Genomic DNA, 72,089 nt, shown 5'->3' on the forward strand with positions numbered 1-72,089 from the left:
CCAGTCAGGGTTTCGCCCTGGCCATGGGGCAGAATCGGCATTACTGGATCTAAAGATCCCAGATCGATGAGATCAGGCATAATGCTTATCCTGCACTACTGCTATTCCGAGACATGTCAGATGCCTTCGACTCGGTGGAGCACAAATTCCTTGCTCATCACCTTTCCTCAGCTGCTAATTTCTCACCAGAGGCCATAACCTGGATCGATTCCTTCTTGAGTGATAGAGTAATGCGGGTATTCACAGAGAATGCCAGCACAGCCCCTGCTCCCATCACTTGTGGGTTACCTCAAGGCACTCCTAGACTCAATCCGCATTTCCTACACAAATTACGGGGATAACACACAAATTCATCTCCCCATTTACAGCAATTATCTAAAGAACTCTACCACCCACAACTCCATTTACACCACCATCCAAGCTTGGATGGCCACCCATCACCTTTGCTTAAATGATAAGACTGAGATCCGGCTAGTGAGCACCCCGTCGATGATCAAGAAGCTCAACCCTCAATACTCCTCCTTCATTATTGACGGCACTGTGATACTAGTCTCACCCTCTGTGAAAACACTAGGAGTATACCTGGATGACACGCTTTCCCTTACACGACAAGTAAACGCCATTGCCTCCACAGGGGCCTACTCAACTAAACTAATCAATGCAGCAAGATCTTTTCTCTCCCCAGACAGCTGCCTCACCATCACCAGGGTCACAAATGGATCAAAACTTGACTGATGTAATGCCCTTTTCGCAGACATCCTCAAACAGCAAAATAAAATGAATGCATGTTATTCAAAATAACGCGGTCAGAGCTGCACTAAACATTCCCAAACTGGAGCATATTTCAGCAGAAAGAAAAAAAGCCCATTGGCTCCCTATTCATGAGTGGATTCTCTTCAAAATTCTCTCCATCACACACAGATGCCTTACCAATGATGCCCCCTTACCTATCCCAAACATTTTCAAAAGTGGTCTCCTCTAGACCAACGAGAGCGCCCTGCACATATCGTCTCATCCAGCCCAAAGTCAAACGGGCAAAAGTGCAAGGCTCCAGCTTCCCTTCCATGGCTGCTAAACACTGGATCCTTCTTCCTCCTGCCATGAGAGCCGAACACTCCTACTGGACCTTTTCGCAAATCGCTGAAAACACTGCTATTCAACTAACTGCCCCTTGCCCTTGGTGCACTCCAACATCAGGGCATGACCCGCCTTGTAAATTTCACAGACTACATACTTTGTTCTAGCTGCTTGTAACAGCGCCTCAATGCCTCCACGCTTAGCACGCTTTATATAAATGTAATCATTATAAATACATAAATAATACATAAATAAATATAAGCAAATAACATTTCACATACAAATTACCCTATATAAAAAACAAATGAGCCCTCACAGCACTGCCAAGACACCCTTCTCAGATACATCGCTCTTTTTAAAAGAGACAACAGGGCCCATGCAGCACGTGCTGAATCGGCTGACAAAAGAAAAAGCAAAATTAAAAAGTCTAACAACAGGTAAAATAGTAGACTTTCTGATACCCCTACAGGCTGGACAAAACAAAATAAAATGCTTTAGGTCCTCCCTGGCTTCGCCACATGCTGGACAACACGCAGTATCAGGAAAACCCTTCCAGTTAACGATATTTCCCCTCAGCAGCAAGCAGTTCTATCTGGCACAGCCAACGATCCACCCTTTTGGAGCTGAAAAGACGGTAAGGCTGGATCAAGTCCACCCTACTGATAAGTGCAGGAGCTCTATCTGAGTGGGTGGCAAATGTTCTGCTTTCCCTCCTTTCAACAACCACTGATGTAAAGAGGAGCTTATAACGAAGTAGGTGCCCAGAGGACAACAGGCTACGAGGGGGAAACAAGGCCAAAACATTACTCTTCGTCAGAAAGTCACTGATAAAAAATAACCAGGGAATTGTATGCCAATTAGCCCTACCCACCAAAGACCTGATGATGAAATGGCTTAGGCTTGCATATTCATTTGAGCAAAGACCAAGCCAAAAAAGAATCAGAGCCAACTCCCACTGGTCCTCCAGAAAGCCCATACCCGGTCGCCAATTTCTCAAAGGTTACTTGTGCATTTCCAGGGGGCAGTTTTGCAGTGCAAATTATGTGCTGGACAGGCCACTGGAAAACCTGACTAATGAATTACAGGCTCCTATCCCCCTGGCAGCATATTACACTATGATGGACAATGTTAACCAAAAAAAGGCATTTTTAACTTTGTATGAAGGATAGAAAAACAAGTGAAACAATCCAGGTCAGGGTCAGGAACCAACCTGCGATGGTATGCACATCTTCCTGCACCTGTTCCAAAGAGGCACAGCGCAATGTCTTCGTTTTCTGCATTTTTATGAACATACCATTTGTGAATCCCAGATGTGCTTTAAGGGGTGAAAAAATGCATCAGAATGTTTGCATCTATGAAGCACACATTTGTATACCCTTTGTCGATTAAAATTGCATTTTTGGGGCAAGTGATGGCATTTTGAGAACATCCTCTTGAGAGTTTAGGCAGTTGGTTTCTAATCATGATACCCTCCCATGATATTGCCTCACATCTGGCACATGCACCACATAGTCTGTAAGCAAAATATTTGATGGTACAATAGGTTGTCAAGTTTTCTAATGTATCCATATGTTGGATCAAGGCTAGTCGTAGCTTCTGATAGTGGCTTATTTAAGGACCAAATTGCCCTTTCTCTTGCTAGAAAAGCTTATATAATCTTCACCTGGCCAGCCCAGAAATGTTGTCCATTACCTACCTTCCTGGAGTTTAGTCCAACTATCATTCCTTATTTTTGGGGGGGAAATACCACTAGATGGAGAGGTGTGGTTATCATATTAAATGGGAAGTTGAATTTTGGGAGAATCTTTCATCTTTGAGAATGTTTTTCTTCCTATCAGTCCCAATGGGAAGTTTTGACCTTCCCTTTTAAGTCTTTATGAGTACCTTAAATTTGGTAATAAGAACACAAGAAATGCCAGTGCTTTAAGCAATTTAGAGGACCCAGGTAAGTGTTTGGGGGTTGACAGTGGAAATGGATCCAAGCTCGGACTCCAACTCACCTGCCTCCTCTCCCCCTTCACTCTGTCTTCCTTTGTCCATGTCCCCTGTTTCACTGTTTTAACCTTTATATTTTTCATGATCAATCACTGGGTAAACTTCCTGGTGAACTGACAGATTTTTCTACCCAGGAGATGCGAGAAGGATGGGGAGAAAAGAAGGAGAACACACCAAATGGACAGAAGCCACGGTTAGTGGCTTTTCCAGGTTAAGTGGCTAAGGTGAAAGAATACTCACCTGTATACTGTCCATCAGTGCCATCACCACTCACATCTCCATTGCAACAAATCCACATCCTTAGAGGGGATATCACGCGGGCAGCTTTTGTGTTCTTGAGATTTTCCTGGCCCGTGTAGCAGTCTCTTTTTGATAGGAACGGGGAACCCAAATTGCCATGTAGCCTACCTGGTGCCCACACTCCTTATCGTTTCCCATGAAGACTTCAGGCAGGTTTGACTTTCGGATATATAAGTGTGCAATGCCAGTGTCAAGATTTCCTAACAAAACGTTCATTTAAATAGGTAGGGAAGGGGGAGTGGCTTGCACTACACAAATTGCACACGTCGCCAGTGATGAGGAGCTATCTATCCCTCAGACAATGTTTTGATATTCCTCTAGGTCGACTCATGCCTTCATCTTTCTGACGTTATCAATTGAACACCACAAATATGGGTAAGAGTGAAGGTAATAAGTAAAAACCTCTTAACTTGCACTCTGAAAATTGAGTTTCCAGTATGCAATGCTATAATAAAAAACTATTATTATTATTATTATTATTATTATTTTCGCTTTTACATTCACTACATGGTGTAGAAAAATCAACTGATGTCAGAATGCAACTTCAAATATAAAAATATAGGCATTTACTAACTATAAATCATTATGAATACAGTCCGGAATCACAACGTGCTATATGGAAACTTGTGGTCACATGATAAACGCGTTTGTCATCATTTGCCATCATTTCCTCTTTGGGATAAAACAAAAAAAAACGATTGTTATCCATTAAGTCTGTTCTAAAGGCTGTTAATGAAAACTATTGTCTGTGCCCCTGGTTGTAGGTGGTATTAAGCCCACGGTGTATTGCTTTATTGTACATCACGTAGACTTTGCTTGCTTTGTGGTTTTGTGTTCTCAATATTTAAACAACCCAATCACTTCAAATCGCCATTCATCTTAAAATCGATGTTTGGTTTTTTTCAGGTCCTAGTTATGGGAAAGCTGTTTCCTTAAAGTGCTGAAGCTTCAGTGAAAGGATTTTATTTTTTTTTGTAAATGGATGGTTTCGACATTTGCTAATTATGACTGATCTTTATGAAGGAAGTGTGCAGGTAACCTTTGATAACATTTGTCTCGTGGCAGAACACAATGAAAAAAAACAAGCATTGGCAATACCAACAGTTTGTGCTATTGTGTAGGCATGGGAAAGACATTTTTCAGGCACTGCTGTAGTGGTAATAACTGCCCATCGATGGTCGACGCTGCAAAATGGTACAAGTACCCGGGCATATAACAGCAGTGCCTGGCAAATGCATAATACTTGTACATATGTAAAAACAGTTAGCTTTGACAATGCTTGTTTTGACCAGGATTTCAGTGAAAGACTCACATAGTGCTTGTAAATCAAATGGATGACGACAGTCCTGGTTAAGTCATTTTTATTACACCAGTGGTAGGTTTACAGCTACAAATAAGTCATTAACTCTCAGGAGACTGCTTTGAAAAAATAATGGCAGACACTTTGAGCACAGAGCTTGATGTTAAGGTCTGATAAATCTAGTTCAGAGAGATCCCAGGAGGATGTGTTTTGGACAGGGAGGATCAGGAAATGGTAGGAATGGCCCAAGGGATAAGCATGGCCATGGGTAGTCAATGGGTGGGTATATAACCAAACAACACCCAGACACTTTGTTTCCCTCCTCATAGGCCATTTCTCCCTAGCTCTACTCTAATGCAATAGCTTTGGCTTAAAAGTGGTGCTTTAGCACAACCTAAAAGCCTAAAACAAAGAAATATTTTTTAAGAGTGTGTTTTAGCAGTGTAATGTCAACTGATTTACTTTAATGAATTCTTCCTATTGTCCTTCTCACCTGAAATGATTACATTTCATGGATTCAGAAGTCTATAGAGCACCGACAGAATGGCCATCACTGCGTGCTGGTCACATTTCTTTCTTCTAATACAAGAGGACTTCCAATCAATCGAAGGACCGAAGCATAGCAGTGATGTTCCAAGGTTTTGAGCTGAGGTCTTTTGGGATCATCGATAATAGTATAAATAGGAAAGAGGGTTTATGCTGCATATGCCATATTGGTGACTGGGGTAAACGTGATGTTAGTACGATGTTGCGATTTAGCATGTGTCTAGTGTAGTTATTGAGAATGGGATGAGTGTTACTATTAGTGATACTTTGTGTATAGTTGATACATTTTAGATATGCACACACCTAGCAACATAATGACAAGTCTGCCGATACAATATGAACACAATGTAGTCGCGTGGCGTGCTGTGTTATGCTCAAAGATCAGAAGCAAGGAGCTTCATATGGGCATACGAGAAAGGAAATTCACAGGAGAACCACCGTGAGGGGACACAGTAGTCTTGAACATACTTGCACAGATATATGTACACAAGGGTTTTCCAGGAAAATGTGTTTTGGACAGTTCTGAAACAAGGGGTACATGGTGAATACACACATTTTTATACTTTCAGCCAAATCAATGGTCACACAGGGATTCTCTGGGGCTATCCTGTTGGTTCCTGACACTGAGGATCTATGTATTAAGGTAGGTACACAACATGTATCTGATCCATTGTTGTATTGTACAGATACCTCAGTGAATCTCTTGGGCAGAGATCTCCTAAGCAAGCTGAACATGATGATCACTTTCACGGAGGAAGGGGTAGTTGCTCTACTTCAGGTTTGTATCCGGTCAGAGAAGCAGCGCTTTTGCATGCATGTTATAATGGGAGCATGACAAGGGGGTGCCTATACATTCAGCATTGTTAGGTTGGATCCTTGGGATCAGAGATCGGACATGGCGGATACCAGTTGGGTTTTTGTTTCGGTCTGCTGAGCCACAGGATGTAACACCATTCACCATTGTCACAATCCTTCTGGAAGCAGTGGTCATTAAAAAGGACATGGTGTTCTCTCGAGTGCCTATGTGGAAGGTGGAGAGTGGTGGACTATCTTGTGCATCAATCCAACCTTATCTCTAAGGTACATGTCTGACAAACAATTGTTCGAGGACATGGACGACACAGGTGAGATGGTTTTGAGAATGGGGTCCCTTGTCCAATAGAGATAAGACAAAGGGAAGTTCCACAGACCATGTTCATTGTTATAAATACATCAACTTATTGGAAGGAGAATTTGGAGAAGGTGCAGGACCACTTGTGGACCAGCAATCCTCATGATGTGGAGCTTTTAAAGAGTGTTGCAGCAGTGCAAATAAAATGTAAACCTGGTTCGATGTTGGCAGGTGTGAGGCAATACCCAATGCCTAGAGTGGCTGATGAAGGGATGTTTTGAGACCATTAGGGCATTGTTGGAGCAAGGCATCATACAACCTTCTGTGTCCCCATGTAATACATCCATCTACCCTGTGAAGAAAGCAAAGGGGTCCAGTTGGAGGATAGTTCAGGATTTGCACCATGTGAATACTATTGTTGAGGCAAAGTTTCCCATGGTGCCAAATCCTGCTGCCATTCTTTGTAACATCCCTTCCGGGTCAACCCACTTTACTGTGATTGATTTAAAAAATGCCTTTTTCTCGGGCCTCTTACAACCTGATTCCCAGTACCTCACTGTGTTCATGAATCGAGCCAGAGGTTTGAGCACACAAGGTTACCCCAGGGGTACTGTGAATCTCAAAGAGTTTTCAATAGGGCAGATCATATGGAATTGGGGAATTAACATGAGTCCAGTACGCTAATACAGTACAAGGAGAATGTACTAGTCTGTAGTATTTAAGAAGAGTAGTGTTGAGGAGATTCAATAACACTGCTCACCCTGCTTGAAGAGAAGGGTTAAAACTTGGACATCGAAACATTCCAATAGTTCCGAACAGAGGTTGTATATTTGGTGGAAATTGATATCCACAGGAAGAATGGTTATGCCCGAGAGAGCCACTGCAGTTCAGAATACACCCCAGTCAGTTACAGTGAAACAGATGCAGCAGTTTTTGGGACTCTGTAACTATTATAGATTGTGGAACTTTGACTACTCTAGTTACACAAGGCCCTTTACTGCAGGGACTTAAGGGAACACAAAAGGTGAAAGGTCTGATTGAATGGTCATATGAGATGGTAACTTGTTTTTGGGAGCTCAATGCTGTGATCAGCAATGCTCCGGTCTTGGTGACCATAGATTAACAAAGGTTATTCTACTTATTCTCACATTCAGATGTGCAGGCGATGGCAGCGGTACTGGCACAGAAAATATTATTACACATAAACCCTTGGCTTATTACAGCGGACTCCTAGATCCAGTTATGCAAGTCCGATTTCCGTGTGAACAAGCTCTAGCTGCAGTGATTCTTGTGCTACAAAAAGTCTTTGACCTTTACTATGGGTTTGCCAGGTGACATTGAATGTGGAGCATGCAGATTTTTGGATTTTGGAAAAGTCCAAGTAGACGTTGACAACCCAAAGAGTTTCCGGGTATGAAGTTATTCTATTAAATGCTTCCATACATCCAGTACAGCGTCACCTAGTCAGTCCTGCAACATTTGAATTTAACCAAGTGAAACCTGACGACATTTTCCATGACTGTGCGATTTATGAGGGAGAAGAGGAAGAGAGGTGAAAGGTCAAGGTGGATGCCTTGGAGGGAGGTGAGGTACTCTTTTATGTTGGTTCTTCAACAGTTAATTAGGACCCTGGTGAGAGGCATATGGGTGCAGCCGTTGTGGGTCTTGTAGATGGGGGATATCAGATCAGAAGAAGAAACGGTTGCCTTCTCATTACTCCACTCAAGCAGTGGAACTAGTGGCATTCATAGAGGTGCTATAAATGAGTAAGGAGAAGGTAGTCATTATTTACTCAGACTTTGCCTATGTAACCTCCATGGTACATTCAGGCTTGTCAAAATGGCAGAGAAGAGGGTTTAGGAGCTCTGATAGGACACATTTACAGCATCCTATACTATTATTGAGACTAATAGAAGTGATTACACTATCCACAGAGGTAGGAATAGTTAAATGCACTGTGCATACTTACTGTACTCACCCAATAGCACTTGGAAACAATGCCATTGACAGAACGGCAAAAGAAGCCGGTATTTGCCATTTACAGATCCCAGGAAATGGAAACTGTGTCCGAGCAGGTACAGTTGCAAGCCCCATACCCTGCAATCCCATTGCTTAAGATGGTGGAAATGCAGGAAAGAGCACTTAAAGACGAGAAGGCGCTCCGGCCTCTGATCTACGGATTTGCTGTGTAGACAAGAGCTTACAGGAAAGGCAGAAATGCCTGTAGAGCTGCTTCATGTGGCTCCAGAGCAACTACACTACCCATCGCACACTTCTTGTTGACTAATCACAGCAGAAGACCAGAAGGAATGGTTTATACCAAACTTCCAAGAACAGGTAAGTACATTTATAGGAAACTGCATAGTTTGTTGAGAATGTAATCCTGGAAACACCATGAAAACAGTAAGAGGAGTTTGACTCTGGTTTTTTGCACCTTTTCGGGAGCTCCACATAGATTTTGTGGATATGATACAAAGATGTAATCATTTTTGATATCTCATTGTGGTGGTTTGCCCATTTTCCCGATGGGTTGAGGTTGGTCCCTGTGTACATCCAGATGAGAAGTCTGCAGCAACATTTTTGGTGAGGGAGGTATTTCCACAGTGGGGAATTTGTGAGGTCCGGAAGTCTGTTAATGGGACTTACTTCTTTAATGCCTTGTTTTAAGAGATCACTTTGCTTTTAGAAATCAAGCATAGGTTGTGTACATTGTAACACTTTCAGGCCAACTGGATTGTGGAGCGTTTAAATAGACCTCTTAAAGTTGGAATATCTAAACTTTGCAGTAATGTAAGTAAGAATTGGTTGTTCTTTTTACCACTTGCCTTGGTTTATTTGAGAATCAGCCAGGGACGGATCATTATCTCAGTCCTCAAATGATAGTGACAGAAGTCAGCAGAAATCCTTGGTGAGGAGTTTCAGGAGTACCTTAGGGCTTAAACCAAATGTGTCAGACTTGTATCTTCACGGGCTGTGTTCTCTCATCTGCAGGAGAAAATGTTCAAGAACCCAAAGATCTGCATCAGTTGCAGTTGCTCCCCACGGACCTAGTTTTTATCTGTTCCTTTTCAACTACACTGGAACAAGAGGTATTTCCATGAGCCAAACTGAATGATCTTCGTGTCTCTGACTGCTGTGAAGGTGGAGGGCGACAAGAGCTGGATTCATATTGGTGATATGCAAAGGGATACCAGGACCCCTCAACCGGCAAAAGAGCAAGAGCAGGTTCAAACTCAAGTATGCCTCAAGATTCACAGTTCGTTTCAGTTGAGAAGGGGGGAACGAATAAAAAACAGAGACTGCTACTGTAAATATAAATAAGAAATATGGACTTAAAATTTATATTAGGATGTTTGTTTGTATGTTTTTGTTGTTGGTCTTGTTATTATGTTCAGTCATGGCAGACAACATGAATGTGAATATTTTTAACCTGTCTAGTACTGTAGGATATGATAAATGATTATTTAGGCCACAAAGTAGTATTGATTCTGGCCTCATGAGAGATTGTGATAATGTAAATTCAGATCCAATAGTTACAACTGATAAAGTCTTGTACAGGCATATGAGGAAGTTGGGTTGGGAGATCTGTATGGTCTTGCTACATATGCTCTATTATCCTCCACACTTCTGGTGTCACTAGACTGTTTATTCTTGACAAGACATAATTAAAAGAAGCACTGTGTCCGATGCATCTAGCCCTGTACAGGGTCCAAGGGCAGTTCCAAAGGCAATCAGTTACAGCTTCTATCCTTCCTATTGACGTGCAGTGTTCAAGCATAGATAGTAAAGAGCAGAAGGGTGTACACCATAAGCAGATAGTCAAGTGGCATTTGGAAGGGGCTATTGTTGTAAATAATCAATGAGAGCAATGGGTGAAGAGTTGCATAGCTGGAGGGAGAAATTAGGGTATTTTCAGATGAAGGGGTGGCAGAGAATCACAATTGTGAAACATATATAGAATTAATATCTGAAATATCTGACATGGCTGAAGGAGCCAGAGAAACATGTCAATATACAGTTACCTACACGTTTTTCTCTGTGGTTTAAGGGTGATGGCATGGTACCTGTTGACACAAATGGGAACTGCAGCCACATGCTTCACATTGCTGATCTGGCTGAAGTTACTTCAGCACTTCTCAATGCGTTTTAGTCTTTTGGACAGTTACCTCCAGCCTGCCAAGGTGTGTGCAGTCTCACTACACTGCACATGCCTATGCTTATTGTTCCCCAGAGACATTTCATACTTGCCTGCCCAATGCCTAAAGCCACATATGTGCCCCTTTTGTCCCATGTGCCCCTTGCACCCCTTGTGTCATCAGACGTGGACACCCCACTGACTTTGCCTGAACAAGAAGAAGCAGAACCATTGAGATGGACTTAAAAATCTAACGTAATATCCCCAGCATGTACAGAAGCTTGGATGAACATTTCTGAGCAGTACCGACTGTTCAGCAGAACTGAGACGTTATTTTCTACCCTTTTGGCTGTTGGTGTTCAAGCTATCATGAATGCAAAGTGGCTTCAGGTCAACTCTTGTGAGATTTTCCTGTTTGTAAATTCTTCTGAGTCAGCTTTGAGTACAATTAACTGCAGGCCCTTAGGCTTATGGCTCTGCATAACAGGTACACCCTCAAGCTCTTAAAAGCAATGGAAGGCGCTAGGTGCCAACAAATAGGAAGCATGTGCTGCACCTTCCTGTCTCCTAATGATTCAGAAAATGGGACTCTGACACAAACAATAACTGCATTACATAAGCTTAGGGTGGGCATGGAGATGGAAGCAGGAATTATGAATGACCCTTGGTTGGACTCGCTTTTCATTTGGATGCCTCTTTGGATGAGCAAAGCTGTGAAGATCCTCAATTATTGTCTTCTTATTGATTATCTGTCAGGTGCCCTTACAATGCTGTTCTGCCCAGATACCTAAAGCAGCTGCTATGATGACTGTGACCCTGTCCAAAGATAGGACCACTGCCATTTCATATCACATGGATACTCAGACTGAGTTAGAAATTGATCCTTGGTTGGTTGGGATTCCAGATGTTGTCCTATTTTCTCCACCAAATTGGGATGATTGTGTGGAATAGTGGGTAGACTGCGGAAATGGTGGGGGAATGAGTTGGGTTTGTTAAGCAAAGTAGTATGCTCACAGTGGGACTAGCATAAGGGATGTGTGTAGTGTTTTGTTTCCCCAAGAAGATGGTTTAAAAGAACAAGGACTGGTTTATTAGTTAATGAGTTAACTAAAGGGGGTATTGTTGGGGTGGTCAATAATGGTTTAAATGGAAAAGAAGGGTTCACGTTGCCTGCGGCATATTGGTGATTGGGGTAGAGGTGATTGTAGTGCGATGTTGCGATTTAGAATGTATCTAAGGTAGTTAATGAGAATGTGATGAGTGCTACTATTGGTGTTACTTTGTTTATAGTTGATACATTTTAGATTTGCACGTGCGTAACAACATAATGACAAGTCTGCCAATACAACATGAACACAATGTAGTCGCATGGCGTGCTACATAGTGCCTAAAGATGGGAAGCGAGGAGCCTTATATGCGCACGGGAGAAAGGAGATTTGCGGATGGAGGAGCCACTGTGAGGGGACACGGTAGTCTTGAACATGCATGCACAGACATATATACACAGGTGTTTTCCAGGGAAATGTGTTTTGGGCCGTTGGGGAACAAGGGCTACAAGGCAAATACACAAATCTGTATACTGCAGGTCCCTCAAAGTTGGGGTTTGTGTAGGGTGCAGAAACCGGGGGTGCCGAGATAAACTCTGTGTGACCTGGGAAGCTGGTTGATTGAGGTTGTAGGCTGGGGGAAGGCAGCTAAATGCATTCACGCTGCTGGAATAATATCAAATGATCAGTTGCGGCCAGGCAAGGGTTTTAGGACTTGGTACTATTGTGAATAGGAGTTGTTATCTTCCTGCGGACATGGGAGTTTTTTGTTCTGTGACCAGGGAAGTCTGGCCACCTGGTAGGATTGAGTTGGGGCCAGGTAATAAACTCGGTGCAAGGGGTGCTTAACGGCATAGTCGGTCAATGGTTTATGGGTGGCAATCAGGTTCTGAGGCATGACCAGGATGTGGCCAGAGGCCATGCGTGCTGAAATGGTAGCAGTTTTAGATTAGCATAAAATGGGAGTTCCCAGGGACGCCAGCAAGTCTGGGTGGATAAAATGGCTATCATCGGTTCAAAGGGAGCTTGTTTGTTTCTCTCCCTCCTCATATCGTTGTAGTGTCCTTGTAAAGCCATGCGTATCACAACTGTGGTTAGAGGTCCCCGACCAGTTGGAACCTGTAATAAATTAGAATTGTTGTCCGTGAATATGTAACCCAGTGATGGTGTCCCGTTCTACTTTGGAAAGATAACAAAAAGGGGTGTGCTTTAAATATGAGATAATGCAAATGTATGTTGAAAAGAGTTGATGATGAAGTGAATGTATCCAGTGAGAAAGGGGAAATCGGGGGATCAGATTTCCTTGTATAGGGCTAACCAATCATGTTTGGGTGAAAGACTTTGTGACAAAATATGTGCGAGTGTTTTAAATGTTGCAGCATGTGTGGTTCGGAGACATTGTTAGTTTGGTTGCTAAAGAGTCATCTACCCCCTCCCACCTGTTTTTACAATAATCTTGCTTTACGGCCAAATGTGCACTTCTTCAGAGGGGGGCCTGTTTTGGTTAAGGGAATTGGAGGTCCACCCCCACAGGCCCACCTTGAGCAAAAGAAAATGTCTGCCTTCCCCAATCAACATAACTACTTATGTAGCCTCACAACTTACAAAGGCATATGCACCTTGCGAGGGATCATTATGGTGGGAAAATAACACACACCCACACGTTATTAGCAGAGGACAGATAATTATCCCAAGTGTTCATGCGGACTATGGCCCTCATTACGATACTGGCGCTAAACCATTGCGCTATTAGCACCATGGTTGGTGCCGGTATCGTAATGAGTCCGCCAATGTTCAATGGGGAATTACCACCCCATTCCAAGGTTGGCGGGGCGGTAATTCCCAATTGAACATTGGCCCTTCCCCATTCCCATTTTTGCCCCATAGGGCTCAATGGGACTGGGGAAGGCGCTAAGTACGGTACCGCAAATTGCGGTACCGTACTTAGCACCAGGGCCCCTTTGCGGGTCCCTACTTTAACGGCTGGTCTAGAACAGCCGTTCAGGTCGGGTCCCGCAAAGGGACCTCGTAGTAAGGCGCTAATGTGTTAACAGCGTCACAGCCTTTTACGGCACTGTTAACACATTAGCGCCAGGGTCATAATGAGGCCCTATATGTCTCTTAAAACATACTGTTATTAGCAATTAAGATTTTTTTAAAAGAGTTTTAAAGAAAAAACCTTGTTTAATAGCGAGTAAAATCAATGCACATAAATTGTATTATTTTGTAGTATTTAAATGACTAAGCTGTTTTTTTAAGGGAAGCATTGTATTTGTAATCTTGGTTTAATGGAACAGTTTTAGTTTGAACATCATGCTTTCAGTGTAAAGTAAAAGTGAATAGTTTTGCTGTATAAAAAAAAACAGAGTTCCAAATTGTAACTTTCACTTTGGTGTGTTACATTGGATGTTACTGTCATGTTGAGGAATCAGTGAGAAAAGTGGGTCTTGTTGAAAGAAATCGTGCTGGGAAATTGCACTATTGTTTCTTGAATGCAGATTAGTGCTTTGCGCGTGCTTATGTGGTTTCCTTCTCTGCTTCTAAAGTCAGAATGTTTGAAATTAAGTCAATACCAATAGTTTTTTACTGCATTTTGAGCACCCTGGTTGCCAGGAGGGTAATAATGGCTACCATGTGCTACTGTCATATAGTAAAAAAGTAAAGAGCATGGCAAGTGACCTAGCAAGTGTGGAGGGGGTATTAATAAACAAGCTTTGGAAAATCCGACAGTTGGGCTTTTGCAGGGGTTTATTACATTTTACAGTTGTTGACATACATTTTTGTCATCTACATAAAGATAAGGTCCTGCACAAAGACCATGATATTTGAAGGAGTGGTCTTCATGTGACTATATTAAATTAGCTGTTAACCTCTGGTGGCTGATCTGATTAAATACTTCTAACATTTTACGCTGGAAACTGAGACATGAAGTCATCTCCAAACACACTGCAGAGGCCTATAACATTGGGCCTCATTATAAGTTTGCCGGTACGGGAACTAGGCTACCGGTAAACATGCCGGTACCATAGTTCCCGGACCGGCAAACTATGAGTTGTGCTTGCGGTTGACTTTCTGCTCGCCCGGTCGGATCTGGCGGGCAGAAAGGCACCCGCGAACACAGCATGGTGATGCACCGGCACCGTTATAAGCATCTGATCTCCCCATTCCCATTCGGCCCTAGGGGGCCGAATGGGTATGGGGCGCATCTTTTTCCGGTGCCCACAAATAGGCAATTACCGCATCCGGCAGGGAGTAATGACCCGGTAATTGCCCATTTGCAGGTGCCGTAAATTTTCAGAAGTTTGGCGGCAGCCTGCCGGTTTTACCTGCAAGGCTTCCGCCAAACTTCTAATGAGGCCCAATTGTTTTGATCTCTGTGCCTACTGCATAGCATCAGCAATAACATTACAATACAAACTCAAGCTCCAATTAACTAGGGCCACTAAAGATGCCCAACAGAGGGGCCACCCCCTAACCAGAGGGCCTACGTTTAGTACTGTACGGCATAATATAAAATGCAGACATAAATGAAATATGAGACCATGGGGCCTCATTACAGGTTCAGCGGTAGCCTTGCAGGTGAAACTGGCAAGCTGCCGCCGACCTTGCAAAATTTTCCGGTGCCTGGCAATGGGGGATTACAGGGCTATTACAACCCTGGCGAACCCTGTATTTCCCCATTGCCAGGCGCCGGAATGCATTACTTCCCATTTGTGAATCGTGCCAGTGCATCCAACATGCTCTGCTCATGGGTGCCGATCTGCCCACCAGGTCAGACCTGACGGGCTGACAGTCAGCCGCAAGCACAACTCATAGTTTGCCTGTCCAGTAGCACCGGTGCCGGTAGCTTACTGGCACTGCTACCACAGGACTGGCAAACTTGTAATGAGGCCCAAAGGGCCTCATTACGAGGAAGGAGGTAACCATGCAGCTATTTGCGCCATGGCTACGACCATTCCGAGTACCGGGTCCGGGTTCCTGGAATGGGGAAATACCGGGCCATTACGACCTTGAAGGGCCTGTTATTCCCCCATTCCAGGAACCCAGACCCTGTACATCCCCAGTTCCATTTGAACGCCCATAGGGCTCAATGGGACTGGGAAGGATGCAAACAACAGGCCCATTAATACGGGCCTGTTGTTTGCATCCTGGTCTGCTCACGGGACCCACTAAGGATGCTTGGTTTTACCAGGCGTCCTTACCGGGTCCCGTGAACAACCCTCGTAATGCGGCAGTAGGGAGTTAACGGGGCTGGCAGCTCTACCGGCCCCGTTAACCCCCTACCGCCTTCCTAGTAATGAGGCCCAAAGACTTTGGCTTAGTGCAAAACCTTGCTTGAGAGCGTGAGAGACTGTGAAAGAGAGACTTACTCATAGTAGGACAGAGACTGAGAATGGGACTAGGAGGAGAACCTAGAAGGGGGTTCAGGATGAATGGCAAGGACAATATGCTTGTGTGAGTAACTAGAAGAGCAGACACGGACAACAATTTAGGGGCTAGGGTGAGGACTGGGAAAAGGGATTAGGGTAGAGCAATGAGGAATAAATAATGGAAAAAGAAAGACCAGGATGGAGAGGAGGGACTAGGATGAGGAAGAGATGCAGTAACAAAAAGTGGGACTATTTTGCTTTTGTAAATCATTTGCATTTATTTGAATAACAGGAGTGTAATTTCGATCAGAAATGAATGACCTACTGCATCACATTTGTAGATGGTGGACAAATTCCTCAGACAAGTGCTTTCAGAATAGCACATGTGTGTAGACATGGTAAAACCATGTATACGGTGTACACAAAGTAGGAAATAGACCAGAGAGAAAACAATAAAACACATAAGAAAGGTGTGATTTACACAGATGAAATGAACCTGGGGGCAAGTGCTTCAAATTAAAAATAAGTAATGCACTAATATGCAAACCTGCATTATTACATTACTGTGCAGCACTGGAGGGAGTGGTGGTTTCAAGAAGGGAGGATTGGCGAGAGTGCAGCAGGAACATTTACTTTAGAAAGTAAGTTATATTTAAGCAGATCTTTGAAGAGATCCACAGTTGGGTTGGCTTTGATTGTGATTTGTAATGAATTTCAATGTAGTAGGGAAAAAGGGCAGAAGTGTTAGGGGGCACAGTGGTACATGGGACAGTGGGATTGAGTGCAGAGGAGGAGGTAAAATGGAGAGCAGACAGAGTCACAGTCAGACATGTACTGAGGAGCAAGATCACTAATAGTTTTGGAGATTAGTAGATAGAACTTCAAGAGGCAGCAATTGCACACAAAGAGCCAACTGGAATGGGGTAGTAGGTGAAGGTGTGGGAGGATGCAGGTAGATGGTGGCGAGTGTAGGTAGCAAAAATGAGGACTTCGGCTAGAAAGCAGAAGAAGTAGAGAGGAAGACCAAAGAGTAGGCATGAAAAGCATTCAAGTTTGTGGAGGCAAACATGGAGATAAGAGTTTTCATAAAGTGGTGAGCAGGAAATGTAGGAATTTTCCAAATGTTGATAAGGTTCAAACAAGCTACAAAGCTGGCGGGAGTGATGCATTGTTTCAAGCATAGGTTGCTATCAAAGGAGGTGGGAGGGAGATTGCAAGGGGACGGTAGAGAGGATATGTGAAGCCAATAGAAATATGACTTCCGATTTTGAATATTTCCCCATGAGACAGTGACGATACATCCATTGATGGTTTCCATTGAGAAAAACCATTTCAAGAAGTGAAGATAGGAAAGGAGAAAAAGATGTAAGTGTTGTCAGTAAAGAGGAAAAAGAGAAGGAAAATATAAGTCTTCCTAGGAGAGAGGTATAGAAAATGAAGAGTGGAGTCCATTGACTCACCCTTGGGAAAGGCCAACTGGACAGGGATGGGTGTGACAGGAGGCCCACTGGTGTGTTTGGAATAGCCTGCACATTTTGATTTTTAATAATAAAATGATGCAGGCAATTCGGTTTCTGAAAGAGAGATCTGCTAATCCGACCTTACTTTCATAACACTCCAGGGCAAACACTATGATGCACACATGTACATTGCTGTGACTGTTTTCTGAAATCCCCAACAGATGCCATGAAGTGGTGACATCACAGGTTCAAAGGTTGCATATGCATTCGTTAAACCAGCAACACAGAGGTCCAACCCACAGACATAAGGTGGCATTTTAACTGTATGCACTTCTGCTTCAGAATATCATAATTGTGTACCCCAGGTGCCTGGTGGTAGATTGATATCTAAATATGTCATCTCTAGTGTTAAACATTGTGGTTACTGAGATTGCTCAAGTATACAGCCACAAGTCATTTATAGTCAAAGTAGAGTCCCAGATCCCTGCTTTTCTTTAGGAAGGATGCATATCCACACAGTTGGTTGGGTGAAAACCACATGGGGTTTATTATTGTAAAACAGACATGTGGTCTTATGTGGTCAGCCGACACATGTTTCGACCTCTAGGGTCCTTTTCAAGGCTAGTGTATTTAGGATGATGCCCAATGGGTCCTGGGCTGTCCAGTCCTGTATAGGCTGTAGTAAGTAGACTTGTATAGCTGCCCTCTGTGGGTCTAGGCTGATTTGGAGTCCTGATCGGCTTGATAGTGCTCCATCTGTACGTGTATACTGCTCTATGTGAGCTTATAGTCAGCTTGGTTAGCAGTGACTCATTCATGAAAATGGTCTGTGGTATATTTAGTTGCCTGAGCTGGGTGTACCCCCATTGAACATGTTTGGTCCAGTCCAGAAAGCCATCTCTTTAATCCCCCTGAAAAGGGTTGCCACCTTCCTTCAGGTTAAAGAAGCACACCCTGGGAGCCCTCCTGTGACTGATGCTCCAAAGACAGCCCTGCCATTACAATGAACTCCCCCCCACCAGAGTCTTGATAAACTGGAGGTCTTTTGATGTAGGCAGAAAGAGGAAGGGGTTTGTGAAAGTGAGCCCAGAGGCAATCTTCAGTCCACAGAAGGGTGTCACCATCTTGAAAGGTTCTCGGACTCCCAAACTTCCTGTCTTCCTCCCCGCTTCACGGAAACATAGTATTCTGGGTAAGACATCTGAAGGAAAGTCACACTTCTTATAGCAGCCAGGTTTGGAGCCTTACCAACAGGCTTGCTGGGTACCAATATAAGGGGGAGAAATCCTCCCCTTAATTGATTAATCTTTTGACACTGATTGAATAAGGAATCACTGGAACCTGATTGAGTACAGCCTTCTACAAAGTCTTCTGTCAGGAACACCAAGGAAGAGAACATCGATTTTACCAAACAAATGTGAAGGACCTATTTGAGATGACCAAATGGCTACTGCAGCTGAGGTACTGATACCCACTGATACCCACGACCCTGCTCACTGGAGATGACAGAATCGTGCAAGTGCTTTCTACAAACTGTCCTAGCTGGGAAGAGCAAAGCAAAGGACTCACCATTCCCCTGATGCCCTCAATGCGCCTCCCAGCAACCACAGAACCAGAGAAGTGACCACTGGCTCTCCCTGCATCTTCGGACCAGCTCAATGATGATTTGAACACCTTGACGCCATCCAAGCCGCTTCAAGGGAATCAATAAAGTAATTTTAGACCTTCACAATTCACTGCCTCCACACCCCAAGTTTAGCTCCATGGAAAAGTTCCACTGTCTACAGATCTGAGGCCAGCCAAGTCTTTTTGGTTCCCTAACTCAAGCGGGCTTGACTGGCCAATGCAGAATCATGCGACTGCAGTGATGACGGCTTGAAACTCAAAGAGATTGGTAACCAGGCGGGCAGCAGTCTGGTTACTGATCCTTTGCCAATTGGGCCCACTTGTCGCATACGGCCAGTCTTCTATGCCATGCATCTGAGGCCAACACATCTTCCAGCACCACTGACTGGACATTGCCAACCATTTCCCAGCATCTTCAACTTGCAAGCCATTTAAATGGCCATTGCTGCTGCAACACACTGCATCATTGAATCCTATCAGCTCCTCTGATTTGATTCTGACTTAGTGCCAAAGTGCATAGACTCCCAGTTTGACAATGCAATTCCTAGTTCAACACTGTTCCACTCTGAAAGACACAATTAAACATATTTGAAGTGGCCCTGTCCGCCTGACCCACATTTAATGACTCTATTGACATGTAAGCCCCGTTCTCTACCCTTATGAAGGAAAAAAGGGCCTGAACAAAGAAACTGGTAGTTGGACCATGACACAGGACTAGGACGAGGGTTGATAGATGTCATTGCTTCTTTTAGTCTCCCACATTACATGTCTCATTATCTTTCTTTACATTCCTCCTTCACTGCTCTTTCATTTTACCTGTTTTTTCTGCATTCTCCTTTCCTGTATCCATCACCCTATCATGCTACCTGCTGCTCCCCTTCCCTCTTTTTTGTCTCATAGTCTTTCCTTCTGCAAGTCCGATTCACCCTGTCTCATCTCCCCACTCTCTTTGTAGCAGTTACCTCCATCTTTGTCTTTGCCAATCTCTAATCACAGCGATTTCTCAGTATTTATCTGCTGGCTTACAAAGAGATGCAAAATGCAGTGGTATACATTTATTCTCCTTTTGCAATCATAATCCTAGTCAAACCTTATGTTGTTCTAATCAACACAAAGCCAGTGTTTCTGTGCCTGCTGTGTTTTTTTTTATGACCACTGCAGTAGATGAGTGCTGTTTGCCTGTGCACGAAAGATTCACTGACTAAGGCCTCTGGGAGAAAGTTGGTCAGTTAGTGACACAATGGATAAGTAACAGAGTTTTTACAGATAATTATTTAGGCTAATATTTGCGTTGGTATCCTTGATGACCTTATGATTGATTTGACTAGGCATATTCCATAGGTCACCCTTGCTCTACACCTTGTGTGTCACATTTTACCAGTAATGTCCAGCACATGGGTCACTTGTTTAGTGCAGCTCTATGGATCAAGTCACATTACAGCCAGTCATACTGTGCCTGAATTGTGCCGATCCGTTTCCATGTGTGCCACTGCTTTCCACATGTTCTTTATCATCTGAAGGCAGCCAGGCTTGTTGGGAAGGATTACTTCTTGTGGTTTTTGGATTGCCAGTATGAGCAATCTAATATAGTAGGTTGACTAATGCAAGCGCCACAAAGGACATTGGTGTAGCCATTCTTCACTCAAAATCAGTGGCAGCCGGTGAGTAATGTGCCTTCTGTGCTTCAGCCATTTGGCTGACACCACCATCCATGTTAACCCCAACATTGTCCCACTCATGGAGGTGCAGCATTTCTGTAGCAGAAACCGCCCAATGCGGGGACAGAGCATGGCCTCTCTGGTGAGGCAGATACCCCTGTCAACACTGTATGGGTATGTACACAGAGTCAGAACATTAGTAAATATGGAATATCTCTTGATGTCATTACATGAACTACATTTAAAGGTGATGCAGGGCACTTTTCAGCAGCATGTGGGTGAATTCTTGCAACAATCTTTTACGGAGAAAGACATGCACCCCATGCTGAAGTATGAACTACTGAATCCCTTGAAAGATGAGTCAGACTCACTCAGAAGCAGAACATTCATGTCACACCCCCTGAGCAGCACGCAGATACCTCACCGTCTAAGCATGACATTTCACCTACATCTGTGCCACGCTAATAGAAACCATTGCCGTCCTCACTGCATACAGTCATGTGCGCCAGTGGGACATTATCCTCATTAAGTCGGAATTTTTCATTGAATCTAACACTGTAAACTGTGCACAGCCTATGGCTGCACCTATAAATGCATGTCTGCTTGGCAGAGGCGAGTTGGGAATGGATGATCATCCAGTACAGTACTGGTTCATTAATGTGACAGTGTGGCCAGTATCACATGTTCAAATTGCCAACAAAATGTACGCTTCCCTTAAACTGAATAATAGTTAGAAGGTGTGTTTAGTGCTGCCAGTGCAACTTTGTCTGCTACCTGGACTAGACCTTTTATGTCTGAGGTCAAACAACTCATTACAATGAGCCATATCATTTGTGCCAACCCCAAAAAATAGAATACACAACACAGTACCAGCTAAAGGGATCACCACATTTGGCCAGTAGGAATTAGATAGAGGCAGGTTAAGTGAGGATGTTTGGTGGTTGCTGTGATACCCATAATTGGGGACATGATGATGATGAAGAATTAACAGATCTCCTGAGGACATACAGGACAGGGGAATGGCTCTCTCATATATATGTCCTAGGGAGGGAATCACTCTCTCCAATGTCTGCCTCCCACCTCTTGCCCTCTTACAGGAGTTTTGGCTAGTGATTAGCCAGTCATCTCTTCATAACTTCTTGTATAACAATACCCTCCAGTTTTCCACAACTGATCACTGACATACAATGTGGGCAAACATTGCTTGCATGTCTAACAAGCAATTCCACTGTTTGAATCCATATTGAGGGGCCGCCACCCTGTTCACCAAAGGGTAGCATGGAGCCAACACAGCCCTTCTGGGGCAGCTGCCCATTTCTGTATTTGTTGGTGGACTTGGAAGCTTTGCCCTTTTCTGCATGGTTTCAAAACCAATGATGTGTCAGTGGTCATGTAACATCCAGGGAGGTGCTGCCAGATGCTTTCTCTGAATCGCAAAAGGCTCCACCACTGGAAGCTGCACCACAGGATTCGGTCGCAAAATTTAGAATGGTGGAGGACAGTTGAATATTGTATGTAAGCAAATGCCACCATCAAATGATCTTCCTCATGGACATGTGTGCAATTCCTACCTATCGAAATTCGAAATCCTCTCCTTCCTTACAGACATGTGAAAGCGCTTGCACAACATGTTGCTCTCCTCTTCCCTGCAGACAGCGTGGGGTTATCCTGCTGAGGACCATGTCATTGACATTGATGGGAAAGTCACGTGAATATTTGACTAAATATAACTTTTTCAGATCCAGCTCCAAGTACCTCAGTCACCTCCTCCTCCACCTCATCTGCTTCCTCCTCATTTATCACAACTACCCGCTACACCACACTATCAATCATCTCCTACTACCCCCAGCCTCATATTTTACCTCCACCACAGCTGCCTGCTTTCCCTAAGCACAACTGCTTCTCCTCATGTACCACCACAGATTCCTGCTCCACCACCTCAACACAGACCCTTTGTTCTGCTGCGACACAAACTCCTCCCTTTAACTCACCCCCATGACCCGCTGTTGCTGTAATGCTACAATAGCTAGGTATAGTATCATTAGAATCACAAATTAAGAGGAAAATGTGTGTTTTATTTAGGAAATCTATTAAGGGGTAAAAACTGATCATGGTATCCTAGCCATTATGGCACAACATCAACTGGCTCTTGAACATGCATTCACTAAGACCTGGTGTAATCACACATAGAACGCTTTTTTAGAACTCCTCATCCATAACCCACAACAAGCTAAACAGAAAATATTTCAACATGACTGTATTGAAATCGTACAACCTGCCTTAAATATAAGGATTTTCATTTCCATCTGTTTGTGCACAAAACATATCGAACATGGCTGATTATCTCACCAAATGTCCATCACCATACGTACGCAAACAATATTTAAGATTCTGGCTGAATTTATAGCCGACACAAGAGGTTATGGCTAGAAGGAAACAAATTCCAATTGAATCAAACTATTGTCGCTTTTGCCTAGATAGGGGCAAAAAAAAAATAGAGCATTGTATAATGGCATGTTCTATGCTGACTAACTTACGCCAAATTCACTTTAAGAATCATATAGTGAACAACCATTGTAATATGGAATTGAGTGAAATTTGGCAAAAAGTATTCAATTCCTCTAAACTGGCAATTCGCGTGGCAATTTGCTTCTTGGATGCAATATTTCCTAAAGATGAAAGGATGGACAAGGAATCACATTGACATATAATGAAATGTAATGGCGATACTTTTGTTTTAAATTAAGGTAATTAATGTATTCCATTCCTTTGCTATGAAGTGTTAAGCTATATCAGTGAACAGTCATGGAAATGATGCATATATTATAACTATGGCATTATTTTGAAATGTTTATGAAATGATCTTTTGACTTTGTATATATGTATTTGAAAGGATGATTTTATTAAAGAAATGCTACAATAGCACACAATCTGAACCCATAACAGCAAGGGGAGTCACCTCCTCCACCAGCGCTTCCACAGCACATCTATGCTGTCGGTGAAAAGGCATCTTTTTTCCCACAATGACAAGCTACCAGGCTCTATATCAATGAACTGATGTGCTCCTAGAATCAAACAAAATGACTCATCACAATATGCATGGAAGTGAAGAGCTATTGGAACTGGTCCTAGAGGTCAAATGTCTCATTGACCTGGACACATTGTAGTAAAAATGTATTGTTGCCAATCATGACCACCCCGACACTGAAACTTGCTGCTGTTCAGCATCTGTATGCTGCAGGACCATCTTTCATTATGGAAAACACTCAATATCTGGCTGCTCACCACACCAAAGAAGGTAAGAGACCGATTAGAAAGTAAAAGTATCTATCCAGCCATATTCATGGAAACACCCAGACCATAAACACCTTTGGAAATAATCCCACTCCTGAGCAGGCTAATATGTACCCACGCAGACACCAAACAGTTCAGAAAAAGGCCTAACATGGACAATGGGCTGATCAATAAACTAGACAAAGGACCTGTTAGGGCCAAACAACTATAACCACGAAGTGTGCAACAGAAATGGTACAATGCCTGGTCTGCATGTGGGACCATAGGCGCAAAGAGGTTCCATCAATGTATCACATAGCTGGAAGTCACCCTATGATATTATGTCACCAGTCGCTAACCGTAACCACTCACTGGGATTCATTATAACTTTGCTGGTCCAGAAAGAATGCCGGAAAAAATTCTGGTAATTCCTGCATCAGCATTTCTTCCAGACCAGAAAAGCACATGTCTGCTGGTGGGGACCACATATCTTCCGTCAGGCCTGACCTGCTGGTAGATCAGGCCCCAACCGGCAGATACATGACTGAACCACCTGCAGCGGCATTGCCAGTGCCGGCGATCCAGTAATTCCCATCCTATGGAGTCCTATGGTACTCCATAGAATGAGAGTTTACCGTTGTTGTTGGCACCCGTAATGTCCTGGTAAAACCGGGATATCAGGCGCCAGTCATGGTAAGGCAGGTTTTCTTGTAACCCAGCAGAATTACCCGCACATTACTGTAAAACCCATAAGGAGCCCCACTGTCTTCCAGTTTCCTGCCATAACCAACATCACATACTACCACACAACTATACAGCCTAAGCATTCCAAGCCACACATGACAACTAAAATCTCTAAGCACATGTCCTGCACACATGAACCTTACTGGGTGACACAGATGAACACACTTGGCACAAGTGCTTAATTTGTTGGGTTGTTTGATGCATTGAATGAACCCTGGGAATATCTTTGAGCACCAGCACTTATTTTCTCGGACTTGGCAACTTGTTTGCATTAGGCAGTGTAGCATAATAAGTTACAGCAGTCAGTACAGGCCACATGCCTTTGTATTCCATGCCAGTTCATTGTTATTCATGAACCTGATGAGCTAGTCCAAAACAGCTGTGTCAGATATCCATTTTCATAAATAGCATTGTACCTCAAGGTGTTAGTGCTGGGTGCTCTTGATGGCCTTGCACTCACACTGACCCACTCAACTCACTTGACCTCAGTGCTGCTAAAATACTGTAATAACTGGCATCATTACAACAGCAGATGTGTGGCTTTGGCCTGTGGTATGGGCAGCAGTTAGGCAGCCGTGGTACCAGTGGAGCGGGCAGATATGTTAACAAATGTATCTGTCAAAGAGTTAGTGATGCAGAGCACTCGAGTTATTCATTCCATCTATGAGTATGTCACTGTTAGGGACATTTTCCCTTCTCGAAAATGTGCTTCCAGTAATTTCAATGCAACAGCCAACTTTTCGGTAACTGATTTGGTAACCTTACTGCTTCAGTGTTGAGTGATGTCTGTTTAGCCTCACTCACCTGCTCAACTCACATGCTTTGGGGGTAATGGTCAGTCCCTAAGGATAATTTATTGCCATTTTCTAGCTGCTGTATTTGTTCTCTTTGCCACACAAGCCAACTTCACTGGAGTGTTACAGGGGCACTTTGAGTCCCTTTTATGTACCAACATTTTTGGTTATTTTATGATCTGCACAGGACTGGCTAGTGACAGTGGCGTGTTTTACATTTTTGTCCTGTGCACTAGCAGTCACCATTCTTTATATTGTGCTAATGCCATTTTGATTACTGTATACTTATCAAAATGGCTGCTCCTACAAGATCTGTCCTTTGTGTCATATTGCTTTTTGGCCGCCTCCCTACCCTCTTAGGTCAGCAACTCCCACATATGGTTATGCATTTTTGCATGATCAAACCTTGGATTTAAAGTCATTGCACTGCATGTCTGGAACTGGTTTGAACTGGGAGAGGAACTGTCTGCTCCCAATCCAAATTCCAGGCTGTGGATGTCTTTTCCCGGATGGATATGGGGTAGCTGGCTTTCCATTATTGGCCAACCTCTTCCTTTTTGAATGGTGCCTGTTCCTTCCCATTGGTTGAGTGGGGCAGCCCAAGCACTGAATATGGATAAGAAGAAAGGGTATGGAATCATTCAGGAGAAGAACCACCAGCAAACCTGTGAATGCTCTTCAGCAGCCAGGCAAGACCTTCATTGGGTTTCATCCTCCCTTAGACTGGTGGGCTTAACCAGTCTTATGTTCTGCACTGTTGTACTGACATTGGTGCACTTCCGAAGATACCCTGGAGCATCCTAGGGAAAATTAGCATCCACTAAAGCGGCAGCATCACTGCATCAGACACTATTTTACCTGTCTGCCGGACACTTGGCAGATCTCTCCTTGTGAGATGAGAAACTCATAACCTACTGGAGTAGCTCTCGACCGAGAAGAGGGTGCTGCTTCGAAACCTGAACTCTGCTGCCTGAACGATCCTAGATGGCTGGACCCTGACCGGGGTCATCACGTACAATTATTGCACCTGCAAGGGCTTGGGGTCATCCATCTTAATGGGTTTTGCAGTGGTCACCTTTCAACAAGATCTATCCCATCCAGCTGGTGGATCCCTGGAACCATGTCGTCTTTGGGAGATTGGAACTACTACTAGTCAGAACCAAACCCAGCACTGAAAATGACCTCTGTATCATTGACCCCTGGACCACCTGTACCCAGACCAAAGATATGAGTTGTTGGCCCCTCTGATTGCCACTTATCTGGGCATGATAGTTTCAATGATCGGAGTTTATTGGCCCAGTGTACACACACTTTACGTGCTCCTCTTTGATGATTTGATGTTCATATGCTCTGGTCAGAAGTTTCTTCATGGGAACCCTACAGTGAGGTGGAATTGGGAGTTATCCACTTATTTTGGGAAACAACTTTTGTCTAATAAAAGTGTGTTTTTACTCTTTTAAAATGTAACTTTTGGCCTTAACAAAGTCTTTTGCAGGGAGACTTTTAATCTTCATTTACTTATATCCCAGTACTTGCCTATAACTTATCTCATGAGAACTTTGCTACTTGAACTACGGAATTATTATATGCCGTGTAATTATTAGGAATATGATTTTTCTGTACTATGTTCTAAGGGATTTATATTGTGCCAAATCACTGGCATCATGATCTCAGAGCACCTGCTTGTCTGGAAAGTTGTCGTATTGTTTCCCTGTCTGGGTTAACCAGACCTTAGTCAGAGGAGGATAAAGAAATGGGGCAAAGGAAAAGGGACACACAAGCGGGTGGATAACCAACAGACATACAGAGGGAGTGCTGTAATATGGAAAAGGGGTGCTTCTGTTAGCATGGATGCATGTGGGTCCAACGGAGTGGCCCATAGATCTCAAATAAGGAATGCGGTATATTTGCATTGTTGTGTTACATTAGGACAATGTGAAGCAGGTTTGACTGTAATACGTTATTGAAGGCCTACATTGTGTACTTACAATGTACTCACACCACCCAAATGAGTAAGGGTGGCTTTGACCTGGGAAGATTTTTATTTTACACCAGGTCAAACTCCAGATAAAAATATTTTCCGGACTGGTAAGCCTCGAGCCAGGAGAGGCCCTTTTAGGGATAGACTGTGTGGGTGGTGATATGCTGCAAGGCTAGCATATTGGAGTGTGACAAGCATTCAATATGATATGTTATTGTGCTTATCCCAATGCATCCTTTACTTTGGTGTGTATCAGATCTGTACAGACTGGCGCAAAAACTCAATCTATAAGGAAAAATGGGCAGCAAATGCACCCACAGCCTGATCAGAGAGTTTCATCCATACTCACCAAACTGAACACCACCCACTAACGGACAGTGGCCTATGCCAATACCAAGGACTGGTGTGTGGAATGCAGGATGTATGATGTCCTACTCCTAAATGCTTAGGCTATGTGAAGGAGAAATATGTGCTCCGCTGGAGCTCTACTGCCCAACTAAGTAGAATGTTCATTGTTGGAAATGTCTTTGTCTGCTTATGACACTGCAAAGTCAGTTTGAATTTGATGGAAGTAGGATAGTTCATGTTGGAAAACAAATTAAATATTGTAATGCGCAAAATCATAATAAGAGTACATAATTTCCACCTCAAAAAGAGGCTTCAAGTGGGCTGAGAGCAACACATAGCTCATTACAACACAGCATCACCAGAGGCGCTAATTCCATCTGACTGAGGATGCCTGCAGACATTGGGGGACCTACAAGAAGTATCCAGGATTGGTCTAGGGGCTGCTCAGATGACCTCTAACCCCAAAACGGCCATCTTTGAAAGGTCTTTACACCTCTAGCAACAACTCCTGCACCCAGACAGTACTGCTGCCAGCTTTCCCACCTACCTCCAGTCTAACCACCAATTATGAGCATTGGTCTCAAATAATGTGACTGGGGTCCCAGAGCTAAAGGTGACAAACATCTTAAGGTTACTTTGCTAACCTTAGACCCCAGCAACAACTCCTACTCCCAGCATGCACGGCTCCCAGTTTCCCAAGGAATTACCTCCAGTCTAACCAGCAACTTTGGGCACTGATCTCAATTCAAGTGGTTAGGGTCCTGAAGCCGAAAGTGGCGGCCATCTGAAAGTGACATTTCCCTGTCACATAATTCAGTAGCTCCATATGGGCGAGCCCATTTGCATTGTCAGTTAAGGATTTTAAAGTAAAGGGCAATCTACCAGCCTTCTCCTCTCAGTATCTTGCCTTTGAGCCTTTGGTTTGCTGTGTCCTGCTACTTGTCTGTAAGTACCGATTATTGCTAATTTTCACCATGCAATTCTAATGCTATATCTTCCTTTCTCTTTTACTTCTCGCTACACTCTCTTCTGCTCCGAAAAAACCAACTCATTACCCATCCCTGGCATTTCTTCTCCTTAATGCCATCTCTCTTCATGCTCCACTTCTCTCTCCTTTCACACAACCTACTCCAACCCCAGCTTTCATTGCACTTCCTCTTCTCGCATATACCCCCAGCACATCTCTATGTCTCAGACTCAATGTTGCTACGCTTCTACATCTCACTCTCTCTTTATACTGCTCTTTGGAATTTACAGTATGTCTGTAATGAAACCTCCTTTACCTCTGACTTCTTTCTTTTCCATTATCCTTCTCTTGAACTCATTACACTTACTGAAATCTGAATCTCTCCTTCTGTTTCTGCAACCCTTGCTGCTCTTCATGTACCTACCTGCACCTTCACCCAGTCCCCCTACCCCAGTGGCTGGTAAATACACAGTCTCCACAAGCACTGGCCCCTATGGCATACATATTATCTCTTTCTTTTAGCCACCTCTTTGGTTGGTCAATTATTTAACCACCTCTCCCACCTATTTGTCGCTCTTCTTCTCGTCTTCTTGATCACCACCTCATTGTCATTGGTGAATTTAACACCCATCTTTATTTGCTGCTCTTTTCGCTGAATTTAATTCTCCTCTCCTCTCTTCTGTCCACTCTCTGCCCACCCATTCAAATGCAATCTCCCTCAACCTTATTCTCATCTCTCAACTCTCTGCATCTACTAACTCCACCACTCTTTCTCCTTCTGATCACTCTATTTATTTTCTTTGCCTCAAACTACACTCATGCTTCGTCCTCTCATTCGCCATCTAATACTACTGTTACTAAGTGCAAGTATTCCTCCTCCGAACTACTTGACTACCTCTCTGGCATACACCACTCTCTCTCCTACTATGCTGAACTCACCTTTCCTTCCACTGAAGAAGCCTACACTATCTTTAACACTGCTTTCTATTCTTCCTTCTACTCTTGCTACCCTCTTTCCATATGTACTTCTAAAGGCCCCCCTCCATGGCCCTGCATTGCACTATTCATCTGCACCCTGAAAACAATGATGTGGAAAAAGCTTTGCACTTGTCAAAAGGTCAAGACATTCCTCGGATCTCCTATTCTACCATACCACTGTTCAGAACTACTCCTCAGCTGTTGACTCTACAAACGTGACTTCTGGAACTCTCTCTCATTTCGTGTAAATCCTCCCAACCCAGGTGCCTTCAAAAATCCCACAATTCTCTCAATTCCTAAACCCTCCTCCATCTCCTCAAATCTTTGTGCAAATGATCTTGCTCTCTACTTTGCTTCTAAAATGTCTACCATTTCCAGTAGCACCCTTATATCCCTTCCTTCTGCTAACTTTTCTCTAACAATCCTACTCTCCTCTATCACTACTGTGTCTTCCTGTACACCACCAACCCTGATGAGACTGTTGCCTTACTCATCACGGATAACCGTTGCTGTGCCTCCACTGACCCACTGTCCCTGCACATTGTGAAACGCACAGCTTCTAGAATTGCTTGACAACTTACTTCCGTCAACTCTTCTCTTGATAATTCTACTTTTCTCTCATCCTATAATTCAACTACTGTCATCGCTCTCCTTAAGAAAGCTGATCTTGATCCCAACTATCCTGCCAACTGTTGCCCTGGCTCTCTTTTACCACACTATTTCAAAATCCAAGATCGAGTAGTATTCAATCGGTTCCTTGATACTCACATCCTCTAGGGTACTGTTCAGTCTGACTTCTGAACTCTGAATTCTACTGAGACAGCTCTACTCAATGTCAGCAACTTCATCTCTCTGGACATCAGGCAAACTGTTAATCTATTATTATTCTACTCAACCTCTCTGCTGCCTTTAATACTGTCGACCATTCAGACCTTCTTTCTACATTATCTCTCTGTGGCATCAGAGATAATGCCTTTGCTTGGTTTGCTTCATACCTTGCCCATAGACACCTTCAGTTGTCCTGGAACAGCCTTTCCTCCCCTCTCACCCTCCTTACTGTTGGAGTTCTCCAAGGGTATGCCCTTGGTCCACTCCTCTTCACTTTCTATACTTCAGATCTGGGTGCCCTGATCTCCTCTTATGGCATCTTCTATCAATGTTTCCCTGTCAATGCTCAGATCTTCTCCCTTGCCTGCAAACATTTCAAACTGTCTATCCGCCATTAAATTCTGGATAGCATCTCTCTTGCTGATGCTCAACTCCACTAACACTAAAGGTTTCAATTTCCAAGCCAAACAGAATATCTCTTCCTCTCCACGTCTTCTTTTCTTCTTTCCTGACTACCTTCCTTAGTCTGCTTTCGCTCGTATCCTTGGTGTCATCTTTGACACATCTTACAACTTCTCGCTCTTTATCTCTAAATCTGCTACTGCAGCCAGACTCAACCTTCTCAATATTAGAAAAATCTCCCATGCTCTTCATTCACTACTGCTACACAGCTTAACTCCTCCTTTGTTCTTTCGAGCCTTCCCAACTTTGCCTTTTCACCTCTGAATAAAGTCTGCAAATTTGCAGTCCAGACTCTTCAACTTTTCTCACTTTATAGCTTTCTCCTCTTGCCATTGCCAAACTGGATGGCTATCTATTAAACAAAAAGTATAAACTTCTCGTCATCTTCAAAACTATCTCTGGACTTGTTCCACCGAACCTATTTGCTCATCTCACTCCCTACTCGCCCCCTCAATTGTTACAATCATCCTTGGCTCATCTCTTTGCCCCTGCTTAAGCCTCCCGTGCTCCCTCTGGTTTCCGCTCTCTTCCTCTCCTTGCTCCCCCATTTTGAAGTGCCCTGCCTCTCCCTCTATGCACAATTCCGACTCAACCACTCTTTAAATCCAACCTCAAAGCCCCCCTCTTTCAGAAGAACATGTTTCTTAGCCCTCAACATTACTTCAGCACCCTGCTTCTCTCTCTCCCTACCCTCAGGGACAATCCTACAGCATTTTTCCTTCACTCATCCATCCTTAATTTAGCAACTCCCCCACCATCCAATTCCTATGGTATTATTTTCTATCCTTGTCCCTGGTTAATGTTTCTACCTTCCCCTGCAACATCTGGTCTTCAAGTCGCATTCTCTCACGCCTTTGTCATCTGCTTTGTTAGCAATGTTAATTTTGGTAAGTATTTTCGTGCCAAAATGCATTGGTTTCCTGTGCTTTTGATAAATGAAATATTAGTGGAAGAACTGTTATGTTGTTACTGTCCTTTATCGTATCAGATATATGTGACTAGTATCTAGGAAGCTAAATGGATTAAGCTAAGACAATGTAAAATGGGCCTAATATTTGTTCTTTCCCAGCTTTAACTAAAACTGTACTGATTGTGCATTGCATCTGTATTTGCAAAACTATTTAGCTCTAAACTGATGTGCAGTCCCACATCGCCCTTAGCTATTGTTTATATGTATATAATTGTATTGTTAATAGTATCCTTCCCTTTTACTTGCATGTGTCTGACCTGATAAATAGTATACTTTTATACATCTGTGTCGACCTCTAATACTTGGCATTCTCAAAGTGTTTTAACTGTACCTATACATAAACCCCATATCTCCCAAGTCTAAACCTTACTGCTCTGCAAATGCTACCAGAGATAGCCTTTTAGACCCAAGTGTGACCAACCTTTGCTTATTCATTAGGTGGGGCTCTCAGAATCCCACACCAGTGTTGCTTCTGAAAATCCCTCTGAACTGTCATCCAGACCTGACAGTATTCTATGTATTCTGGAACTTGCAGTTTTTGTTTTCCAACACATATTACATTTATATTAAATTCATAACAACAAGTCCTAAAATACAAGGAAAGGAAGACTTTCTAAACTACTCACGCATGTAATAGGGACACCTGAATCACATGGTAGTATGGTGGATGCGTTGCACACACAGTTTAGATGCTGCTGCACCTCTGCAAGTGAGCACACATGTTGGACACATGCTGGGCCTTATTCAGTTGGTCACTGCCACTTTCTCTTTTGGAACACGAGCATGGGATGTGCTGATATGCAGGCTATGCTAGGTTGTAAAATCACTGAGTCTCAGGCACATGCTGGCAATTGATTATGATAGGAACCACGAAGTTGCCTGTGTCATTTGTGTGGCAGAGGGACACCAGGCACAGAGGACACAAGCAAATCACTTCCTCATCAACCAGTGCCACAACCAGAGGACCAAAGGCAGTGAAAAAGCCACTGCCAAGGTGGAGCGCCTATGATGAGTGCCAACCCATGGGCGATCTTGCTGTATTGTTGATAGGCAGGTTTATCCGTTCAATGCTTTTGTCGGGATATATCCATCATATATATATAGGAATAAAGCACTCACTCTATTTTATTTCCCCTTGCCACCTCTAGAATCAGGTGAAAATTAAAATGTGTATAATATGTTTAAAGAATCTGTTGAACATTTGATGTCACATTCGAAGTTCTAACTAGTATATTATTTCATGTTATGTTGATAAGTACTTATACCTCTTGCGTCTGCCACAAGCAATGCACCCACCATCCCTAACACGGACACTGCGGGGAATAGCTTTGAGTGGTGGTAGCAGTGTACCAGGTAGCTGGCGCCCCCGACGTGGGACATGCATGCTATAAATTATTTGGGCCCTAGCTATTACTTTGTTACACATTAAGCACTAACTTAAGACCTTTGCATACTGACCACTCCACACATGCATTTTACTGAAACACTCGACATGAATACCCTTGAGCACTGCCTTCAAATACATGACCTCCATGCCCACCCATATGCCTATGTTGGGACGCACTGGAGAGTGTCCTTTGCACAAAAAGCCTATTTAATGCTATGTTGATTAATACTTCTAAATCTTGCATCTGCCATGAGCAGTGCACCCATCATCCTTAATAATGACACTGTGGGGAATAGCTGTGGGAGATGGTAGCAGTGTTCCTCGTAGCTGTCGCCGGACGTGGCACATGCTTGCTAGAAAATATTTGGGCCTTACCAATTACTTTCTTACCAATGAACTACTTCTTGACACTAAAGACTTTTGCATACTGACCATTTCACACACGCAATCTATTGAAACACTGAACATGAATAGCCTTCAGCATTGCCTCATAATACATGACCTCCATGCCCACCCATATACCTAGCTGGGACGCACTGGAGAGTGTCCTTTACACAAAGAGCCCATTACCTTCTAATTTGCATGCCTAAACACAGCAGCAACAGCAAACCTGTACAGATCCATCTACTTCTTCTATCCTCACCCTCACCAACAAATACCCTTTAGGGGCCAAAATTCCAAGAGTCCATGAAAATGGCAGATGCTGTTCTATATTAGACCCAATGACATAACCTTGATCAGTACTAGCAAGTCACAGTTTCTTGTGCTCAATTAACCATCTTATTTGATCAAAGAATTGTGCATTGCTTTGTGTTGAACAGTAATCCACAACAGTGAACGTGTATGATTGGATAGCTCTTCCTCCACCAAGGTGCACATTTCTGAATGTTCAAGCAGAGCTTTACAGGAAGACATTCTTCAGCTCCTCCTTGTCTTCAGAATTTGAATTGGCTTTCTCCTAATGTTCTCATATATTGTTAAGGCTCAAAAACCTATTTCTTTTTTGCTTGTCTTCCCTGCCAAAGACTGATTTCAATCAGAGACTACTAAGTTCAATATTTTGGCTATTATTCTATCCCTTATTTATATTTGAATATTGTCCTTCTGGATGATGGTGGTTGTGCTGAGAAATATTGGCTTTTATTGCAGCATGAAAGATGTTTTTTGTACGGAATCTGTCGTAAGTTGCATATTACATAACATATCTATTTTGCAGGTCGTTTGGGTTGCAGTCTATATATATAATAAAACCTAACATTGTCAAATTAACAAAAATTAAAAAGTGATGCACAGTCTATAGATCAAACTCTCATAATACATTTAGAAGGTCACATTCAACAATCAAAGCAAAGGATTTCATTGTAATCATATAGGAAAAGATGATAATATTTAATTTCATGTTGGACATCAAATGCTGTCTTAAATGCAAAAATGTTCTCTAAAAATTAAAGAATAAACACAAGTTTGTAATTGTTAAAAGAAAAAGAGGTGGTAGGAGGAGAATTAGGTATTTGGTGTGAGATGATGATGTGTACAACCATTGCTTCAGGGCACCCCCCTCTTCACCAGCAAATTAATGTTAATGTATAACCCAAGGTACAAATGTTGGGTCTGACACACAGAACAGATCCCCACCACTAGCCTTTATTCGACAAGCACTAAACAGATGCCATGTCTGCTATATATTATGTTTCAATTCTTTTAACAGGATGCATGAGATCTGCTGAATGTACACATTTGTAGTTGAAATTATGGAGAGACTATTGGAAGACTAATACACTGACACTTGTAGTTGTGAGGTATTTGCTGCAAATACTAGTTTTGTTTTTGCAAAGAGATCCTTGATAAATTGCCCTTTTTAAACATGTTCTGTACAAGGCAGTCAGTAGAACTGAACGATTTACTGTCAATTATCGACACTATTAATGAACACAGAAATATATGTTACCATGAAGAAACCTGAAAACAAACAAAATTAAAACAGACAATAAAATAATAATAAAAAAAATAGACTTGGCATAGCAAAAATCGGGTTGATTCAACCCAAAGTCACCTCCAACTTTAAATTGATGCTATCATGTGTTGTAAAATAGGCAATTGGCCTCATTACGAGTTTGGTGCAAAGGGATACCGGGCACTGATAAGGCCACCGGGCCGGTAATCCCTTGGCGCCCTATTCCGAGGACCCTTAACTTTCAATGGGGACTTACCGGTCCCGCAAAGGTCGGACTAGACCGGTAAGTCCCCATTGAACCAAGTTGGAGTCGGAACCAGTTTTGGAGGCAGCCATGGCACAAATACTGCCATGGCTCCCTCCAAACTCAGAATGAGGCCCAATGACATCTTTAGCAGTACTGATCATGATTCTTAATTTAAAGTATTCAATGGGAGGATTACTGATGGTATAAAAATATTCTCCTTGTAAAGTCCATCACCATCTATGGTACACCAACATCTGAAGTTAATTTCTTGGGTTGGTGTCCACCCCCCCAATATGTTTTACATAATCCTCAAAAGACAAAACTAAATAAATAATATTCAGATAAAAACAATTAGCAATCAGGCATGAAAAAAATAGTTGCAAAGACATATACAATGACATTTTTAAATACTAAAGGTATGAGTAATTTTAAGATCATTGCTCATCAGTTTGATAACAAATACTCCAATTGTGATTGTTCACATGGCCCACACTGGCAGGCAGTGCTCAATCATTCTATCCACCGTGCCTCATGCTGTAACAATATTTTACCTTGATCATCTTCTTGTAGAAATTGTTCTACCACTTCCAAGACTTGAAGATATGAAAACTCAGATTGTTGTATAGCATGTTTGCCAAATGTACAATGCCATGTAACTTGTGATTTTAGAGTATTAAGTGCAAACTGTTTTCTTATGTTCACAGCAGCACATTCTTGGCTTTTATTTCTCTGACTCATTTAATACAATTTGAATGTTGATATGATTGGATACATTAACCCCACCTCTGCAACAAAGATCACAAAGTCCCTCAATAACTGTTCTTTCCAGTATGTGGATGACTGACCTAATTTCCACGAACAATCTAATAGCATTTTAGCAATGCAAACACGACCTAGAGCCTTCCTTATAGTTTGGAGCGATTGTTGTACAGATTTCTCAGCTGTTACCATGAAATTGTTAAGATATTTGCTACCCAAGTAAGCAAATATTGGTTTGTCTTTGAAGAGTTTATTCAGTTGCTTGTCATGTTTGAAGATAAACCAGAGTCTCAGTGGTATTTGCTAAAATCTCCAGCTGTTTTACCTGAAGCAGTTGGTCACAAACAACTTCCCAGTGTCAACTTTAGAACACCTGTTTTCAATGTTTGTTCAAAATTATTCTGTTCAGTGCAGTTTTGAAATTGCCTCCAGATCTCTTTCTACAGTCCAAGACCATTCGTTTTACTTTACAGAGTGTGCTGTATATCAACTCTCTTTCTGGCCAGAGAAGATGAAAATGTGCAGTGTGGAAAATATATTTAAGATGTGTTACTTTGGTAAAGGTAAGCATGTGAACACAATCTTGTACTATTTCTGCATTGGCACTCGTTGTTTTCATTGCAAATTAAATTGAATAATGAATTGAATTCAAATATTGCCCATTTGCAAGGAGTGATGTGTAACATGTCAATTTGCAAAATTAATCTTCTATCTGTACCACATCCGCTGATTGATATGAATACTTGAGACAAGGTGATTTAGGACATGCAACAGTTAAACGTATTATAGAATAACATATTTGCATCGGCAAGGCCATTCTTGTTCCTTTGTTTTAAAGATAAATGTTATCATTACAGCACAAGAGTTCTGATTGGCGGCATTATGAATGAATTCAAGTAAGACAGCTTTGGTTATCCTAGAATATTCATAGTGCATTAGGGCGGATTCCACAGCTGCCAATCGTTCTGACTGTGGAATTTTAGTGTGCATGCTGTCCAGGTACACACAAATAACCTGATTTCTTCCATTGTTGTTCGTATTTCTTGTAACATTCCTAGAAAATATACACCGCCAGCTGTTGTACGAATGGTTTAAAATAAACATATCCACATTACTCAATAGAGGTTGCAGAACGCTGTTAGTCTCTGATTTGATACTATGATATTGTAGATGTTCTAGGAGATGCATGTCTACAGACCATCATTTATTGATCACCGGGTAAATTGGTCATCAAAAACGGATCCCCATTGTAGAAGTGTTAACATTAGTATTTAAAATGTGTATTGCCCTTTTCTAATTTCCACTTCGTCGACACACACGCAGCAGCGCAAAATTCAGTTTCAGAATGGCATTTCACAAGTTAAAAATCGAATGCACTTCTTCGTGTTGCGTTCCAAGCTCTATTTTCTTCTTGCACCTTCACTTCACCCATCACAACACTGTAGTGGCTTTGTTTTGCTTTATTATCATTTGGTGGTCGTTCCCGTGAAGCCCCCTTCAGAACCCAATTCCTGACTTGCTGCTTCCCCACCCCATCGTAGCCCATAGCCCTTTTCCTTTTTTGAAAGTGTTCCTTTCCAAAATCCACCTTCCTGATCTGACCCTACAACTGCCCCCCGCACACCTGTTCCTTCATCCTTGTACACAGCTCTCCCTGCACCCCTAACTCTAACTCACAAATAACCAGCATTAGCCCCAGCTAGAAAATAGAAAAGGTCCATGTGTGCACTTGTGTGCAACATTGCCCCTGCTCCCTGTCACTTCAGATCTATTTGCAAATTTCCATTGCAAGTGGTGCTAGCTGACACCACCGCCAATGCTTGATAAACATAAACTGCACATCTACAACGTCATTACAAGACAGCTGAGTATCTCAAATGCATCATTCCAAATGGCTTTTAATTTGTATGAAAACTTTCTTCTTACAATCGTTGTTTTACCACAATTTCATTATGCTTAACAATCAAAATACATATGTGCTGCTTTACTTTAGATGGCACGACGATCATCGACATATGTCAATGAACAAAACAAGTCAACCAGGGAAAACGGCGGACCGCACTGGAAGGGAGTAAATGTCTGCAGAGCAGTTTTAGATGTTGGTCAGTTGGGTGATGACAGGCTGACCTAGTACTGTTGTTTTAATCTCTTTTAATTTATTAGCAGTTAATATATTATTTATATCACCAGATGGTATGGTGCGGTAAGTTTGTTTGATTGTCCATCTTTTGGAAATGCTCCCTGACCAACTTTCAGAAACAAAATTTAACATACATAAATAAATTCACGGGCAAAACGAAAGCAAGCAATGGGTGAAAATTTAACAACCAAGCACCCTCACACATCTCAATGTATTGTGAAGATTCAAGCCAATGTTTCAGTGGCCAAACAGATTTGCAGATATCCATGAGTCTATTAAAACTGCCATGGGGACCACAAGCCTATTGATAAAACATTCAATCAGGACTACTTGAAATGATTATTGGAGGCCTGAATTCATATGTTAGGCATCAGTAGCATATACGTAAATTGTTTTAAAAAAGCTACATTCATTGTTTGGTCTATATTTCTGAAGTCCGTTTTTCAGGATTCAAAACAGTAAAATCCACATGTTGAACAGTAAATGTGACGTCTTTTGTATTTGCTTTAACATTTATTAAGTTGTATGTAGGATAGGAGTCAATGTGATGCGCTTGGGCAACACAAATGAAATTGAGAAATACACAATCATGTGATTTACACATTGTTAATTGATTATGATGTTGTAAATTGACCCGTATTTACTATACAGATGGTATATGTTTCTTCTGAATAATACAAATGTATACACAACACATGGTTCAATAAAGTGAATCGCGAGGTGTACATCTAGCATGATGGCCCTCTTCGATGAGCTCTCTGGACAGGTGTGGTAAGTAACCTTTAAGAGCACTGGGGATCTGCAACCCATGTGGATATCCCATAGCAGCAAGCTGTATGAGGGATGATTCACAGGTGAAGAGTCAGATCCAAAGAGCACTACTGAGCCCTTACCAAACAGTGTTATCTGAAAAGACCTAGCAAGTGTCCTGTACATGGACTAGTAAAAGTGTCTGTACCACAAGTGGCCATTATGAGCAAACTCCATGGATCTTCTTTTTACTGCCACACTCCTTGTGCCGGCTGAGTGAGCCTAGTGCCTCAGCAATTGCCTTTGGTCCTTCTCCTGCATCACAGACCAGCTCCACCTGACCTATGTGACGTGCCAGGGTCTTTGCCTCCTAGCTGGTCTGTATACCTGCTCTTTGCATCCTCTGCCATATTTATTGGGCAGCCTATTCTCCTGCTGAGCTGCCAGGCCACAAACATTTTCAGCACAACAACTGTCTACCTTTCTGCTCCATTCCTGATCAAGCATCTACTCTGCTGGCTTCCTGAAACTTTGCCATCTGCTATCTCGAGCTTCCCAGGTCCAGGGATCAAAGAAATTGCTTGGAGATTTTGGGCATAAGGCCCCATTCTGCATAGGGCTGGACAACACAAGTTAGTAATATTATTACCACTGCATGCCCACTGCATAGATTATGTTTGTCTGATCACAAATGATTTAAACTGCTACACCTCCTTCTCCAGTACCATCCCTCCCAAAAGTACAACCTGCCCCCTGTGGTCTTTGCCCTGCAACAGGAATGACCAAATCGGGGGTTGATCTGGCAGAATGGTCCTGATGCTATACCTCCTAGCAATCACCCTCCCCTGTGAGGCCCCAGATCCTTCACCATGGCTTAGCCTTAGGCCTCTTGCTACACCCGGCTCTCCTGTCATGCCCACCACCCACCTTGGCTCAGCAGGCCATGACCTAATGATGCCCTCGAGACCCATTAGACACCAGCTCCAAGTACCTTTCCCTAGCTGTGTACAAATATAAAGAGTATTCCGGTGTTTACGCCAAAGTTGCGTACTGATCTTGTAACACAATGTACCATGCATATAACTGCCAGGTTTCTTCACAAATGTCTGCTTCCTAGTATTACCAAATGTCTAGAAACATCATGGAAACTTGCCAGGCTATATAAGATGAGCTCTGATCGAGCACCAGGCGAGCTCTCCGACACCTGTCCCTTGTCATTCTGTATTACTGCATTCTGCTGTTTGCCTTTCTCTAATAACAACTTGGTTTACCTCTCAGCTGTGTCCTGACTCTTTATTGCTACATCAGATGATGCCGAGACTCGTCCTTTCTGTGCGCCCATGGGTCTGCAGACCATTGGAGAGGTTTATCAAGCCAAGACACCACAGTGGTCATGAAAGATAAATGCTTGTAGTTAGCAGGGCATGCATGTTATAACGAAATTGCCAAAGATTGCTTGTGTGGTCTCCTTGATGGTCTGTGGTGAGCTGAGAGTGCATCACGGATTGCAAACTTTTATGGTGCTGCTGATGGGTAAATCAAACAGTTTTTCTTTCGAATTTTCTTTGTGATTACTTTTCTTCATTATCTCCACGCTTTGTTTTTACAGTTCTGCATTCTCTGCATTTCATACTTTTTTTTTTGCATTTGCCCATGGCAAGTTATGATCTATCACTGCCAGGGTATATCTTCATGTATAGTACCTGCCTGACATGGTAGCTCTGTGCTTGTCTGTCTGAATATTCTGCTGTCCATGGGTACAAGTATTTTGCATTGCAAGTACCCCCCTCACCACGTGTATTTTGTGTTATAATGCATGTGCCTGTCTATGAAATAATATTGTCGGTTATGGTGGTTTCAGTATGTGCCTAAATGTGCTGCACTGCATCTATCAATTTCATACTTTGTGTTGTCCTCATGCGCATTGTCATTTGCTGGGTTTCCTGGATTCAGTGCAGAGACTTCGCTCTGAGAGGATACCCAGAGTTAAATTAGCTTTCACAGGCTTATCCTGTATCAAACTGTCAGAATAGTGCCCCATTCAAGAGACCAGTAGGGGGGACAGAGTACATGCTGGATGATCCACAGGTAATGTTCAAGTATTACTGAGCACAACATTTTGAAAGTAAAAGACCCACACTGTATCTCCTATATGGCGCCTAGAGGGACCTTCCATGATACTTATCACTTCATTCAAGCTGCGCCACAACCACTTCCCATTTTTCCCCTGCCAGGCCCTGCTCAGCAAGGCGTTGGCTAGTTCCTCTTTTTCGTTCTACAGGTCAACTAGTAGCAGTCAGCACCGGTACATACTTCCTTCGCTCTGTTTAGAATTCACATTGTTGGCGCATACATGTCACTGCTCCATCGTTTTGGTCTGCCTCGTATCCAATTGGCATTACATGTACAGTTCTGCAGCTGCTTAGTTCCTGTCACCTATGTCATTACATGTACAGTACTGCATCTGTTCATTTTGTGTCAGCTGTCTAATCAGCGATGTCTGAAGGTAAGGTGCTGAATGAAAAGCGCTGCATTTTTGTACTACATTTACCACGGCTTTTGTCATCTGGTTGTGTTATCTTGTGCATTGCAGCCAGTGGCCCCTAGGTGCCATCCCAGGTCCATGGCTTAAGTAAGGTTTCAGTGTTTAAAGGCACATGTCATTCCTATGCCCCGAGCTGCAGGGTGAGCACAATTGATTGTAACATCGTTTTTTGGGTGCTGTCTTAGGAACAGTGGTTACAGTGTTGCTTGGGGAGACTCTGTGTTTTGTCACATGGACCCAAGCTTGCTAAAGGACTCTGTTTCTTTTTTCAATCGCCTTATCAAGACGCCGCTGTTGTAGAATTCTTGTGCATAATTTCAGCTGTTGTTTTTTGATTGCTCGTGAACTTGTAGTTTTAAATACTGTCTGCGGCTTGTCATTGCCTCTCTCGCCAAGGTGTTTAAGTGGTATGCTATTTCCACAAGCTACCTCCATTCACGGCAGACGCCTCGTGAGTGAGCCTTAATGGGGAATAAACATTGCCCCCTTGATTGCCTTTCTCACCTAGTGCACGCAGTGTTTTCATATGTGGTATATGCCAGGTTTTACCTCAATGTATTGTCTTTGCCTCCCTCCAAGTTTGGCCTCACTGTGTTTTTGTTGCCTCCCTCATTTGCTACAATCACACTAGCATCACTATATAGCTACACACTTTGCATACCATTTGAGGGTGCAACAATTTCACTTGCCCAATGCCTCCCACCTGGCCCTACGCACCACCCAAGACTCGAACCCATTCCAGTAACTTCCCACCTCAACTTAAATTTCACTCCCACAACGGACCAGGCTGCCACATATCATCCTACAGGTGCAGGTCTGACTCGATCTATAAAATATATACACGTCATCAGGGAGGCTGGGTGGACTTGCAGCTGACCAGATGACTGCATCTACCAGTAGCCCTTGCAGCAGATTTTTATCACCTGCACCTGCGGTGAGCTGCAAGTCCACCCAGCCTCCCTGATGACGTGTATTGGCACAGAAACCGGTCGGAGGAGTACACCAGTGGCCTGGAAGGTCATGCAGAGAATTGGAGTGTGCACCTTTCCTTGTTTTTCCATTTTTGGCAGGACCTTGAGGGGTGGAATCCTCAAGACCTGACAAGGTGCCGCACCAGGGTTATATATGCCCGGCTTTGGAGTGCCTCACTTGAAGCTACACTCCCCCCCTTTCTCCACTGTGGGATTGGGCGTGAGCGTTTTCTCTGCTGACCAGATGACTGCATCTACCAGTAGCCCTTGCAGCAGATTTTTATCACCTGCACCTGCGGTGAGCTGCAAGTCCACCCAGCCTCCCTGATGACGTGTATTGGCACAGAAACCGGTCGGAGGAGTACACCAGTGGCCTGGAAGGTCATGCAGAGAATTGGAGTGCGCACCTTTCCTTGTTTTTCCATTTTTCGCAGGACCTTGAGGGGTGGAATCCTCAAGACCTGACAAGGTGCCGCATCAGGGTTATATATGCCCGGCTTTGGAGTGCCTCACTTGAGGCTACACCCCCCCCCCCCTTTCTCTACTGTGGGATTGGGTGTGAGCATTTTCTCTGCTGACCAAATGACTGCATCTACCAGTAGCCCTTGCAGCAGATTTTATCACCTGCACCTGCGGTGAGCTGCAAGTCCACCCAGCCTCCCTGATGACGTGTATTGGCACAGAAACCGGTCGGAGTACACCAGTGGCCTGGAAGGTCATGCAGAGAATTGGAGTGTGCACCTTTCCTTGTTTTTCCATATATATATTACATGGCCACAGAAGTGGCCATGTAGTTATGGTTAAGTTGCTGTTTCCATAGGAAGAGCACTTTTTGGGTGGCTTATAACTTCGCTCTCCCTGGACGGATCCTCACCAAACGTTGCAAAAAAAGTATTTGGGTCACTCTGAAATTTTTTGCAAAGTTTGGTGAGGATTCGTCCAGGGGGGGGCAAAGTTATAGGGGGGGTCACAAAACGTTTTCTTTTCCAATAGACATAATGGGAAAAAACTTTGCTCACGCCTACAGCCCAAACCGCTGGACGGATTTACACCAAATTAGCGACAGGAGCAGCGGCTTGGTCCCGAAAGCGTGCTTTGCTTTATTTGGTGTAAATCCGTCCAGTAGTTTTTTAAAAAATGACAAAAATGTAAGTGAAAAAAATTAGTGATATCTGAGTTCGCTTCGCGGACACACTTCCCTGTTCGCTCCGCGGACAGGACAGTGATTGGGCAAGCAGCTTGCGTGATGTCCGCGGACATCTGACATGCTCTCTCATTGGATTGCGTGAAAGCGTGCAGTGCGTCTGGCTTCAGAGACGCCCGCCATCTTTGTTCCTCGCATGAGAGGCTTTGTATCCTGCCTGCACAGTAAGTCACCCACCCCCGCTCATGCCCGTGTCTGCCTCCTATTCCTCCCACCCCCCGCTCATGTCCGTGTGTCTTTCTCCCTCCCGCCCACCGCCGGCTCATGTCCGTGTGTTTTTCTCCCTCCCACCCACCCCCGCTCATGTCCGTGTGTCTTTCTTCCTCCCGCCCACCCCCCGCTCATGTCCGTGTGTCTTTCTCCCTCCCGCCCACCCCCGCTCATGCCCCGCTCATGCCCCACTCGTCTGTCCCAACTGCCCACCCCCCGCTCTTGCCCCGTGTGTCTCTCCCACCCCTGTGTGTCTCTACCACCCGCTGCTCATCTCTGTGTGTTTCTCCCCACCCGCCGCCCGCTCATTTCCGTGTGTCTCTCCCCACCTGCCGCCCACCCCCCGCTCATGTCCGTATGTCTCTCACCACCTGCCGCCCACCCCCTGCTCATGTCTGTGTGTCTCTCCCCACCCCCGCTCATGTCCGTGTGTCTCTCCCCACCCGCCGCCCACCCCCGCTCATGCCCCGTGTGTCTCTCCCCCTCCCGCCCACCCCGCTCATGTCCGTGTGTCTCTCCCCACCCGCCGCCCACCCCCCACTCATGTCCCGTGTGTCTCACTCCCTCACCCCCACCCCCGCTCATGCCCCGTGTGTCTCTCTCCCTCCCCCCCGCCCCCCGCTCATGCCCCATGTGTCTCTCTCTCCTTCCCCCCACCCCCCACTCATGCCCCGTGTGTCTCTCTCCCTCCCCCCACCCATGCCCCGTGTGTCTCTCCCCCTCCCGCCCACCCCCGCTCATGCCCAGTGTGTCTCTCCCCCTCCCGCCCACCCCCCGCTCATGCCCCGCGTGTCTCTCCCCTTCCCCCAACACCCGCTCATGCCTCGTGTGTCTGTCTCCTTACCCTCCACCCCCGCTCTTGCCCCGTGTGTCTGTCTCCCTCCCCCCACCCCCGCTCTTGCCCCGCGTGTCTGTCTCCCTCCCCCCCACCCCCGCTCTTGCCCCGTGTCTCTTTCCCCCTCCTGCCCACCCCCGCTCTTGCCCCGTGTCTCTTTCCCCCTCCCGCCCACCCCCGATCTTGGCCCGGGTCTCTTTCCCCCTCCCGCCCACCCCTGCTCTTGGCCCGTGTCTCTTTCCCCCTCCCGCCCACCCCCGCTCTTGCCCCATGTCTCTTTCCGCCTCCCGCCCACCCCTGCTCTTACCCCGTGTCTCTTTCCCCCTCCCGCCCGCCCCTGCTCTTGCCCCGTGTCTCTTTCCCCCTCCCACCCACCCCGCTCTTGCCCCGTGTCTCTTTCCCCCTCCCGCCCACCCCCGCTCTTGCCCCGTGTCTCTTTCCCGCTCCCGCCCACCCCCGCTCTTGCCCGTGTCTCTTTCCCCCTCCCTCCCACCCCCGCTCTTGCCCCGTGTCTCTTTCCCCCTCCCGCCCACCCCTGCTCTTGCCCCGTGTCTCTTTCCCCCTCCCGCCCACCCCCGCTCTTGCCCCGTGTCTCTTTCCCCCTCCCGCCCATCCCCGCTCTTGCCCCGTGTCTCTTTCCCCCTCCAGCCCACCCCCTCTCTTGCCCCGTTTCTTTCCCCCTCCCTCCCACCCCCGCTCTTGTCCCGTGTCTTTCCCCCTGCCGCCCACCCACGCTCTTGCCCTGTGTCTTTCTCCCTCCCGCCCACCCCAGCACTTGCCCCCTGTCTTTTTCCCTCCCGCCCACCCCCGCTCTTGCCCTGTGTCTCTTTCCCCCTCCCGCCCACCCCCGTTCTTGCCCCGTGTCATTCCCCCTCCCTCCCACCCCCGCTCTTGTCCCGTGTCTTTCCCCCTCCCTCCCACCCCCGCTCTTGTCCTGTGTCTTTCCCCTTGCCGCCCACCCACGCTCTTGCCCCGCGTCTTTCTCCCTTCCGCCCACCCCGCTCTTGCCCTGTGTCTTTCTCCCTCTAGCCCACCCCCACTCTTGCCCTGTGTCTTTCCCCCTCCCGCCCACCCCCGCTCTTGCCCCGTGTCTTTCTCCCTCCCGCCCACCCCCGCTCTTGCCCTGTGTCTTTCTCCCTCCCGCCCAACCCAGCTATTGCCCCGTGTCTATCACCCTCCCGCCAACCCCCACTCATGCCCCTTGTGTCTCTCCCCCTCCCGCCCACCCCCGCTCTTGCCCCGTGTGTCTCTCTTCCAACCCCCCACCCCCCGCTCATGCCGCGTGCGTCTCTCTCCCTCCCCCACTCCCGCTCATGCCGCGTGTGTCTCTCTCCCCTTACCCCTACCCCCCGCTCATGCCCTGTGTGTCTCTCTCCCTCCCCCCACCCCCGCTCATGCCCCATGTGTCTCTCTCCCTCCCGCCCACCCCCCACTCATGCCCCATGTGTCTCTCTCCCTCCCACCCACCCCCAGCTCATGCCCCGTGTGTCTCTATCCCTCCCCCATCCCCCGCTCATGCCCCGTGTATCTCTCCCTCCCCACCCCCGCTCATGCCCCGTGTGTCTCTCTCCCCTTCCCCCACCCCCCGCTCATGCCCCATGTCTGTCTTCTGTTCCTGCCGCTCATGCCCCGTGTCTGTCTCCTGTTCTCTCCACACCCCGCTCATGCCCCATGTCTGTGTCCTGTTCCCCCCAGCCCCCGCTCTTGCCCCCTGTCTCTTTCCCCCTCCCGCCCACCCCCGCTCTTGCCCCGTGTCTTTCCCCCTCCCGCCCACCCCCGCTCTTGCCCCGTGTCTTTCTCCCTCACTCCCATCCCCGCTCTTGTCCTGTGTCTTTCCCCCTCCCGCCCACCCCCGCTCTTGCCCCGTGTCTTTCTCCCTCCCCCCAACCCCTGCTCTTGCCCCGTGTCTTTCTCCCTCCCGCCCACCCCCACTATTGCCCCGTGTCTATCACCCTCCACCCACCCCCTCTCATGCCCCTTGTGTCTCTCCCCCTCCCGCCCACCCCCGCTCTTGCCCCGTGTGTCTCTCTCCCACCGCCCCACCCCCAGCTCATGCCGCATGCGTCTTTCTCCCTCCCCCCACCCCCGCTCATGCCGCGTGTGTCTCTCTCCCCTTACCCCCACCCCCCGCTCATGCCCCGTGTGTCTCTCTCCCTCCCCCCACCCCCGCTCATGCCCCATGTGTCTCTCTCCCTCACGCCCACCCCCCACTCATGCCCCGTGTGTCTCTCTCCCTCCCACCCCCCGCTCATGCCCCGTGTGTCTCTATCCCTCCCCCCACCTCCCGCTCATGCCCCGTGTATCTCTCCCTCCCCACCCCCGCTCATGCCCCGTGTGTCTCTCTCCCATTCCTCCACCCCCCGCTCATGCCCCATGTCTGTCTTCTGTTCCCCCCGCTCATGCCCCGTGTCTGTCTCCTGTTCTCTCCACACCCCGCTCATGCCCCATGTCTGTGTCCTGTTCCCCCCACCCCCCGCTCATGCCCCGTGTCTGTCTCCTGTTCCCCCCACACGCTCATGCCCCGTGTCTATCTCCTGTTGCCCAACACCCCTCCCGCTCATGCCCCGTGTCTGTCTCCTGTTCCCCCACCCGCTCATGCCCCGTGTCTGTCTCCTGTTCCCCCCACACGCTCATGCCCCGTGTCTCTCTCTTGTTGCCCCCCACCCTCCCGCTCATGCCCCGTGTTTGTCTCCTGTTCTCCCCACCCCCTGCTCATGCCCCGTGTCTTTTTCCTGTTCCTCCCACCCCCCGCTCATGCCCCGTGTCTGTCTCCTGTTGCCCCCCACCGCCCCGCTCATGCCCCGTCTCTGTTCTCCCCACCCCCCGCTCATGCCCCGTGTCTGTCTCCTGTTGCCCCCACCCCTCCCGCTCATGCCCCGTGTCTGTCTCCTGTTCCCCCCACCCGCTCATGCCCCGTGTCTGTCTCCTGTTCCCCCCACACGCTCATGCCCCGTGTCTCTCTCTTGTTGCCCCCCACCCCCCTGCTCATGCCCCGTGTTTGTCTCCTGTTCTCCCCACCCCCTGCTCATGCCCCGTGTCTTTTTCCTGTTCCTCCCACCCCCCGCTCATGCCCCGTGTCTGTCTCCTGTTGCCCCCACCGCCCCGCTCATGCCCCGTGTCTGTTCTCCCCACCCCCTGCTCATGCCCGTGTCTGTTGTTCCCCCCACCCCCCGCTCATGCCCCGTGTCTGTCTCCTGTTCTCCCCACCCCTCGCTCATGCCCCGTGTCTGTCTCCTGTTCCCCCCACCCCCGCTCATGTCCCGTGTCTCTCCTGTTGCCCCCCACCCCCGCTCATGCCCCGTGTCTCTCCTGTTGCCCCCCACCCCCTGCTCATGCCCCGTGTCTGTCTCCTGTTGTCCCCACCCCCCGCTCATGCCCCGTGTCTGTCTCCTGTTGCCCTCCACCCTCCGCTCATGCCCCGTGTCTGTCTCTGTTGTTCCCCCCACCCCCCGCTCATGCCCCGTGTCTGTCTCCTGTTGCCCCCACCCCCCTCTCATGCCCCGTGTCTGTCTACTGTTCTCCCCACCCCCCGCTCATGCTCCGTGTCTGTCTCCTGTTCCCCCCACCCCCTGCTCATGCCCCGTGTCTGTCTCCTGTTGCCCTCACCCCCCGCTCATGCCCCGTGTCTGTCTCCTGTTGCCCCCCACCCCCCTCTCCTGCCCTGTGTCTCTCTCCTGTTGCCCCCCACCCCCTGCTTATGCCCCGTGTCTGTCTCTTTTGTTCCCCCCACCCCCCGCTCATGCCCTGTGTCTGTCTCCTGTTCCCCCCACCCCCCGCTCATGCCCCGTGTCTCTCTCCTGTTGCCCCCCACTCCCTGCTCATGCCCCGTGTCTGTCTCCTGTACCCCCCCACCCCCCGCTCATGCTCGTGTCTGTCTCCTGTACCCCCCCACCCCCCCGCTCATGCCCCATATCTGTCTCCTGTTGCCCCCCGTGCTCATGCCCCGTGTCTGTCTCCTGTTCCCCCCACCCGCTCATGTCCCGTGTCTATTTTCTGTTGCCCCCCACCCCCCGCTCATGCCCTGTGTCTGTCTCCTGTACCCCCCCGCTCATGCCCTGTGTCTCTCTCCTGTTGCCCCCCACCCCCTGCTCATGTCCCGTGTCTGTCTCCTGTACCCACCCACCCCCGCTCATGCCCCATGTCTCTCTCCTGTTGCCCCCCACTACCCCGCTCATGCCCCGTGTCTGTCTTCTGTACCCCCCACCCCCCACCCCCCGCTCATGCCCCATGTCTGTCTCCTCTTGCTCCCACTCATGCCCCGTGTCTGTCTCCTGTACCCCCCCACTCCGCGCTCATGCCCGTGTCTCTCTCCTGTTGCCCCCCACATCCCCGCTCATGCCCCGTGTCTGTCTCCTGTTGCCCCCCACCCTCTCGCTCATGCCCCGTGTCTGTCTCCTGTTCTCCCCACCCCCGCTCATGCCCCGTGTCTGTCTCCTGTTCCCCCCACCCCCCGCTCATGCCACGTGTCTCTCTCCTGTTGCCCCCCACCCCCCACTCATGCCCCGTGTCTGTCTCCTGTACCCCCCCACCCCCGCTCATGCCCCGTGTCTGTCTCCTGTACCTCCCCACCCCCCGCTCATGCCCCGTGTCTGTCTCCTGTTGCCCCCCGACTCATGCCCCGTGTCTGTCTCCTGTTCCCCCCACCCACTCATGTCCCGTGTCTCTCTCCTGTTGCCCCCAACCCCCGCTCATGCCCCGTGTCTGTCTCCTGTACCCCCCACCCCACGCTCATGCCCTGTGTCTCTTTCCTGTTGCCCCCGACTCCCCCGCTCATGCCCCGTGTCTGTCTTCTGTTCCCCCCACACCCCGCTCATGCCCCGTGTCTGTCTCCTGTTCCCCCCACCCCCCACCCATGCCCCCTGTCTGTCTCCTGCATTCCCCCACTCCCCGCTCATGCCCCGTGTCTGTCTCCTGTTCCCCCCACCCCCCACTCATGCCCCGTGTCTGTCTCCTGTTGCCCCCACCCATGCCCCCTGTCTGTCTCCTGCATTCCCCCACTCCACGCTCATGCCCCGTGTCTCTCTACTGTTGCCCCCCACCCGCTGCTCATGCCCCGTGTCTCTCTCGTGTTCCCCCCACCACCGCTCATGCCCTGTGTTTCCTTCCTTTTCCCCCCCACCCCCTGCTCATGCCCCGTTTGTACCCTGTTCCCTCTCACCCCCCGCTCGTGCCCATGTGTCTCCCCTGTGCCCCCCCAACCCCGCTCATGCGCCGTTGTGTTCTTTATACACCCCGCCTTCCCTTTCCATGGTGGCCATCTTGGTAAAAGATTTTCCTTCCTACACCGAGACGCTGCCGGCGTCCCTGCGTAGGAAGGAAAATCTTTTTGTTTTTTTTACCACCCGGCATTCCCACTTTGAGGACATAAGATGTTAGTGGTCTTCATCTATTGAAAAGGATGTTATGGTCACGTTGTACTAATAAAAACCTTTAAAATTTAGTTAAAAAAAATGTTTCAGGGACGTTATGGTTAAGTTGCACTAATAAAAACCTATGAAATTCAATGAAAAAACTTTGTTAAAGGGACGTTATGGTAAAGTTGCGCTACTAAAAACCTATGAAATTCAGTGAAAAAACTTTGTTAAAGGGACGTTATGGTAAAGTTGCGCTACTAAAAACCTATGAAATTCAGTGAAAAAACTTTGTCAAAGGAACCTTATGGTTCCAAGTAAAACCGAAAAACCCTTGAAATTCGCCAGTTATGGTAAGCTAAGCAACCATAACTCGCGCCACCACCGTGCACTGCTAAAACTAACACCCAGGACATCAAAGATGACATCACAAATGTCATTGATGACATCACTGATGACATCAAATGTCTGGCTCACTCTTTTTTCTTTTGCTGACATATCTAGGTCACATGGTTTTCTTCAGTAACAGTCAGAAACTAAACATTTTATTTTATTTGTAGACGTATCCTTCAAGTAGGTTCTTACAGTGATTCTGTTAGAGTCCAGTCACATCATATGAAACATATACATACGGGAAGACACAAGCTTCCCGTCTCCTGTACCCCCCACCCCACGCTCATGCCCTGGCGGACTAGCCATCATCGTCAAAACTATACTTGGGATGAGACTCACCCCCTCACCAACCATTGAATCTTGTGAGATAATGTCCACCAAGACATCAACAGCTAACTCTCAAACTCTTAACCTTCACTTGATATACAGACCTCCAGGTCCTATCAAGAATTTCATAGAAGACTTAACTACCATCCTATCAGAAAACCTCAAAGATACTACTCAATCAATACTACTAGGTGACCTCAATATTGGCTTCAATGACATCAACGACTCATAAGCCACAGCAGCATCCAACACCCTAACAGAACTGGGATACACCCAAAGAGTGTTTGAGCCCACCCATATCAAAGGGAGAACCCTTGATTGGATTGCTGACCACAACTGCAATATATCTACTCTCACCATCTCACCCCAAATCTGGTCAGATCACCATCTTATCTCATTCTCCTTGGACACTGTCACCCCTAAACTGCAACAACTGTGTGCACCACCCGCACTTACCAGAAACAAAAAAAACATGACACTAGACAAACTACTCCCTGGCATCATGCCCACCTTGGACGCTTTACCTGATAACCTTAACCCCAACAGCCTAGTGGAAGAATTTAACAACATCATGAACAAAACCCTTGATGACATCGCACCACTCAAGCTCAGAAACAGCAAACCACAGAGCCACCTGAACAACTGGTTCACCCCTCTCCTAAAAAATCTGAGATTAGAAAAAAGGAAATGGGAAAATACGTGGAAAATTAGCCCCACTCCAGAAAATAAACTAAAACTAGTTAATATCTCCTCTCATTATAAAAAAGAAATCATCTTAGCTAAACAAGAGACCTACAATAACAGAATTACACAAGCTAAATCAAGCACAAAAGAACTGTTCGCCATACTCAGAGAACTGGAAAACCCAATAACACCTCAAGATAACTGTCTTAAAGACAAAAAGTGGTGCTCTGAAATCCAGCAAGCTCTCTCTAACAAAGTCCGAAACCTTCAAAAGAAAATAGAACTAAAACGCGAGACCTTAGCATCCAATATATTACCGCCTACTAAGACACTTGCTAACTTCAAACCCACTACGCAATTCCACTTCTCCAAAGTCTCCATACTAGAAGTAGAAAAAGTAATACTCGGCCTAAAACCGTCCAACTGCAAAGGAGACCCATGTCCAGCACAACTCATCAAAGATGCCGCACGAGATCTAGCACCATTTATCACTAAGTTAATTAATGCCTCCTTTACCACAGGCATTATCCCCAGTAACTTAAAAGAGTCTTGGGTGCTCCCACTCTTAAAAAAGGCTACTTTAGACCCCACTATACCCACCAATTATAGACCCATCACTACGGTACCGTTCCTTTTGAAGATACTGGACAAGGTGGCATATATCCAAATCCAGAATTTCCTGGAACAAAACCAACTATTAGGCTCCCGACAATCTGGCTTCCGCCCTCTTCACGGCACAGAAACTGCACTGATTGACCTTAAAGCCCAAATAGACAAAGTACGAGATTCTGGAAAACCAGCACTCCTCCTGCTACTAGACCTATCGGCCGCTTTTGATTTAGTGGACCATAAAGTCCTATGTAACCACCTAGATTCAGCAGCACACTTCTCCACTGAGGCCATAGCATGGATACAATCCTTCCTTAGTGACCGCACCATGAGGGTTTTCTCACCTACAGCAGCTGCAGACCCCATCCCTATTACCTGCGGTGTGCCACAGGGATCGTGCGTTTCACCAACGCTATATAACATATTCACTAAGCCCCTGTTTGATGATTTGGACCATCTGGGTATCACGTATACTAACTACGCTGACGATACCCAGATCCTCCTCCCACTCACGGGGGTTTACGAAAAAGATCTAGCACTGGTGAACAAAATATACAGCATCGTTCAGGCATGGATGGCAACCCACGGCTTATGCCTGAACGATGATAAAACTGAGCTTCTCATCCTATGCACCACACCCCTCATCAATAAACTAAGCACAAATTACTCTTCCTTTATCATAGATGGGAACTGCATACAAGTTGCTAAAGAAGTTAAAACATTAGGGATCTACCTTGATTCTACCTTATCATTTTCCAAACAGGTAAATTCCCTAGCTTCCTCAACAGCCTACACATGTAAGCTCATTAGAGCAGGAAAACAATTCCTATCCCAGCACAGTTGTCTAACACTAGCCAGAGCCCTAATCATTTCTAAACTAGATTATTGTAACGCACTGTACATAGGAGCCACTAAATCCATCATCAACAAAATCCAGATACAGCAAAACAAGGCCCTCCGAGCGGCTTTGGACATCCCCAGGAGAGAACACATTACAGAAACAAGAAGGAAACACAAATGGCTCTCCACCCATGAGAAAATCAAACTTAAAACTGCATCTCTCACATACAAATCTCTACACAACAAAGCCCCTTAATACCTTAAGGACAGATTCACCAGATCACACTCCACAAGACAAACCAGACTTGCCTACACCAATCGCCTCCAAGTACCTCGCTTTAAACTGAACACCATAGGCGGAGCTAGCTTCCCAGTCAAAGCTGCTCAATTGTGGAACGAATTACCCACTACCGCGAGGCTAGAACATTCTCCTTCCAAATTCAGGCAAATTGTAATTAACTGGCTGACGACAGCTATTGCTAATTGAAATTATGATAATGCTCACGCCTGTTTTGCTACACAGCATCTATACCATATGATTGTAAACTTGTATTGTAAACCTGCATCTGTAACTTGTAATTATCTGTAACATGTAACTGTAACCTGTAATTTATGCTCTAAGCTGTACATCTTCTTACTTCCTGCGCCCTTATACCCCAGGGTCCGGTGCGCATAATAAATACCAAACAAACAAACAAACAAACAAGCTTGAAAGACAGCAATCCTTTTTGTGCATAAAGATAATCAATAGACTTATGAGCACTTTCTGATAGTTCTGTTGTTTTTTTTTATGGCTGTACTTTCTCTGTGTTTCCAATCACATCAAGTGATACATATACATAGGGTGAATAGCAGCTTTGAAACAGAGCAATCATTTATTTGCATGAAAATAATCAGTTAAGTTATGAATTGTTTCTGCTACTACTTGTGATGTCATCTTTGATGTCCTGGGTGTTAGTTCCTTTGACAAAGTTTTTTCACTGAATTTCATAGGTTTTTAGTAGCGCAACTTTACCATAACGTCCCTTTAACAAAGTTTTTTCACTGAATATATATATATATATATATAGGTTGTTTCATGTTGGAATCATTTGCACTGACACCAAGGCCCCACCTCACTAGAAGGGACATTGACTTGGCACACTGACCCACCTTCCCTGTTCCCTATTGAAACCTAGTAAACTGTCCATTGCGCATGACACAATAGCGCTTAGAAAAATGCTTAGAACATCCTATGAGTGTCAGAAGCTACTTAGATGGCTACTTCCCTTTTCTGCAGTGCACGGCCGTTCACTGGTGGGAGTTGGCCACTTCCTTATTTCTGCGCTGAACCGCAGCTAACAGACAGCCCCAGCTCCCACTTCCTGTAGTGCAAAAGGCAGCTGTAGCCAGCGTTTAGAAGTAATACAAGCCACAGAAGAGATAATGTGGAGACAATAGATGGAAGCCTTTCTGATTGTGGTTTTATGTATTGAGCTGCAGCTGTGTATTTTTTTTCCTTTTGTTGTGGTATATGTAAAGCTGGCTACCACTCCCTCGTGTCATCGAGGGAGTGCAAGTGGCAGTGTTAGCTCTGCAGGGAAGGTTCATGCTTTTAATGCATTGAAATAACTATGTTGTCTGCGCCAGCTGTTCTCTCTTCGAAGTTCTGCATTGGCACACAATCAAGGTGCTATCATGAGGCATGGGCCCTCATTACGACCCTGGCGGAAAGCGACTGACCGGACCGCCACAGCGTAAATAGCGTTTCCGCCATTGCACGATGGAGCAAAGTGCGGCCCATTCCGACCCATCGGGCACGAGCACCACGCCATGGCGGAAGTGCAAAGTCCGCGATGGCGGAAATGACCCCAAAACGGCCCACACCGCCGCCGTACGGCGCCCTAGGTGCAATACCGCCACCCATCATAGCGGACACCGCAGTGAGCGCCAACCGGAAAGTACGGCGACCGTAAATATACGGAAACGGAAGTAAAAACATGGGCCCGGAACGGGAAACAACACCCCGTACACCTATAAAACCACTAAATACACACAACCACTAAAAACACCACCCTGAGACACATCCCAACCCGTCATCCACCCTAATGAAACCAAGAAAAATGGGAAAAGTAGCGAAGAAAGCGTGCGACCGCAAGCGGCAGGTCCACTTCTCCCGTGAGGAACTCACCGTGCTAACAGAGACCCTCCAGGAGAATGCCGCCGCCGTCTTCTCCACGCAAATGACCAGGACGGCACTTGCGAACAAGAAGGCCATATGGGCCCTGGTGGCACAGCGGGTAAGTGCGGTGGGGACCGCACCCCGCAACCCACAGCAATGCAGGAAGCGGTGGGACGACCTGCGGATACGCGTCCGTAGCATACTTTCTGCCAACCGCAACATTGCCACAGCCACCGGGGGAGGGTCGGAATCACCCATCAAGCTGACCCCCTGGGAAGAAATCTGTGCCTCCACCATTGGAATGGAGAGCATAGAGGGAGTCGGAGGGATGGAGAAAGGAGTGCAGACATCCGGAGAATCAGGTAGGTGGCCCAAATAAAACAATGCCAAAACCACAATGTACAATCATGTGAAGTACCACGTGCCCACATAGTGCAACAGAAACACATGGCCAGGAGAACGTCCACACACATTGGCCTGATAGCGCACTTTAAAACCACAATAAATACATAAATAAGTAAAAACCCCAAAAACACCCACTACACGTGCAGCAGGCACACCCTAACTGCAGGCTGCCAAACAACTGCACCCTCACTCCACACACAAATGAAAGCACCTCCAAGGCCCCGACCCAAATCACCCTCAGGTACCACCCCAATGCATGTGATACATTGCCATTCCAATTCCCACAGACCCATTAATAACGCTCGCCCTCCTTTACTCCACCACAGGGTCCGATCCAAACGACGAGCTCCAGGACACCCCTACCAGCGCACCTGCAAAGAGGGCCAAGACCGACGGCCAAAGACCCTCCACCTCAGCTGCACGCATCAAGACACGGCAGCAGCACATATCAAGTGGCAGCACACAGGAGGGAACATCAACAGGCACCCCAGCAGCCAGCATGCCCACAACAGCACCACCACAGGTCCCCCCAATGGATGCCACAGAAGGTACTGCCTCTGGTGGCAGCAGCACCATAGGTGACACCCCATTAATGGCAGCATGCTCCGACACAGAAGACGGGGATGTCGAAGTCAGATCCATCCATGACCTGTCCCAATCCCCCTGTCTGTTCCATCCCGTACACCATGAGGATACCACGCAGGGGCACCCACAAGACGACGACTGGCCATCCCCCACAAGCCCTGTGGCAGGGCAACATGAGGCGAACAGCCCCTCTGTGACACCACCGCAAATGGCCATGGCCCAGCAGAGGCAACAGTCCCTCGACCAGTTAATCGTGCAACAGCAGCAACTGGCCACGCTCCTCAAGGACCATGCAGATGGATGTGGGGGCACTAAGGCAGACATAGAAACATCAACTGAGACACTTATGGCACAAATCGAGAGTAGCACCGAGAGCCTGAGAGTCCAAATGGAGAGTAGCACCGAGAGCCTGAGAGTCCAAATGGAGAGAAGCACCGAGAGCCTCAGGGGGGAACTGCATGCGACGTCCAAAGACGTATGTGCCGAACTTGCCGCAGTGCGCCGTGTGCTCACTGAGCTCTCACAAACCCTTAGGGACATGCATGGACGTGAGCAGGCAGAGACATCATCCGTTGCAAGTTCCGTCCAGGGCAGCCCCCAACGTAGATCTGGGAGGAACCTGCGCTCCACAGGCAGGGGTGCCCCTGATACCCGCAGAGGGGGCTTGCAATAGCGACTGCCCACTGACAATGAGCATCTTTGGACACTGGTGTTCGGGGGGGAGGTAGGAGGGTGGAGAGGGTGTGTTGGGCTCACTTGGGTGGCGGGTCGATAGGGTGTTCAACATGATATCACATATGCCATAAACAATGCACGATCAAACAATGAGATGTGTGGACAATGATCTTTGTGTACTAGGCCATCATAGGCGTACAGTCCATTTTGTGCATGTACCAGACACACACAGTGCCACGAGTCCTGTGTCCATGTATCAGCCACCAGGCGTGAGTGCTAGAAGCATGCATCTATGAGATGCTGAGGAATTTCACGGCCCTCCTGTGCCTCGCAGACTCCTTGAGGTGCTGCCACATCCCCACCCTCATCATGACCATCTTCAGGTGCTTGCAGTTCTGCGTCAGGGGGCATGGTTGTAGTCCTCCTCATGCTGGTCCCGTGGGTTCCGGACTGGTGTGAGGAGCCATCTCTTCAGTGGATATCCGGCATCACCTGTATGTGGACGATAAACGAATTATGTGGAATGCCATTGCTACGTACGCACCCCCCCCCCTTCCTGCCAGGTCATTGCCGCATCACATACCCCACATCATCATGCATGAAATGAGACTCACCGAGTAGCCAGGATCTGTTCCCTGCGTGTCGCTCCATGTAGCGTGGTATTGTAGAGTTCCTCAAGACCATAGGATCATGGGTTGATCCAGGGAATCGGGCACAACAATGTGTAATGATCCTGTTGGAGTCACACACCATTTGTACATTCAGTGAATGAAATTGTTTTCGGTTGCGGTACTGGGCCTCCATGGCATGTGGGACGACCAATTCCACATGGGTGCAGTCGATGGCACCAATGCAACCCGGTATGCCGCCAAGTGCATGGAATCCCACTATTGTGTTGGTTATTTCCTGCTCCGAGCGTGGTAGAGAGATGTAGTCGTCTGCGTGCTGCAGGAGGGCATCGAGCACTTGCAATAGTGTCCGTGAGAACAGTGGCTGAGAAATGCCATGCAACTGTCCGACTGTGTGCTGGTAGGTGCCTGTGGCCAGGAAGTGGAGTACAGACACCACCTTCAGTAGGGGTGGGATGGCGGTTGGGCTATCTATCATGCTGACAAGGTCAGCCTGTGTCATGTCCACAATGGCGGCTATGGTGTCCCGGTCCAAACGGTAGAGGGTGTGGATCTGCTCAGCAGTGAGGTTGAACGGATGTGCTCGGAGGCGTGGGATTGCGGGCTGCCTGCGTGGTGGTAGTGGCTGTGCTGGCAGCCCTTGCTGGCCCTGCCTTGCCCTCCTCCTCCTCCTGCGTCTCCTCCGTGCGGCCAGTTGTAGTTGGTGTTCGTCTTCTTCTTGGAGTTGGAGTACTTGCAGTGCTATCAGGTCCCCCAGGGCCAACATCGCGAGTCCTGCCGGTAGCATTTCGGAGTGGTTGTGGGAGGAGACTGGGCGTGCAATTTATGTGTTTTCAGGCTGTATGGCCTCCACCTGTGGTGATTCATTCCACCTGTGCAAGCTGCTCTCCCCTTTGGGCGAGCACGTCCCGCACACAACGCTGCAATTCGAGGAATGGCATCTTGCTATTACAATCATGTATTAGTACCCGATGGCCGTGTAACATTGGTTGATATGTTCATTCGGCTATGGTCCCATTGTTTCACATGCATTCTTTGCAGTCGCGAACAGACTTGTGAAGGGTCAGTGGAACGTAGTACTCGAGTAACGGTGGGCCCTCATGCATCACTGTACCGAGTTGCACCGACGGGTGGGGCGTCCCATTTGTGGTTGAAGGCAGTTGCCATTTTCACACACAGCCGCACTAGATGGTTTAATTTGTGATTTCAAGCGGCCACAGATGCCTTTTCGACGTGATGTTGCAAATGAGGAATTCGAAGGGCGGCGCTTTCGGTCTTCAGCTAGCGGCGAGGAGATGCCCACAGGTCTGACTGCAAATATAACGTTCTATTGTTCAGTGTCCTTGGGACAGGGGCCATGGCGAGGATGCAATGATTGATATGAATAGTTTGGGATGCGCAATAGCGAAGTGGATGATGAGGCCGGACATTCCCAAATACATGTTACTTCACAACACTGGAATTACGGGCTGGGGCACAGTGGATTTTGCAGGCTGCATAACGCACAGACTCAATGGAATTCTCACATGTTATGTGAGTATGGTAACAGGCGTTCTCATTACGGGATGAGGGAATGATGAATGGATGCATGGGCAGATGATTTGATACGGTGTTTGCCATGTACAGGGCTTCTTAGAATCTGTCCGCCTCCCCTGCGCTATGTGATGCAGGGCTGCCATAGTGGGACCATCGTCTATCTGGCCTTGTTGAGCCCTCCCTGTCTCGACGCGCCTTCAGACACTTGTGTCCATGCACGTTACCAATCCCATCTGATGGATTCTGTTTTCACAGACGCATGCACAGGTACACTCGTTTGTGATGGTGTTTTCACCTCGATATGGATAGTTATGAGTCGCAAGTGGTTTTGGGGTGGTGATGATCCTTTGGAGTGGGCTTGCATGCATATGGCTGTGGATTTAGTGTGATCATTGAGGTGAGTTGTTCGGATGTAGTTCTGATGGCCATTCTATTCTTTTTCTTTTCTTTTGGTTGACAGGTATCTCCTCCCCTTTTGCCACTGCCATCTGTATGCCACTCCTGCAGATGGGTTTTACTCCCGACACCTGCTGCTTCGTGTTAATCAGTGGAGCAGCATTACGATCTTATGGGACGATCGCCAATGGGCCACATGCCCTTACGCAGTACTAGTGGCTCGGAGCAACATTTCGGCCTTTCAGCTGGACTAGTGCCTCCCTATTGGGACGGCCCTGCGGTTCTAGGCGCTTCCATGTTGCCTTTTCGTACGGAATGTAGCCCCTGTGTACCATGAAGGAACAGGGCGTCACACAGGAAGTAGCTGGTCATTTCTTGCGGATGCAGCCCACAATGGTGAAATGTGTTTTGGAGTTCATGGCCTAATGGCTGTATGGGCTTGGTGAATCTGTTGTGCATTAAATTTCTATTCTGATATGGGCCGTGTAGCGTTCTTCTTTGCAAGTGATGTGGCATATTCCTATTTGGGGAGCGATGTATTGTGAGGAGATCTGCATTGGGTTCCAGCTTCGGAGTATAGTTGCGTGGTACTGTGCTGGGCGCGTTTGCCTACGAAGCCCAGTGAGGTCAGGGGTGAGGGCTGCCAATATGACTGTTTGATTGATGTCATGCTCAGGGGCGGGGGATTAGGTTTTGTGTAACAGATGCCGGTCAGCCAGGTGGATTGGTGGAATGATGTGATTATCGGAATTATGCTGCCTGTGTTTGCGTGCGTTTCTTGGTGGGAGACTGAGGTCATGTCCATTGGTATAGCTTCTGTATTCGTGCCATCTGTGCCCTGCAGCTCCCATTGGCCCCTCTTGTGATTCTTTTGTTCGTTGGCATGCATGGGTGACTTGTACATTTCACTGGTTGCATTGTGACTTCGTTGCACCTACGGGGAGTTGTACTATGTGGCCAGGGAGCGGTGTACAGGCACTCAGTGGGGCCGTTTACGGTTGATTCGCGATGCCGTACTTCTCACCATGGCGGAATGGTACTTTCCGCCGTGCTTGATGGCGTTAGGTACATGTCCGCTAGGGTCGGAATTCGCGTACCCTTGCGCCATGGTGCTAATTACGGTTTGGCATGGCGCGCGCGCGCGTACTTGGTGCAGTTAGCGTTGGCGTTCACTACGGTGTCGCTAATGGCATCATACTTTACGGTGACGGGTCATAGTCGCACCGAGCGGTATTGCATTTCCGCCATCGTTTTTCGCTTTCCGCCAGGGTCGTAATGAGGGCCATAGTGTTTATGTAGACTTGTTGAAAGATGCTTGTTGTTTACTCTCTTGTAGTAGGTTTTATATGGTTAACATCACCGTTGCCACTGCTTCCCCACACGTTACCACCTAACGTCTCCATTTCTGCACACGTTGTAGTGGTATGCCATTACCACTGAACGTCGCCATTTACGTCAAAGCTCTTTAAAAATGTGACATGCAGGCCTGCCATCTTTACTCAACATGCCGGGTATAGCTATTTGTTTCTTGTGGTTGGGCCCTAGATAGTTTTTGTGTGTCAAATATTTGCCACAGGTGCATGTTGTGGATGGGTGAGGGGGTTTTGCTCCTTCTCAGAATTTGGTTATGTTTGTTTCCCTTCTGCACTCACACCAGTATGCCAAGATTGCTACATGCTGTGCACCAATGGCACCCCCCCCCAGTGGATTTTCTTGATGAGATACTGCCATCCTATTCGTCTGCAGTGCCAGTGGTCCCAGCACCCCCACCCACCATACCTCACCCAGTGACGGTACAGCCTCTGCCATCAACTCCGGCAGCACCCTCCCTTCTTGCCACCCCAACTTCCTCCACCTCAGTTGATGCATCTCCATCCACCTCTTTCCCAGAGTCACTTTCCCCGGCAGCAGCCTCGCCCATTCACCATTCGCCTTACTTTACCAGGGGAGCTGCCAAACAGCCCGCTGGTTTCCTCAATGCCAAATGCAGCCTCCACTTATCAGAGACGGCACAGCCTTGAACCCCAGTGGTCACCTGCCTTCATATGCAAATATTGTGCCTGAGCAGATCTGGGGTCACCCCTGGCCAATACTGCCATACATCTACTTAAAAAAAAGATATTCAACTTGCACACTGATCCATGGATGAGCACCTCTCGCTTCACACCATGGATGTTGCAGCTGCTGTCCAAGGAGACACTGCCCTATTACCCATGTGCACCTGCCCTCAACCTGATGTCGCTAATCCTCATATTAGAATACACACTCCATGGAGCTCCACTGACATTGAAAAAGCACAAACTGCCCAACACTTCTATGGTAAATTCAAAAGACAAGAGTAAGATGGTGTCTCCCACCTAATGGCCCTACAGCATGCTCATCGAATTGCCTTAGGTAACCGGGGATGCCCGGGATTCTCACACCAGCAATGCATTCAACAACTCCCTCCTTTTGCTCACGCAGCAACCTCAACAGGGGCAACCGTTTTGCAGATATTGTAAGAAGACCGCCTCCTCATCCAGCCTGCCCTATCAAACCCACAGACCATGGCTATATGATACCACTGCTCCCAGAAATGATTGCATCATTCTTCCTGGCAATTCCAATGTTAATCCACCGCCCCTGCTGCCGCTGCCTCCTTCTCTTCCTCCTGCTCCTCCTCCAATGCCTCCAAATGGGGGTTACAAGGATATGCTGATATCCTACGGACCACAAGGACAATGCCAAAGGGACCCTGCCCTGCTGGCAGCTGCTGCTTTGCTCACACTGGACCAGGCTGGTCCTTATCTCCAGTGTAACATTCATGGACAAAAAGTACACTGTTTCGTTGAAACCTTTGCACGCCGCTCTACACTAAGGGATGCAGATTTTCCTCATGTGAAATGTCTCTGATCAAATTATCAATGCTGTTGGAAAGTCTGGGACAATGATCCCACAGCCAATGTCAAACAACATATCTGTTTCAATTGGTCCCATTTCTAACCAACATGGTATCCATGACAAGATGTGACCACTAAAATTCAGTTTGGTAAACTTTACCATTTATGCATAAGAGTCAGCATGATTATAAAGCGCCACTAAATGCAGGGCCAAGGTGTTTTGATTATTGTGTAGAATGTAGGAAGACCGGATATATTATGTTTAATACAGAATAAGCTGGCACATTTTAATAACTAGTTTCTCTGACTGTATTTGATTTAAAAAAATGTTTCTTGTACTTATGCCTCAATGGTTATTATGCCTAGAACGCGCCACTGAATGCATGATCAAGCCAAGCCAACGAATATGTAGAATATGGAAATACTGGTTACTCCAGGAGTAATACGTAAATGGGTGTCTAATATTAATAAATATTCTCTCTGTAATTGTGTTCATATGCAAAAACAAAATAATTTAAATGCAATAATTGTTTTATGATCATACGCTCACACTGCTCGAGTCTCATTATATCTACTTATGATTTTTCATTTCTATTTCTGTGATTTTCTCACTTAATTACCTAACTCATCCTACCCTGACCCCACCCCCTCAATCTCTGTCTCTACGTCTCAATTCCAACATTGCATATTCATATATATTTTCACGGTTTGTGTTGAATTTAATTACACCTTAGTATGATACTGAATGTTCATTTATTGTCCAGCTTTGATAAAGGCCGCCGGCCGAAACATGTGTCGCATAGTGGACACTCTTTATTACTTTACCAGTATACTAGACACTTTCTATGATGATACCATAATGAACCAGTAAATAAACCTATATAAATAAAATTGTGCAGACAGCATGGTGGCATCATTTCAATATTGACTCAACACAAGAGTAATAGTGGGTTAACTGTCATGCCCGCATGTGCTGTGACAGGCTTAACCAACCAGATTTCGTAAATTTAGCAAACCATCCAAACAGTGTCATGGTGTAATCTTCTCTACCTCTCCCACAACTTTATTTCTTTGCTTTTCTCCTGAGCCCATGTTCACCTGCTAATTTGTTGGGTATTGATTCAATTGCACAAAATGTATTGTATCATTTAGTGCTCCATAGAGGGTATTTACCCAGAGGTTCCACAGTCTAAACAGTCTGAATGTTTATTCCGCCTACAACAGTCTTCGCTCCCACCAACCCCTCCAGAGTGTACTGTCTCCCTCACCCACGCCCATACAATTGCAACACCTCCTGGACTCACTTCCTGTCTCATTATGGGCATCACCAGTAAACGTCACCTTGAGTTCCTATGCCACAACTGCCATAGTATAGGATCTCACCCCAAGTAGAAGAAGGCATCAAGCCTGGCATTAAATCACTCCTTGACCAAGGTGTTTTACACTATGGCACAAGCCTGTGCAAATACCCCCATACTCTCTCTGGCCAAAGAAGGGACACACAAGTAGCGTTTCACACATGACTTAAAATCTCTTAATAAGGCTGTCATCCCTTCTCATCCAGTTGTGCCACATCCTATCACTATACTCTGATGACTCCCTCCCGATGCCACCTTCTTTAAGTGCATTTATCTGCAATCATCATTCTTTTCTGTCACAATCCGCAAAGAGTGACAATACCTCCCGTGTTGCAGGCATCCTTCAATGCCCTATCCCTGACACCAGGAGACAGCTCTGCTCCTTTTTGGGAATTAGCAATTTTTGCCGGCCTTGGATTCTTGATTATGCCTCCAGTGTTGTACATATGCAAAAGATGATTTTAGATACATTGCCTGATAAACTAACCTGATCTCCAGAATCCACCTCTGTGTTCATCAAAATTAAAACTGCCCTCTCCATCGCCCCTGCCCTGGCCTCCCAGATTATTCCAAATGCTTCACCATGTTCTGTGATGAGAAAGAGGGTTATGCCTTATGTGTACTCACACAGAAGCATAGGGACCTACAATACCCAGTTGCCTATGGCTGCTCTCAGTTAGACCTGATAGCCTCCGCCTTCCTCAAATGTCTAAAGGCGGGGACTGCTGCTGCACTCCTGCTCTCCAAAGTTGACACCATCGCACTGGCATGTCACACAAATGGGGCAGTGCCACCCTCTCCAATGGCCCTACTTGTATGGAAAAGATTACTCCTCTCCAAAACCAATATCACACTCATCAGATGTGCATGCCCCTCTAAATCCTGCCTCCCTTTTACACACTTCTCATAATAGTCACCTGCATGATTGACTTGTTGCATTTGAAATAGATTCATATCCACGACCCGACAAAAAAGATGTTCCCTGCCCCAATGCTGACCCAGAACTTTGCTGACTGCTCATGGATTAGAAGATTCCACAGGAATCAACACAAAGGATTTGCAGTCTAGCTCCTGTCAGTAAGATCATCACAGGGTGCTGCACTCATTGCCCTCACCTGCACGATCACCACACAGCCACAATATACACTGATTCACGCTATGACTTTGGTATCTCTCATGATTATGGAACGCTCGGGAAACAGAGAGGTTACCTCACTGCCCAAGGTACCCCTATCCTAAATGCACCCTATGTTGAAGCACGGTTTCAACGCTATTTTTTTTACCCACTGAGTTAGCCATTGTCAAATGTAAGGCCCATACCTGGTGTTCAGACAGCAACTCCCAGGGAAATGCTTTGGTAGACCAGTATGCCAAAAATACTGCCCTCCATGGCCCTCAGCCTCCTGATTATGTGCTGCTGTTTCTCCTCTCATTTGAGGACCTACTAGCATCCCTTTCTGGACTGGCGGACCTCCAAGAGGTGGACACCCAGAATGAGAAATAAAGCTGGGAATCTAAAGGTTGTGTGTATTGCTCTGATCGCCTAGGGCATGATAGCACGGGCCGGTTAGTGGCCCCATATTCATTGCTGCCATACTTGGCAAGTGTTGCTCACTCTGTGTTGCATTCAAGTAAGGGGAAAACTACTTCAAAGTTCCAAAAGAATCTGGTTTGCTCCCAAGTTCCCAACCAGTGCACAGCAATACTTCACCCACTGCCCCACTTTTCTTACATACAGCCCAGGAAAAGCCCATCAAAACAACTCCCTGACATGCTCCCTCAGACACTTCGTGAATTTGCAAATTGACCTGATATCAAATGAAAAATTGCCTCCTTTGAATATGTCCTTGTTGTCATAGACACATTTTACAGATGGACTGAGGCCTACCTCTGTAAATATGCTGGTTAGATCACTGCAGCTAAGAGACTACTTAAGGAGTTGATCCCACATGTGTCCTCCCAGTATCCATAAACTCTGCCAGAGTCATTCATTTCACAGGACAGACTGTCCAAAACATTTGCAAGACCCTACGCATTCTTCAAAAGCCCCACTGCTCAAAATGGGTACCTGAAAAATTGCCTTGCCAAAGTGTGCCATGTAACTGGCCTAGTCTGGCCAGATGCTCTCCCTCTCGTTTTGACAGACATTAGAAATACTGGTAGCAGAATGCCTGGCCTGTCAACACATGAGATTGTAATAGACAGACCCATGAGGATGCCAGTGACTGCCCCACTAACTCCAGAAATATGTAATCTTCAACTGAATGATGATCTTGTTGTGCCATATTGCAAAAAACGAATGCTCGCTGTCAGTTCTCCCTTCAAGCAAATACAAGAAGAACCTCCTCGTCCACCTGCAGGATCTGCCACAGCCTTCTGCCAGGAGACTGTGTGGTCCTGAAGGTTCATCTGCAAAAGTATTCCTACCAGGCCATGCTGACAACCTACACCACAGGCCATTGCAGAGGACTCGACGCCTGGGTCCACGCCTTCCGCTGTGTAAGGAAAGGGCCACCGGCTGATGAATAGCCACAGCCAAAAGACAAGGACAACACCACTTTGCCACCAGTGACACGGGAAACTCCAGTCCAGCTGCCACCTACAGGGGTCCAGGACAAAGACACCCCGCTGCAGCTACCCACCGGGGCCACAAAGGACAGACTCTGTGGAGCAACCCATCCTGCACTTCTTGACTTCGACACTTCAATTCCAGTACAGAGGTATAACTCTTAGAGTAATGCCATCAGCATCACTGCCACCGACACGTAAATTACACTGACGTCCTGCTACACAAGCCTTTTGCCTTCTGCAGGTGGCAAAATGCTCTCAAAACTTTTCTTGCTACACTTGCCTTCTGCCTTCTGCATTCGCTGGGTGACCCAGCCTTCTCAAATGTGTTTCTTCTTCATGCAGACATATTAAAGCTGCACACCTGGAATATAGGCACCAGGGCCCACCAGTACCAGAGGTCTGGGAGGGCTGGCTGAGGGAGCCTAGTGCAGCCTTCTCCTGCATCACAGACCAGCTACACCTGACCCATGTGAGGTGCTAGGGTATTTGCCTCCTAGCTGGTCTCTATACCCGCTCTTTGCATCCTCTGCCTTATTTATTGGGCAGCCTATTCCCCTGCTGAGCTGCCATCCCACCAACATTTTCAGCACGCCAACCTACCTTTCTGCTGCATGCCTGATCAAGCATCTACCCTGCTGGCTTACTGAAACTTTGCCATCTGCTATCTCCAGCTTCCAAGGTCCAGGGATCACCGGAATTGCTTGGAACTTATGGGCATAAGGCCCCATTCTGCGTAGGGCTGAACAACACAAGTTAGGAATATTATTGCCACTGCATGCCCACTGCATAAATTATGTTTGTCTGATCACATGCCTATCGTGTTACCCCTGCTGACTGTTTGTTCTGGGACAACTGCCCAGCACTTCAGTACTCATGTCCCCAGATACCAATATGCTCCTTAAATTTCTCAATGACACATGCCAATCTACTGGATGCCTCAGATTGTTATGTCTGGGCACACACTCCAACACCCGAAGCAAAATAATTCCTTTCACCCTGGTGCTATTTCCTGAATTTGACTGGCCTTAGTTTTCCCCCATTACAGAATACACTGCTAGGTTTACACTGCTACACCTCCTTATCCAATACCATCCTTCCCAAAAGAACAACCTGCGCCCTGTGGTCTTTACCCTGTCACAGGGATGACCAAATAGGGGTTGATGTGGCAGGATGGTCCTGATACTATTCCTCCTAGCAATCACCTTCCACTGCGAGGCCCCCGTTCCTTCACCAAGGCTTATCTGGAGGCCTCTTGCTACACTCCTGGCATGCCCACACCCCGCCTTTTCTCAGCAGGCCACGACCTAATGCTGCGCTCGGGACCCATGAGACACCAGCTCCCCATACCTTTCTCTAGCTGTGTATAAATACCACCTGATAAGGAGTATTCTGTAGTATAAGCCAAAGTTGCATACTGATCTTCTGACACAATGTACCGTGCATATAACTGCCAGGTTTCATCACAAATGTCTGCTCCCTAGTATTATCAAATGTCTACAAACGTCATGGAAACTTGCCAGGCTAAATACAATGAGCTCTGACCGAACACCGGGAGAGCTCTCTGATACCTGTTCCTTGAAATTCTGTATTACTGTATTCTGCTGTTTGTCTTTCTCTAATAATAACTTGTTTCACCTCTCAGCTGTGTCCTGACTCTTTATTGGTACATCAGTATTAAGCACAAGGAAATAATATACGTTCATAAACAGACCATCTTCATACAACAGATAGGAAGCTAAAATCGGAGATAGAGAAGATATAGATTTAAAACCACTTTCTGAGGGTATGTTTGTATTTTCTGAATACTTTAATTCTGCAGGTGATGCTTAAGAACCCCACTACATTACCCTGAATGGTAACATGTACAACATTTATTGGAAAACACATGTGTATGCCATAACAGAGCTAATTTCAATAGGCTAAAACAGTGTGAAGAAGTAATAAATAGCAACGATCAATTAACATGAAGTGCTTCTTGTTTTAAACAGCACCGTACCCTGGGCGCGGAACATATGTAACAACTGCAGTCGTTGGACAAATAAATACTTGACGTTTTAAATATAAAGATGTTTGGCATATTAGTATAACCCACGTACAGTCTTTACTTTTACATGTTCCTTAAAGATTACGTGGATGTCGAAGATTATTGTTTTCCATCTCCTGTGTAGCAAGTGCCTGACCACTTAAACAAAGAAAAGGGCACTGTTCCTTGGAATTACAAAACTTAGTTGACTCTTTATTCCAGAGACAAAAATCTACTTCTTGTCTGTTCTCAATAAATGTCTGCTTCAGACTGTCAAATACTATTAAAATAAGCTACATTCAGGAAAACAGTATGTAGTCCAAAAAAGAAAAAGAGAAAACACAATACAAATACCATGTTCTCTGTGCTACTGCTTCTTTGAACCTCTACAGCATGCAGAATGGATGTTGGTGATATACTGGACTGATTTGAGCTTCTAAAGGACTGGCAGATTCCAGTGATGTTGAGTCATCCTCTTTCTTCTTCCTCTGATGCAGGGGATGGTATCTGGTGAATGATGGGGAAGAACCGATACCCTGGAAGGGCAAGATAGCAGGGGCCAGTTCCAGATGGCAGGTATTTCTTCTTGTTTGTAGTTCTCACTGAGGCGATAGGGGCTGGGCTGGTTGACGTCTTTGCATGGTTTTTTTTTTAGTGCTAGAGCTGTTCCAGATTTGGTCTGACAGGCTCTGACTAAAGCTGCCTACACGCGGCCCACGAGGAGAACACGTGAATGCAAGGCACCATACTGGTATGCCTCAGAAGGCCCTGGCCATCTAATTTCTTTATTCGCTCCCTATAGGAGCAGATACTTGAAGCCCTAAAACTGTTCAAGTTTCCTGTTCAAGTTCAGGTCCTGGTATTTCCAATTGTTTACTGAATGATGCATGCACCTGCATGAGGGAAAGTGACTGTTCAGGTGCTGATGTACCACCTCTTCCCAATTCCGTTAAAGGGACACAAGCTTCCAAGACAGACATTAATCAATTCCCTGCTTCTTATGTTTGGCATAGCTGAGGTAGCAAAGGGGTACTCCACCTGCTGGCCTGGACCTAGCATCACCTCTCTTGAGGTGGCATCTGGTCCTCTTGATGACACCACCATCTGCCTTGCAAGGACAGGCCGGGGACTTTGCCACAGTAACCACAGTAATACTAATGAACAGAATCAGCGATAAGTAATTACACAATAAAAGTAGTATCAATAGTATTCCATGCTTTTATGGCTACTTATTAGGGTCGTAGAAACTCCATCTGTCATTGATGTAAAATCTTATCATGGAGAGAGCAAAACTACTCGTGAATATCAGCAGACAGAGTCATCAACTAAAAGGATTATTAAATCAACTCCAGAGTAGAGATTCTCCGACGCGTGGGATGAGTATCATGCCATGGAGTTAAAACATCTGTCTGTAGCTCACAACTAGGCACAATGACCCCCAAAGTGCAACCCCCCACCCCACTTTTAAGTTAATCTTGATTTAGGCGGCACAGAAGAAAACACTATTGGATCTAAATCTTACTTCTTTCTCACCTTATTCAGAAATAAGTGTGTCAGCCCAATAACTTGTTCGGTATCAGGAATGTTTGGACATGTGCCATATGTACTGGCCAATTAGGGTACATGCTAGAGAATGCATCTCCCTTTATATGACCGGCATATAGTATATATAACATAAACCTAAATGTCTACAACTCAACAGCCCTTTCAGTTCATATATTTCATCTTCTTTATTCAGTGTGCCTTTGACAATGCTCATGTATTCGTTCATTCTATTGATAATGGTGTTTTTTTCCTGTGCCTTTGAGGCCTGTTGGCTATTTTAGGTTTACAGTCCCTGTAGGAAAGTGGTAGGAGATGGTAAACAAAAAAAATATATGGGTCCTTAGTAAAGAGGGGGGTCCAGAGCTTGGAGGATTGGGCATGTCGAGGATAATTTATAACACACATTTCAAAGTGAAAAAAAAAACATTTGGAAGGCCTGTTAGTCTCTTAGCAAGAACAATATACAGATCAACTATGGAGCAAGGCAGAGCACATCGTCCAGGACTTTCTGAAAACGTAGCCCTAATTTGAAAAGGTGATGGCCATATGGTAGAAGATTTGTGATAAAGCCTGTGTGCTCTTGCAAAAGTAACAGGAGAATGGACTGCCCCCGAATCGACTCAGATAGAAAGTTTTGATAAGATGGAAATTAATGTGAGCAACGTTTTCACATATGTTTGTCTCATTTCCAAATGGTCTCAATTTAACAACTCATTCAAATTGTTTAGCAATTTGAATATTTCGGAGAGGCAGTCAACAGTGAGGTGCAACCCTCAGACACATGAACACATCTTTCTGAGGGACAAATAAATGGTTTGGTATGGAGAAATGTGCACTATGACAGACATCCTATCGGATATTGTGTGATATGACGTATGATCTCCTTCAGAATTGCCTGTCAATCCATTGGCTTTTTTATTAAATCGCTTCAGAAAAGGCACCATATTGCCACACTATTTTTTACAATAGTCGTGGTGGTGACACCTAGGGGTGCAAGGAACCTGCATGCTTTCTACACCTGTTCACTCTTTCCTATTCCAGGTGGGCATCTATACCCCACTTTTATGAATGTTCCACAGTGGCCACTGTTTTGATTCTAGGGAGTCTAGGGTGTCCTTCTTTTCATTGATGTGATTCACTTGAACATTTTTGCTGTTAGTGAGAAACGACACATCTGAGTAGAGAGTGTGGTCATTGCACCTTCTGCTTTTAGAAACTCTAATTTTGAGGATGCTTTAAATCATTGGCAGTAAGCTGCTAGGTAAGATGAAATAAGAAAAAGGAAAATCATTATTTCAGATTCTGTCCATGTCTTCCGATGGAAAATGATCCATATTAGTTGTAAGGGGCTGCCCTTCAAAGGAGAACAGTCATACATTGTTGTGTTGAAATCTATTTTTGAGTCTTTATCTTCTTTAAGGCAGTATTGTGCCATTAAGATCTTGATGGTCAACAGACGTTCCAAGAGATGAACCACAGCCTGCTCTTTTTTTACTTTTAAGTATAGTGAGGATTTACCTGCATATTGATGGATTCTAACATGATCACTTTTAATCAAGATTCCTTGGGGATTCCTATGTATGCTGAAAATCTTGGGCTATATTAGTGATTGGTCAAGAAAGGTGCATACCATGTGTTCAGGGATGCATTTTCAAACATTTATGACATGTATTGAGCTTGGCATTATAGGATTGACGTACAATGCGTGAAGGACTTAACTTACGATGTGTGTGCTGTTCTCTATTGATTCCGAGGGGGTTTTATTGTTTATTTAATGGTTATTTGTAATGTGCCTATACACAATGGGCTCGATTCATGGAAATATGTGCATTCATCCCGCAAAGAATGCGCGCTTAGAACGACACAGAACAAGCCTGCGCGTAGAAAAAAAAATGCATGCCCCGTGTATACATGGAATTTCCTGCCCAAAGTACCCGTATAGTGTAAGATATCTTGCCTTACTGGGGTAAATTTGGGGTCTGGCGGTATTTTCTTGCTGTAAAAATGTCAGTGGTAATTTGGTGGTAAATTAGTCTTGCGTTTACATTGGGTATCTAGTGATGAGCATAGCTTTCTTCCTTATAATATAATATCTCCCAGTGGTCTATAGAGAGCCTTGGATCTATGCACAGTTATACCCCACTAATTGTA

Source organism: Ambystoma mexicanum, chromosome 7p, assembly GCF_040938575.1.
Source record: "Ambystoma mexicanum isolate Mex_15411 chromosome 7p, UKY_AmexF1_1, whole genome shotgun sequence".
Classification (NCBI taxonomy): domain Eukaryota; kingdom Metazoa; phylum Chordata; class Amphibia; order Caudata; family Ambystomatidae; genus Ambystoma; species Ambystoma mexicanum.